This window comes from Zea mays, chromosome 6, assembly GCF_902167145.1.
Source record: "Zea mays cultivar B73 chromosome 6, Zm-B73-REFERENCE-NAM-5.0, whole genome shotgun sequence".
Classification (NCBI taxonomy): Eukaryota; Viridiplantae; Streptophyta; class Magnoliopsida; order Poales; family Poaceae; genus Zea; species Zea mays.
The window spans coordinates 162,347,953-162,420,041 of record NC_050101.1 but is presented as its reverse complement, the minus strand read 5'-3'; the positions used below and the strand labels follow the sequence as shown (position 1 = coordinate 162,420,041).

General features: G+C 44.1%; 2 protein-coding genes and 1 long non-coding RNA gene across 4 annotated transcripts in view; 1 reads left to right on the top strand and 2 right to left on the bottom strand.

The window, feature by feature from the left end:
* LOC100274373 (uncharacterized) overlaps positions 1-5,986 on the top strand; it is a 6,855-nt gene extending 869 nt beyond the window's left edge. Inside the window, exons 4-7 of one of the 2 annotated variants that reach the window (XM_008649381.3) lie at positions 3,541-3,700; positions 4,494-4,764; positions 5,033-5,248; positions 5,353-5,986. In XM_008649381.3, the coding sequence (XP_008647603.1) occupies positions 3,541-3,700; positions 4,494-4,764; positions 5,033-5,224 (623 nt within the window). In that variant the 3' untranslated portion in view covers positions 5,225-5,248; positions 5,353-5,986. The remainder of the gene's footprint in view (positions 1-3,540; positions 3,701-4,493; positions 4,765-5,032; positions 5,249-5,352) is intronic. The other variant, NM_001148733.1, reaches the window with a different exon arrangement.
* An 18,214-nt stretch (positions 5,987-24,200) lies between these two features.
* On the bottom strand, positions 24,201-30,224 carry LOC103630431 (PRA1 family protein A1-like). The gene is made up of 8 exons (NM_001301517.1): positions 29,916-30,224; positions 28,967-29,007; positions 28,812-28,890; positions 25,224-25,310; positions 25,049-25,137; positions 24,890-24,961; positions 24,691-24,815; positions 24,201-24,525 (listed from the first exon to the last, which is right to left on the bottom strand). Exons 1-7 carry the CDS (start codon positions 30,071-30,073, stop codon positions 24,712-24,714), a joined length of 630 nt encoding a protein of 209 aa, NP_001288446.1. The 5' UTR covers positions 30,074-30,224; the 3' UTR covers positions 24,201-24,525; positions 24,691-24,711.
* Positions 30,225-57,101: 26,877 nt separating this feature from the next.
* LOC109940645 (uncharacterized) lies at positions 57,102-57,981 on the bottom strand. Its single transcript, XR_002263282.2, has 2 exons — positions 57,564-57,981; positions 57,102-57,483 (listed from the first exon to the last, which is right to left on the bottom strand). It is a non-coding gene; the product is annotated as an uncharacterized lncRNA (long non-coding RNA).
* Between the last annotated feature and the right edge of the window lie 14,108 nt (positions 57,982-72,089).

Sequence of the window (72,089 nt, the reverse complement as noted above, 5' to 3'; positions counted from 1 at the left end):
GAATCCTAAACAGCAAAGGAGAAAGCATACTGCATAAGCATAACTGCAACGCAGGTAGTTAACTGAAAAGTCTTCTCTCTGCCAACAGATATCTATAGGCGAGAGAGAACAAACAAACATAGACATCAAGCTTAGATTCTGTATTTTTTTCGCTATCTAAACTTAGGCCTTGTTTGGGATAGCTCTAGCTTCAAAAAAATTAGTGGAGTTAGTGGAACATGTCATTAGGTGCTCCATAAAATCTTGGAGCTAGTGCTATAAGCCTTTAGAATACATTTAAATAAGTCATTTTGTTTATTATTTAGATTAAAAATATTTTTTAAACTATTTAAATTGATATTATAAACTACAACTCCATACTGGAGTTGGAACCTGGAGCCATCCCAAACACCCCTTAGAATACAGCTCCAGAACCACACTCACATCCCAACTTCAGCGTTCCTCTCTCTTCCTCTTTGCACAGTGGTGCCCAACATCAGATCCAGTAAGCCCCCTGTAAAATACCTGTGCGAATGAGTTAAACAATCTTTTATTGAAAACCACATCATTCATCCATAACCAACTAGCCCAGCAAATAGCTGCAGTACCAAGAAAGATATGGTTTTTATGTTCCTTAGTGAATACATTAACCCAAGAACCAAATAAGTGAGAAAAATGTTCGGTGGTTGAAAACCAAAAGCAATGGAAGTGGTATTCCAGATAGATCTAGCTACATGGAAATTAAAGAACAAATGTTGGATTGTTTCCGTGGAATTGCAAAAGCAACATTTAACATCACCTTTCCATTTTCTTTCGGTCAAATTGTACTTTGTGAGGTTTACCCATTTTTTTGGATATCATAAGAAAAAAAATTATCTTGAGAGGGATTTTTAGTTTCCATATTATCAAATTCCTTGACAAGGATCTGTCTTGTATGAAGACATTATAACGAGATTGCAGTGAATAGGAGCCTTCTTTGTTCATATCCCATCTAAACTTATCATTACCTTCAACTAGTGTTGTCTGAGCCACTCTTGAAAGTAGTTCAAGCCAAGATACCAAATTATTCCCTACTAGCGTTCTTCTGAACGATATGTTAAGAGGAACACTATTCCATACACTTGCAACAATGACTCCTTTCTTTCTAACAATTCTATACAGGTTAGTGAAATACTCCATGAAAGGTTTGTTTCCTTTCTACTTATCCTCCAGAACGTCACACATTGACCATTGTGGATTCAGAAAGATCCAAATGAAAGGATTTGATCTTTCATACTCATCAAACTAGATCAAAATTGAGAGTCTCCTGGATTTTTGGACACTTGGGCGATAGACTTATGATGCAAGTATTTTTTTCCTCTAATGAGCTCTTGACCCTGTTTGGCACAACTTATTTCATAACTTTTTCACAGATTTAAGCATAAATTGTACCAAACAGGATGCTTTTGCAATAGCTTACAGTTTAGCTGCTTCTTAGGCTATCTCCAACAGCTTACCTATCCTCATACCCATATTCAAACTCCACTCTTTGCCCCTGTTTGTTTCAGCTTTTTTGAGCTTCGGGCCACCAAAAGCTGCTGCGGACTGCCAAACGCTCAGCTTTTCAGTCAGCTTCTATAAAATTCGTTTGGGTAAAAACCATTCAAAATCAACATAAACACATAATCGGTTGAGTCGTTGCAATAGTAGGAATCCGTCACTTTCTAGATCTTGAGTCCTATGGACACCTTTATCTTCCACCGCACGTAATCCTAATGATACTCAGATTCTCTACACAGCCAGATTCTCTCCACAGCCAGATTCTCAGAAAAGCTGGTCAGAAAAAAGCCGAACCAAACAGGCCCTTTGAACAGTGCAGTCTACAGTGCAGAACAGTGCTTTTGGGTAGACTTTGGGTAGACTGCTGCAGACGGTCTTAGAATGAACTAAAAGCAGACAATAAAAAAACTGTTTTTAACCAGCTTCTCATATAAGCTACTTTTCCAACAAGCAACAGTTGTGCCAAACATGGCTATTGTCATGCACCTTCTTCATTCAAAAGCTTAAAAGAGCCAACAACTAAGTCTTTTAGTCCCAAGCAAGTTGGGGTAGGCAAAAACTTTAAGAGCCATTTGCTTAAAAGACAATCTGAATCTCGAAATTTAAGATGCCTAGCCTTCCAAAAAAATTAGGGAGACAAAGAAAAGACCACTTCGACGATATATATTTCTTTTATGCTCATCGCTCTGCCAAAAGAATCTAGATCTATAATAATCTAGTTTTGTATGACCTCTGTAGGGGCTTCAAAAAACGATAACATAAACATGGCTAGGTTAGAAACACTGAGTTAATTAAAACTAATCTATCTCCAACAGAAAGTAGCTTGCCTTTTCCAACTACCAAGTTTCTTTTGGAATCTTTCTTCTACTTCCATCCAATCTTTGTTTCGAATTTTCCTGTGGTGCATTTGTATGCCCAAGTATTTGAAGGGGAACATTCCCTCTTTACATCCAAAAAGTTACATATTCTTTTTTGTAGGAATTTACCTCTCCAAAAAAGGAATACTTAACTTTTATGGAAATTAATTTTGAGATTTGACATCTCTTCAAAAACACTTAAGACGAGTCTCAGATTTATTGCCTCACCGAGACCATGTTCTACGAAGAGGATGGTTTCATCTGCATATTGCAAGATGGATATACCCCCTTCTAGATGGGGAATAATCCCTCTAAACTGACCATTCTCTTTGGCCCTTGATACCAAGGTAGCAAGCATGTCATCTACCAAATTGAAAGGAAAGGGAGAGGGAGGATCACCCTGTCGTACACCTTTCTTTGTTTGGAAGTAGTATCCTAAATCATCATTAACCTTGACATTCACGTTGCCTAATTAGTTCGGGGGGGGGGGGGGTGGCTTAAGTTGGCTGATCCACAAAACTCCATTGGATACCCACTTGCGTTATTGAACCATATTGAAACTGTGGATTTAGGAGAATTTAATAAGAATATGCTGATGTTCTTAACTTAATAGAAACATTCTCTTGTTATGTCAGAAATTTTGAATGAGTACATTGTGTGTAGTGTAGATAATTGACCTCTCAATTGTGGCAACACCAGTCCTGTACTGCTTTATTTTTAGGGCATGCTAATGGATACTGTTGTAGAAGCCAGATGATTAGAAACTTGTGATGCTGTTTTTGTCTTGTATCTGGTGGTTGATAATTGAGAACAACCTTCACCTGAACTGTTGAATAAGTCACTGATACATGACTTGCATGAAGTGACAAATGTCACACTTTTGATGAACCATGCCTCGCATTAATCATGCATGCTAAATTTCTATACATTTTTTTCAGAAGACTGTAACATGTAACCATGATGGTCTAATATTCTAACCATCTCAGCTAGAAACAAGGCATCAGACAGCTGTTTTGTTGTTCCTTTCGCTACTTTGAGCTGTGATCCTTGGCACTGTTCTATTTTGATGAGTATAAATGAATGTATTTTACTTATCAGACATTGAATAGAATTCTGGTTTTGTTTTTGCATTGCCCCATCTTGAAGTCTCTCTTCACTTTTTCAGATGGAGATGTTGAAAACCAAGCAGATTGGAAAGGATACTTCAATGTTGCATCTTATGCTCCATACTTCAATGTTGATACTGATGTTGTAGTTGACAGGCTCATCAGTTCAGTTTATCCAATGGATGGTTTTTACAGGAAAATTGATGCTAATCCTGACATGTAAGTTTCTCCTATGGTCACAATTTGCAATCTGACTCTTTGTAAAACAAAACATGTCTCTTTGTTACCTTTCTATTGTTTCAGTGTCAACATTTCTAGTGAATAGTCTAATATGCAATCATGTGATAAAAATGTGCATAAAATGATATTTTTCATCATAACTAAGCATTGTTAATATGGAAAGAAATGTTGCAAGTTGTATAAGATGCATATTATGAATCTGTTTTAACACTTCATTGTTTATTAACTGAGAAACTGATAATAGCATGAGATGACGATTCAGATAGGATAGTTGCAGAGTTTTTACAAGAGTATACAAAAATATAGTGCCTAAGTAGCATTATACAGATTGTAGCAGGTAGTGTGTATTTGCTGCAAGCATAGTTTTGGGGGAACTAGACATCACAGTGTTTTGAATGGATTTTGATCCAAATTTTTGCATACTAAAAGTTCTTGCTGGATTATTAAAGGGTGTACCCAGTGCCGTAGCCCGTAGGCTTCCTGCACTGTGCGGGGTATGGGGAAGGGTATCTTTAAGCGCCAAGTCTTACCCGTATAATATGCAGAGGCTGTGGCTCGAACCCGGGCCTTACCCGTATAATATGCAGAGGTTGGGGCTCGAACCCAGGACCTTCCGGTTAGACTCTACCACTGCACCAGGCCCACCCTTCTCTTGCTGGATTATTGTCTTAGTAAATTTTGTCGTTAATTTTAGCTTTTTTGTACTTCATCAATCATTTGGATCTCTTGACTCCGCATTCTCTTGTGTTATGAATTATTTTAATTTCTGCAGGTATGGGCCTTTATGGATCACCACTACTCTGATTTTCATGCTTGCTGTGTTTGGTAACTATGCCACTTATCTGGTGCAAACTAAAAAGGATATGGACATATGGAACTTTGATGTTGGTTATTTCAGTTGGGCAGCATCAGTCATGTATAGTTATGCTATCATTGTGCCCGTCGTGTTCTTTTTCCTGTTTCAGTATTTTGGATCACGCCCAAGTCTTGTTCGATTTTGGTGTATGTGGGGCTATTCTCTGTTTATCTTCATACCTGCATCTGTAAGTATTCGATTTCCATCTGTTTGTTTCGTTATTTATATCACTGGCAAGAATACACAGACATTCAATTTTAACATGATGTACATTCATAGGAATTTTCAGTTCTCTAGGTTGCAATTATATATAACGGTCCTAAAAATTGATTCACTTAATGTAAAGAATCCATGACGTTATCATGGTTGTGAGCGCTTGGAACTCACTTCTGTTCTTGAAGATGAATGTTGCCATTATGCTAACATGAGCTGCCCTCCTATTTTGTCTGGTTAAGGTACTTTTGCTTATTCCTGTGGGATTTCTTCAATGGGTCATCATAGCTCTTGCTGGTGGTGCATCATCTTGGTTCATCACTTTAAATTTGAAGGAATGCACTGAAGGAGCTGATCTAATGGTTCTGATGGCTAGTGCATCAGTGCTGCAATTTGCTCTGGCACTGTTCATCAAAGTTTACTTTTTCGCCTGAGGTTTGCTTGATGATTTTGCAAAGGTCCGTCTGCCTCTCGTTTTCTTACACCCCGGTACCCGTATATTCTCTGGCATTGCTTAATTGAGGCTTTGGTTTCCGAAAAAAATGTTCTTTGTTTGTGGCAGGTGACCTGATGCGCCCTTTGCCCACGGCTTGTTCTGGAATACATCTTTTGAAAGGGCATGGCAGACCAGTTCTACTCGACATCGTGACATACGTACTGACCCTAGATTGTTATGCTTTGGGCGTTCTTCATTTGAAGTGTCTAATCTGCAAGTCTCTATCTAGCTAGGGAACAGAATTTTACAGCGTGCCGTACAGAGTACCGAGTTTAGGCACCAAAGTCTTTCCACGTTGTTCAGTGAAAGCCCTTCACTTGGATTTGCATACAATCCTTTCTTGGGTAAAGATCTCCAGTGTGTATTTGTGTGCTAGTACGTCTCATCCGGTTTTCGAACGTCCAACTGACAACTGATTTCGCATAGCTCTTTTTTTTAAAAAAAATGGTTTAGCGAATAAAATTAGCATGCTCTAGCCACGAATTTTCAACGAAAAAAGGTTTCCGGATTTGTTTGCTATTTAGCTCAGAATTGAAGATAAGAAGAGCCTTATGGTCAGACGTGTATCTTGGAATTTTTGTATGGTTGCAGAAGGGAAGGTCCTGTTCCTAGGATCAAGAGATTAGAACTATGTATAGTTTTTTCAAAGTAGGTTCATGTATGTTATTATTTCAAATAAACTTCCTTTCCACAAATTTCATTCTGAGTTCATGAGTATTTGTGATCTGATTGAACATATCAACAAAAATATTAATGTTTAACTTTTTATTTAAATTACTGATGGGGTGTTTGGTTCTCACTTCCTAAACTTTAGTTCATAAATTGCCAAATAGAGGAAGCCCTCTGAATAGAAAATCTAGAGAGACTAAAGTTTAGTTTTTAAAGTTGTGACTAAAGGAATCAAACACCATGTGAATCTCAGAATGTTGAAACCACCACCTATAGCTAGAGGATATTTCACTTTCAAGAGGAACCGAGTTTTTATGACATCGGCCTGGGACCATCTTTTATTCAACTGATTTTCCATAAACATTTACAATAGTAATGAACTCCCTAGCTTTAAAATTATCCAGATCAAAAAATTCTGATCTGACACCACTCAGCATACCCCCATATTTACCATTAGGACTCAGTGCTTTAAGAAGTTTTTATATGGATCAAGTTTTCTAAAAGAATACTCATTCCATTTTAAAATATAATTCGTATTAGATTATACATATACTCATTAATTAACCTATGAATGTAAGTTGTATATGTCTATATTTATTATTCTTTATTTGAATATAGATAGAAAAATGAAGGCTAAAAAGAATTATATTTCGAGACTGATGGAGTACTAGTGTACCTCTTTTCGTGATCTCTTGTAAAATTTTAAGTGCTGGTTTGGTGACAAGAGAATTAAAGGGGGTCCGGAAGGAATTCTATTTAAAATTAGAGAGTAAGGGCTAGTTTGAAAACTCTATTTTTTAAAAAGATTTTTTATTTTTTTAAAGGAAAAATAAACTAATTTCTCCTAGAGAAAACCCCCTTAAAATGAGGTTTTCATTCAAAAGGCCTGAGAGGTTTTCTTTTCTATATGTAGAATGGAAACTGTTGTGCGAGAATGAAATGAAAAAGGGGCACTGTATCCTTTATTGCTTTTGATATTTATACAAGAGAAAGAGACACTAAAGGAGTGGCCAAAAGCCACGTCCATACATGGGGATCGTGCAGGGGCACGTCCCTTGGAGAATGCCGGTTAGAAAGCAGTCAACAACTGCTTACTTTTTGTAACACTCCCCCTTAAGCAGTTGTCCATTATGTATATTCTCCCTTGAAACCTGTAAGCAAAAGGTGGTTTGCGATAATATACTGTGTAAACTCCAGAAAAACCCAGTGGGAAAAATTTGGAGAAAATCAACAGTATATGGTATGTCTTTGGTGTCTCTGTCGAAAAACCCTGATGGGAAAAATCAAGAGACTGACATATGCTTGTGTTGACATTGCCTCATTAAAAACCTAACATGAGAAAACATGGTAGTAAAACTCATATAGGAAAAGAGTACAATGTGATGTTAGTATTAGATTAATCAAGAGATACTCCCCCTGATGCAAGCAAATCTCTAAGTCGACGCATACCAATACCCTTAACACATATCTGAAATGTAGAATAAGGTAGCGATTTAGTGAATAAGTCTGCGAGGTTGTCACAAGACTTAGTTTGCATGACCTTAATCTCACCACTCTGTTGAAGTTGATGAGGGTAGAATAACTTGGGGGAGATATGTTTGGTAACATTGCTCTTGATATAACCTTGTTGCATCTGAGCAACACAAGCAACATTATCTTCATAGATAATGGTGGGTGATTCAATGGAATGAATCCCACATGATGATTGAATGTGATTAATCACCCTTCGAAGCCAGACACATTCACGTGAGGCTTCATACAAGGCAATAATCTCTGAATGATTAGTGGATGTTGTTACTAGAGTTTGCTTGGATGACTTCCAAGAAATAGCAGTTCCACCATTCAGAAATACAAACCCAGTTTGAGACCTTCCATTGTGGGGGTCTGAAAGATAACCAGCATCTGTGTACCCTATGAGGCTAGGATCTTGATTTCTTCTGTAGAATAGACCGAGATCTGCCGTGCCATGGAGGTATCGAAGAATATTTTTGATTCCAGTCCAATGGCGTTTGGTAGGAGATGCACTATATCTAGCAAGTAAATTTACCGCAAAAGCAATATCGGGTCTTGTATTGTTTGCTAGATACATAAGTGCTCCAATTGCACTAAGATATGGGTACTCAGGACCCAAAATTTCTTCTCCTTCGTCTCGTGGTCGAAAAGGATCCTTATCCCTTTCTAGGGTACGGACGATCATAGGAGTCTTAGACGGATATGCTTTATCCATATTGAATTTACTCAATACTTTCTGCGCATAAGCAGACTGATGAATGAGAATGCCCGTGGGAAGGTGCTCAAGTTGCAAACCCAAGCAAAATTTGGTTGTACCCAAATCCTTCATCTCAAATTCCATCTTTAAAAGATTGTGTGCCTCATCAATATCACGTCTATGGCCGATGATGTTCAAGTCATCCACATATACTGATATGATGCAAAAACCTGTAGAAGATTTCTTTATAAAGACACATGGGCAATCATCACTGTTAGAATAACCCTTATTCATAAGGAATTCCTTCAGTCGGTCGTACCACATTCTCCCTGACTGTTTTAAGCCATATAGAGATTTGGTGAGTTTGACACAAAACATGTTACGATTTTTGCCATTATTCGGTACAGGTATTCCATCAAGAACTTTCATGTATATGTCCGAATCTAGTGACCCATAAAGATATGCGGTCACGACGTCCATCAACTGCAGAAGTAGACGTTTTTGTACTGCCAATGAAATTAAATATCGGAAGGTTATTCCATTCATAACAGGAGAATATGTCTCATTGTAATCAATTCCTGGTCTCTGGGTAAACCCTTGAGCAACTAATCTCGCTTTATATCTCACAACCTCATTGTTCTCATTCCGTTTCCGGGTGAAAACCCATTTGAATCCAACAGGATAGATTCTGGGAGGTGTAGGTATCACAGAGGTGAATACCTTTCTTTTTGCTAGTGAGGATAATTCAGAGTTAATTGCTTCCTTCCATTTGATCCAGTCTGAGCGTTGTTGACACTCTGCCATGGATTTAGGGTCTGGGTCAGATAGAAGGTTACCAGCTATGATTGATGAGAAACATGAATTTACGACCGTATTTTTACGATCATACAATTCTCCAGAACTAGTATAATTAATGGAAATCTCCTGTACCCCATGAAAATCTTCTTGATTCACAGGAAGAGTAGATACGGGGTGTTCCGATGTACCAGCAGCATCTGAATTGTGCACATGAGTGCTGGTTTGTGGATGTACAATATCCACTTGGTGTCCATCAACCGGTGGTTGACTTTCGTTTACTGTTTTGGAGGATCGAATGTTCCTCTCTTTCCTTTGACGCTTAGTAGAAGCATTATCCTGCTTAGCAGCCCTCACCCTCTTCGGTTGAGAAGATGGTTGAATGGTTTTTCGTGGTACCTCCACTCGACTGGGCGCATTAACAGCAGGATTCAAGGATTTTGTGACACCATTATAGTCAGTAAACGCATCAGGCAGATTATTAGCAAAATGTTGCAATTCTATAATTTTCTGAACTTGAAGCTCAGATTCCTGGGTTCGAGGATCTGAGGACAAGATGGATTTGTCATCCCAATTGATTTCCTGGCATTCATTAGGATACTTGAATTCTCCCCCTAATGCCGGGAAATGGTCCTCGTTAAAGATGCAATCAGCGAAACGAGCTGTGTACAAATCCCCTGTAAGAGGCTCTAGGTATTTGATGATCGATGGGGATTGATATCCCACATAGATGCCCAATTTCCTATGAGGTCCCATAGCTGTTCGCTGAGGCGGTGATACAGGGGTGTAGACCGCACATCCAAATTTCCGCAGATGGGATATATTTGGAGGATTTCCTCGAACCAGGTGCAACGGAGATGTTGCATGATATGCAGTTGGGCGAAGTTGAATAAGGTCAGCAGCGTGTAAAACTGCATGACCCCAACAGGATGTAGGTAAATTGCATTCATGAAGTAAAGGTCTTGCGATAAGTTTGATCCTCTTAATAAGAGATTCAGCTAAACCATTTTGAGTATGTACATAAGGCACAGAATGTTCAATGTGTATTCCTTGGGCCATACAATAATCATTGAATGCTCTAGAAGAGAATTCAGCTGCATTATCTAGGCGGATTTTCTGGATTTGATGTTCAGGATAATGTGCTTTCAATCGAATGACTTGCGTCATGATTTTAGCAAAAGCATGGTTACGTGTAGACAGAAGGCACACGTGTGACCATTGTGTAGATGCGTCAATTAATACCATAAAGTATCTGAACGGTTGAAAGGGAAATGTGCCCTTGGGCCATTTCTAAGTATTTTGGTGATTGAGTGCCAACACAAGTGCTTTTGTGTTAATCTATGCAAAGTGGTGGACAAAGTGCAAATCATGTCAAAGGTATGTTTCTGGACTTAGTACATTGTTTTATGGACTAATGTATTGTGTCTAAGTGCTGGAAACAGGAAAAATTGAATTGGAAATGAGATGGCCATGTTCAGCCAAAGTCAGCTCGGTCTGGGTGCACCGGACTGTCCGGTGGTGCACCGGACAGTGTCCGGTGTGTCAGGCTGACTCTGGCGAACTTGCTGCTCTCGGGACTTCGACGGCGGTGTACGGCTATAATTCACCGGACTGTCCGGTGGTGCACCGGACTGTCCGGTGAGCCGTTCACAGGCGAACTCGTCGCTCTCGGGAGATGATTAACGGCGTACGGCTAAAATTCATCGGACTGTCCGGTGGTGCACCGGACTGTCCGGTGAGCCAACGGTCAGCCGGGGCAACGGTCGGCCGAGGATTCCGCGCGTGACGCGTGGCCGAGCCAACGGTCACATTGGAGCACTGGACTGTCCGGTGTGCACCGGACAGTGTCCGGTGTGCCAACGGCTCTTAATCTGCAACGGTCGGCTTCGCCAAATAAGGAAGGAGATCCGCACCGGACAATGTCCGGTGGTGCACTGGACTGTCCGGTGCGCCAGTCGACAGAAGGCAAGATCTGCCTTCCTGGAATGCTCTCAACGGCTCCTAGCTGCCTTGGGGCTATAAAAGAGATCCCTAGGCGCATGGAGGAGAACAACAAGAATACTCAAAGCATTCCTAAGCACAAAGACTTCGATTCCACACATTTGGTTCTTCGTGATAGCATCTAGAGCTCTAGTTGAGTTGTGAACTCGTCGGGTTGTGTTGCGAGCTCTTGTTGCGACTTGTGTGCGTGTTGACATTCTGATTTTGTGCCTTGTGTGCGTTACTCATCCCTCCCTTACTCCATGCTTCTTTGTGAACTTCAAGTGTAAGGGCGAGAGGCTCCAAGTTGTGGAGATTCCTCGCGAACGGGATATTGAAAAGCAAAGCAAAACACCGTGTTATTCAAGTGGGTCTTTGGACCGCTTGAGAGGGGTTGATTGCAACCCTCGTCCGTTGGGACGCCACAACGTGGAGTAGGCAAGCGTTGGTCTTGGCCGAACCACGGGATAAACCACTGCGCCATCTCTATGATTGATCTCTTGTGGTTATTGTGTTTTGTTGAGACTCCTCTCTAGCCACTTGGCATTATTGTGCTAACACCTCATCAAGTTTTTGGTGGCTTAAGTTTAAGTGTTACAGGATCACCTGTTCACCCCCCTCTAGCTGCTCTCAATTGGTATCAGAGTCGTTCTCTTCACAAAGGGACTAATCGCCCGAAGAGATGGATCCTAAGGGGAAGGGAATCGTGATCAACGATAAGGAGAAGGAGTCCTTCGTCAACGAGCCGAAGGATGACAAGCCTACCGACTCGGGCTCGGGCCACAAACGCAAAGATGGGAAGAAGAAGAAGACGAGACGCATCAAGGAGATCGTCTACTACGACGACGGCGATGAGTCCACTTCTTCCCAAAAGGATGACTACGACTACGAGAAACGAAAGAAGGTTAATTCAAATTTTTCTTTCGATTACTCTCATATTCCTCAGAGTTCAAATGCTCATTTGCTTTCCATCCCTCTTGGCAAACCTCCACACTTTGATGGGGAGGACTACGGATTTTGGAGTCACAAAATGCGTAGTCACTTGTTCTCTCTCCATCCAAGCATTTGGGAGATTGTTGAGAATGGAATGAAATTTGATAGCTCGGATAGTCCTATATTTATTAATGAACAGATTCATAAAAATGCACAAGCTACTACTGTGTTGTTAGCCTCTTTGTGCAGGGACGAGTACCATAAGGTGAGCGGCTTGGACAATGCCAAGCAGATCTGGGACACCCTCAAGATCTCTCATGAGGGGAACAACGTTACCTTACTCACCAAGATGGAGTTAGTGGAGGGCGAGCTTGGAAGATTCGCAATGATAAGGGGAGAGGAGCCAACCCAAACTTACAACCGGCTCAAGACCCTTATCAACAAAATAAGGAGCTACAGAAGCACGCGATGGACGGACCACGACGTCGTTGCTAAGGTCCTTTACTGTACTTGATCCACATTTGGTGAACAATATTCGTGAAAATCCTAGGTACACCAAGATGTCGCCCGAAGAAGTCCTTAGGAAGTTCGTAAGCGGGCGAATGATGATCAAGGAGGCGAGATACGTGGACGACGCGTTGAACGGTCCAATCCATGAGCCTCAACCCATTACTCTCAAGGCAACGAGGAGTAAGGAGGCGCTACCTAGCAAGGTGGCACAAGTTGAGGCGGCCGGGCTCAATGATGAAGAGATGGCCCTCATCATCAAGCGCTTCAAGACGGCGCTAAAGGGTCGCAAGGGACAGCCAAGCAAGACCAAAACAAAGGGGAAGCGCTCATGCTTCAAATGTGGTAAGATTGGTCATTTTATTGCTAACTGTCCCGATAATGAAAGTGACCAGGAAAAAGGGAACAAAAGGGAGAAGAAGAAGAATTAAAAAAAGGCCAAGGGCGAGGCACATATCAGAAAGGAGTGGGATTCGGATTGCTCCTCTTCCGACTCCGACAATGAAGGACTCGCCGCCACCGCCTTCAACAAGTCATCCCTCTTCCCCAACGAGCGTCACACATGCCTCATGGCGAAGGAGAAGAAGGTATGTACTCGAGACAGTACTACTTATGATTCTTCTAGTGATGATGAGTCTAGTGATGAAGAAATAGATTACTCTAGTTTGTTCAAGGGATTGGATAGAACTAAAATAGATAAGATTAATGAATTGATTGATGCCTTGAATGAAAAGGATAGACTTTTAGAGAAACAAGAGGACCTTTTATACGAAGAGCATGATAAATTTGTTAGTGCACAAAATTCACTTGCTCTAGAAGTTAAAAGGAATGAAATGCTTTCTTGTGAACTATCTACTTGTCATGAAACCATTTCTACTTTAAAAGGTGTTAATGATAATTTAAATGCTAAATTAGAAGTAGTGAGTAAATCCAACTCTTGTGTAGAACATGTTATGATTTGCAATAGGTGTAAAGATTTTGACATTGATGCTTGTAGTGAACACCTAGTTTCAATTTCCAAATTGAATGATGAATTGGCTAGTCTTAATGCCCAACTTAAGACTAGCAAAAGTGAATTTGATAAGTTAAAATTTGCAAGGGATGCCTACACAATTGGTAGACACCCCTCAATTAAGGATGGACTTGGCTTCAAGAGGGAAGCCAAGAACTTGACAAGCCATATGGCTAGTAGTGCTAAGAAGAACCATGCTTTTATGTACCATGATAGGAGACAGTCTAGAAATGCTTATAGGAGTTGTAATGCTTATGATGCTTTTGATTCTCATGCCATGTTTGCTTCTAGTTCCTCCTATATGCATGGTAGAGATATGTCTAGGAGAAATGTTATTCATCATATGCCTAGGAGAAATGTTGTTAATGTTCCTAGGAATGTTAATGAACCATCTACAATATATCATGCTTGCAATGCTTCATTTGCCATTTGTAGAAAGAATAAGAAGGTGATTGCTAGGAAGTTAGGGGCCAAATGTAAGGGAGACAAAACTTGCATTTGGGTCCCTAAGACTATTGTAACTAACCTTGTAGGACCCAACAAGAGTTGGGTACCTAAGACCCAAGCCTAAATTTGCCTTGCAGGTTTATGCATCCGGGGGCTCAAGCTGGATTATCGACAGCGGATGCACAAACCACATGACGGGGGAGAAGAGGATGTTCTCTTCCTACGTCAAGAACAAGGATTCCCAAGGTTCAATAATATTCGGTGATGGGAACCAAGGCAAGGTAAAAGGCTTAGGTAAAATTGCTATCTCATCCAAGCACTCTATATCTAATGTGTTTTTAGTTGAGTCTCTTGGATATAATTTGTTATCTGTTAGTCAATTATGCAATATGGGATATAATTGTCTATTCACAAATGTAGATGTGTCTGTCTTTAGAAGATGTGATGGTTCACTAGCTTTTAAGGGTGTACTAGACGACAAACTTTATTTAGTTGATTTTGCAAAAGAGGAGGCCGGTCTAGATGCATGCTTAATTGCTAAGACTAGCATGGGTTGGTTGTGGCATCGCCGCTTAACACATGTGGGGATGAAGAACCTTCACAAGCTTCTAAATGGAGAACACGTAATAGGTCTAACTAACGTGCATTTCGAAAAGGATAGACCTTGTGCAGCTTGTCAGGCAGGGAAATAGGTGGGAAGCTCTCATCACACCAAAAATGTGATGACCACATCAATACCCTTGGAGATGCTTCATATGGACCTCTTCGGACCCGTCGCCTATCTAAGTATAGGAGGAAGTAAGTATGGTCTTGTTATAGTTGATGATTTTTCCCGCTTCACTTGGGTATTCTTTTTGCAGGATAAATCTGAAACCCAAGGGACCCTCAAGCGCTTCCTCAGGAGAGCTCAAAATGAGTTTGAGCTCAAGGTGAAGAAGATAAGGAGCGACAACGGGTCCGAGTTCAAGAACCTTCAAGTGGAGGAGTTCCTTGAGGAGGAAGGGATCAAGCACGAGTTCTCCGCTCCCTACACACCACAGCAAAATGGTGTGGTAGAGAGGAAGAACAGGACGCTCATCGATATGGCAAGGACGATGCTTGGAGAATTCAAGGCCCCCGAGCGCTTTTGGTCGGAAGCCGTGAACACGGCTTGCCACGCCATCAACCGGGTCTACCTTCACCGCCTCCTCAAGAAGACTTCGTATGAGCTACTAACCAGTAACAAACCCAATGTTTCGTATTTTCGAGTTTTTTGGGAGTAAATGCTACATTCTAGTGAAGAAGGGTAGGAATTCTAAATTTGCTCCCAAAGCTGTAGAGAGGTTTTTATTAGGTTATGACTCAAATACAAAGGCGTATAGGGTCTTCAACAAATCATCGGGTTTGGTTGAAGTCTCTAGCGATGTTGTATTTGATGAGACTAATGGCTCTCCAAGAGAGCAAGTTGTTGATGTTGATGATATAGATGAAGAAGACGTTCCGACGGTCGCAATACACACCATGGCGATTGGAGATGTGCGACCACAGAAACAAAAGGAGCAACATCAACCTTCTTCCTCAACGATGGTGCATCCCCCAACTCAAGACGATGAACAGGTTCATCAGGAGGAGGCGTGTGATCAAGGGGGAGCACAAGATGATCATGTGAGGGAGGAAGAAGCACAACTGGCACCTCCAACCCAAGTTCGAGTGACGATCAAAGGAATCATCCCGTCGACCAAATTTTGGGTGACATTAGCAAGGGAGTAACTACTCGTTCTAGATTAGTTAATTTTTGCGAACATTACTCCTTTGTCTCTTCTATTGAGCCTTTCAGGGTAGAAGAGGCCTTGCTAGATCCGGACTGGGTGTTGGCCATGCAGGAGGATCTCAACAAATTCAAGCGTAATGAAGTTTGGACATTGGTGCCTCGTCCCAAGCAAAACATTGTGGGAACCAAGTGGGTGTTCCGCAACAAACAGGACGAGCACGGGGTGGTGACAAGGAACAAGGCTCGACTTGTGGCAAAAGGTTATGCCCAAGTCGCAGGTTTGGACTTTGAGGAGACTTTTGCTCCTGTGGCTAGGCTAGAGTCCATTCGTATCTTGCTAGCATATGCCGCTCACCATTCTTTCAGGTTGTACCAAATGGATGTGAAGAGCGCTTTCCTCAACGGGCCGATCAAGGAGGAGGTGTACGTGGAGCAACCCCCTGGCTTCGAGGATGAACGGTACCCCGACCACATGTGTAAGCTCTCTAAGGCGCTCTATGGACTTAAGCAAGCCCCAAGAGCATGGTATGAATGCCTTAGAGACTTTTTAATTGCTAATGCTTTCAAGGTTGGGAAAGCCGATCCAACTCTTTTCACTAAGACTTGTGATGGTGATCTTTTTGTGTGCCAAATTTATGTCGATGACATAATATTTGGTTCTACTAATCAAAAGTCTTGTGAAGAGTTTAGCAGGGTGATGACGCAAAAATTCGAGATGTCGATGATGGGTGAGTTGAACTACTTCCTTGGGTTCCAAGTGAAGCAACTCAAGGACGACACCTTCATCTCCCAAACGAAGTACACACAAGACTTGCTAAAGCGGTTTGGGATGAAGGACACCAAGCCCGCAAAGACGCCGATGGGAACCGACGGACACACCGACCTCAACAAAGGAGGTAAGTCCGTTGATCAAAAAGCATACCGATCAATGATAGGGTCTTTACTTTATTTATGTGCTAGTAGACCGAATATTATGCTTAGCGTATGCATGTGTGCTAGATTTCAATCCGATCCAAGGGAGTGTGACATAGTGGCCGTGAAGCGAATTCTTAGATATTTAGTCGCTACGCCTTGCTTCGGGATCTGGTATCCAAAGGGGTCTAACTTTGACTTGATTGGATATTCAGATTCCGACTATGCTGGATGTAAGGTCGATAGGAAGAGTACATCGGGGACGTGCCAATTCTTAGGAAGGTCCCTGGTGTCATGGAACTCTAAGAAACAAACCTCCGTTGCCCTATCCACCGCTGAGGCCGAGTACGTTGCCGCAGGATAGTGTTGCGCGCAACTACTTTGGATGAGGCAAACCCTCAGGGACTTTGGCTACAATCTGAGCAAAGTCCCACTCCTATGTGATAATGAGAGTGCTATCCGAATAGCGGAAAATCCTGTTGAGCACAGCCGCACAAAGCACATTGACATCCGGCATCACTTTTTGAGAGACCACCAGCAAAAGGGAGATATCGAAGTGTTTCATGTTAGCACCGAGAACCAGCTAGCCGATATCTTTACCAAGCCTTTAGATGAGAAGACCTTTTGCAGGCTGCGTAGTGAGCTAAATATCCTAGATTCGCGGAACTTGGATTGATTTATAGCATACATGTATTTATGCCTTTGATCATGTTCCTTATGCATTTTGTTGCTTACTGTGGTGCTCAAGTTGTACAATCACTCCCCGGACCTCACAAGTCCTTTTTGCAAGTGATGCACATATTTAGGGGGAGTTGTGTTACAACTTGGCCCTTTGAGACTAACCGTGTGCTTGAGTTTGCTTGATTTAGTCTCAAAGGAGGTTTGAAAGAGAAAAGGTGGACTTGGACCATGAAAGACTTCCACTGCACTCCGATGAGAGGGTAACTTATTCCAAATTCATCTCATGTACTCTTATTGCCTTTTTTTGAGGCAATGGGGTTCAAGGGCCAAGATTGATCCCGTTTTGGTGCTTGATGCCAAAGGGGGAGAAAATAAGGCCAAAGCAATAAATGGATCAGCTACCACTTGAAAATTTTTGAAAATAGTAGAATAGAGCTTTTGGTTTGTCAAAACTCTTTTATTGTCTCTCTTGTCAAAAGTTGGCTTCTTGTGGGGAGAAGTGTTGATTATGGGAAAAAGGGGGAGTTTTTGAAATCTTGAATCAATTTCTCTTGGAATGACTCTCTTTATGTCTTAACAAGTGTGTTTGACTTAGAGATAGAAATTTGAGTTTGATTTGCAAAAACAAACCAAGTGGTGGCAAAGAGTGATCCATATATGCCAAATATGAATCAAAACAATTTTGAGTTGTCATTTGCATTGATATTGCACTTGTTCTAGTTGCTTTATGTTGTGTTGGCATAAATCACCAAAAAGGGGGAGATTGAAAGGGAAATGTGCCCTTGGGCCATTTCTAAGTATTTTGGTGATTGAGTGCCAACACAAGTGCTTTTGTGTTAATCTATGCAAAGTGGTGGACAAAGTGCAAATCATGTCAAAGGTATGTTTCTGGACTTAGTACATTGTTTTATGGACTAATGTATTGTGTCTAAGTGCTGGAAACAGGAAAAATTGAATTGGAAATGAGATGGCTATGTTCAGCCAAAGTCAGCTCGGTCTGGGTGCACCGGACAGTGTCCGGTGGTGCACCGGACAGTGTCCGGTGCGTCAGGCTGACTCTGGCGAACTTGCTGCTCTCGGGACTTCGACGGTGGTGTACGGCTATAATTCACCGGACTGTCCGGTGGTGCACCGGACTGTCCGGTGAGCCGTTCACAGGCGAACTCGTCGCTCTCGGGAGATGATTAACGGCGTACGGCTAAAATTCACCGGACTGTCCGGTGGTGCACCGGACTGTCCGGTGAGCCAACGGTCAGCCGGGGCAATGGTCGGCCGAGGATTCCGCGCGTGACGCGTGGCCGAGCCAACGGTCACATTGGAGCACCAGACTGTCCGGTGTGCACCGGACAGTGTCCGGTGTGCCAACGGCTCTTAATCTGCAATGGTCGGCTTCACCAAATAAGGTAGGAGATCCGCACCGGACAATGTCCGGTGGTGCACCAGACTGTCCGGTGCGCCAGTCGACAGAAGGCAAGATCTGCCTTCCTGGAATGCTCTCAACGGCTCCTAGCTACCTTGGGGCTATAAAAGGGACCCCTAGGCGCATGGAGGAGAACAACAAGAATACTCAAAGCATTCCTAAGCACAAAGACTTCGATTCCACGCATTTGGTTCTTCGTGATAGCATCTAGAGCTCTAGTTGAGTTGTGAACTCGTCGGGTTGTGTTGCGAGCTCTTGTTGCGACTTGTGTGCGTGTTGACATTCTGATTTTGTGTCTTGTGTGCGTTACTCATCCCTCCCTTACTCCGTGCTTCTTTGTGAACTTCAAGTGTAAGGCCGAGAGGCTCCAAGTTGTGGAGATTCCTCGCGAACGGGATATTGAAAAGCAAAGCAAAACACCGTGGTATTCAAGTGGGTCTTTGGACCGCTTGAGAGGGGTTGATTGCAACCCTCGTCCGTTGGGACGCCACAACGAGGAGTAGGCAAGCGTTGGTCTTGGCCGAACCATGGGATAAACCATTACGCCATCTCTGTGATTGATCTCTTGTGGTTATTGTGTTTTGTTGAGACTCCTCTCTAGCCACTTGGCATTATTGTGCTAACACCTCATCAAGTTTTTGGTGGCTTAAGTTTAAGTGTTACAGGATCACCTATTCACCCCCCTCTAGCTCTCAACGGTCCAGATAATGGTTGTATGGGTCCACAAATGTCACCTTGAATTCGTTCAAGGAACTTGAGTGGTTCAGCGTGAATCTTAAGAGGAGATGGTCTTAAGATTAGCTTTCCCGTTGCACATGATGTACATATAAAATCAGATGGTTTAGGGAATTTGGCAGACTTTAAATCATGACCAATGCAATTACCTGTGATTTTCCGCATCATCCCTATTCCAGGGTGACCAAGGCGTGCATGCCAGGTCTTGAATGAATCTACATTCTGAAAAATCACTTTGTACGTAACATGAGGTACTGGTTTTATGTATGTGTAGTACAATCCGGATGGAAGTGAAGGTATTCTTTCTAGAATGTTAGCGCCATATTCAGAAGGTTTGGAAATGAGGAGAAATTCCTCATTATTTTCTGTATGAGTAGAAATATGTAAACCACTTTTCCGAATATCTCGAAAACTTAGAAGGGTACGAGTTGAATCGGGATACAATAAAGCATCCTCGATAGTGACTTGTGTACCCATAGGGAGCGTAATAGTTGCTCGTCCAGAGCCAACTATTTTTGCATCGCGTCCAGCGATTGTCAAAACATTTCCTGACCTCTTTGTGAGAGTTTGGAAATATTTTGTTTCCCGAAGAATAGAGTTGGTGGTACCACTGTCTACAAGGCATAATTCTTCCTCCATTGGATTGACTTCCGCATAATCTATATAATCAAGAATTGCAAGAACTCAATTAATTATACATATAAGTACATACATAATTATACAGTAGAGTATGGAGTATACACACAAATACCAATGTCTAGGTACTTATTACAACACACATGTTGCACACACTCATAGACTGCAGATAGATGATATCTGGTGGAGCATAAGGATCCTAGTTGAGGTCTCCAAACACATCATTCGAAGCATATTCGATGATGGCATTGTCCAAGTCCATGTAATCGGTGTCGGTCAGAAGCGGAGGATTGGTCGTGCTTGGTTCCATTGTAGCCATGCTTGAGCAACCAGCTCCATCCTTCAAGTTAGGTGGGGTAGTGAAGTGAGCTTCATATCCCTGTCCTTCAGCATTTTTGCCCTTAAGAGATTGCTGGTACAGTTCCACTAAATGACGAGGAATGCGACACTTCGTAGTAGGATGGTTGTAGCATCCACACTTCTTACACTTCTCTTGCTTGGAAGTGGGGGTGTCTTTCCTCGGAGCCTTTGTATTTTGCTTATCCGGACGCTTGTTGCGTTTGCGCTTCTTTGAATTATCAGACTTCTTGGGATGGCTTTTGGGGCCATCCCCTTTCTTCTCATTCTTCACAGCATGATGTATTTCAGGCATAGGAGCAGCTCCAACACGACGTTGCTTATGATTTTTCATCATAAGCTCATCATGCTTTTCTGCCTGAAGTAGATCATGTATGAGTTCAGAGTAAGTCTGATAATTGCGAGCACGGTACTGATGCTGCAGGACCCGGTCAGATGGGATCATAGTTTGAAGTGTTTTTTCAATCTTATCTGCATCTGATGGTTCCTTACCGCAGAAACGCAAGCGAGCACAGATCTGATGAACAGCATGGTTGTAATCACCAATAGACTTATAGTCTTGCAGACGAATATGGGTCCATTCATGATTCGACTCTGGTAAGATTACAACCTTTTGTTGCTCATATCTATTTTTAAGAGATAACCATAATACATTTGGCTCTTCTTCCATCACATATTCTGCTTTCAGATCAGGATGGAGGTGATGTCTTATAATGTACAAAGTGTTGTACTTATAAGCATCATGCAGTGGGTCAACCCTCTCGTTGGGAGGGAGTAATGCACTCAGAATATTCTTTGAGGCTAAGCTGATCTTAATATCCAACGCCCACGTAGGATAGTTGTGACCATCAAGATCAAGTTCTTCAAACTCGCGGGCCATGATCCTACACAAGCAACCAGAGAATTTCATTAAGAAATCATCATGGTGTGTTGTAATATGTGTGTTGTTCACAACATACATGTATTCTTGCTCGTATTGGATTTAAGAGAAAAACCCAATTGAGATGAATAATAGGCAATATAATGTGATATTGCATAAATGAATGATAATTTAAGGTCTCAATTGCAAAGTGATGCAAGAGATCGAAAATTTCATTATGTAGTAAATAAAATATTCAGATGAAATTAAGTACTTGTAGTAACTTAATAAGATGAATATATGAGTAGCATGAATTGCGTATGGAATTTAATAAATAAATATTCTTGCTCGTATTAAGTTTTAAATAACTTAATTGAGATAAATATTAATTATTCTATATGTTCTATCAAAAAATAATTCTGCTCGTATTAAACCACTATGGGTATAATTGAGATGAATAATTTTTTTTGAGTTTGCATTTTAAGAAATGCAGATAGAACACATGACAATAAATATCATCTTAAAGAAAATATTTACTTGCATCATTTCCAAACAATAAAACTTTGGGGTAATTCCTGACACAAGCTGCTACTGAAGGATTTATAAACATCTTTAATCAAAGCAATCTAATTTTCTAGGATTTAGAAAACTGAAAATAGCTAAGATAAAAAAAATGGCTAACTGGGCCTACGACATGGGTAAGCAAGCCGGCCCATCTATGGGCGTGCGCGGTCCATTTAAGGGATGGCAGTTAGGGTTTCCAACCCTAACTGCCCTCACCAGCCGCCGCTTGCCAGCCGCAGGGCGCCCTCGACGAGCCGCCGCGCCGGGCTACGTGCTGCCTCGTCGGGCGAGCCGACGAGCCGGCCTGCGTGCTGCCACGCCGGGCGAGCCGCCGCGCCGGGCGAGCTGCCGCGCCGGGACCGCGTGCCGCCGCGTCGGGGCCGCGTGCTGCCGGGGCAGGCCAGGGAGCCGTCGCGCCGCGCGCACCCGAGGCCGGGCGAGCCCGTGACGCGTGGAGTGGGCGAGCAGCCGCGCCGCGGGTCTGCAGGGGCGTGCGAGCCGCCAGGGGCAAGCCCGCGCCACGCCTGGCGAGCAGAGGCCGCGCCTGGCAAGCAGCCGCGCAGGGCGGACGAGTAGCTGCGCCGTGGGCCCTGTCGAGGCCGGGCTAGGGCACAGTTCAGATAAGACGGCGAGGCGGTGAGCGCGAGCGCTCACGGACGTCGTCATCGTCGGACGGTCTCGCTGTCGCCGACCACGACCCCGGCGCGCGTGGCCATGGAGAAAGGTGGTGCGCCAGCCGACGGACCACCCTGTTGCCGCTCGGGCTCAAGAGCGTCGACGGTGAGACCGTTCCGGATGGGCCGTTGTCGGGAGTCGGGGTAGGCAGTCGCTGCTGCACCCCGTCGCCGAGGACTAAGGCAATCCTCTCATCGTCGGAGGAGGAAGAGGTGGCGTCGACGGCAACCGTCGCGGTGGACGTGGATGCGATCTGGCCGACGGGGCGACCGCGAGGGCCGGTTGATTTCCGCGCAGTCAGCCGTGTCCGAGCACGAGGGCGCGCAGGAGAGGTGACTTGAACGAGCAGTCCGCTCGATCGAACAGCGGGGGCGACGGTGTCTGCATCCGTTGGAGGAGCCCGCGGTTGGCGAGCAGGACACGACCCCCATCAATGGAGGGGGCAGTACCGCATCGGACGGAGCGGCTGGTGGGTCTCGGACTCGCGCAGCCACTCCGCGACACGTTCCGGCGAAGGCGATGGAGGGCGCACCCATCGGTCTTGACGTGGCACTGGCGGTTGCTGCGACGGTGCAGTAGGTGCCGCAGCGTTGCTAGGATCAGCGCCAGGATCACCACCGGTCCGGCGGATGCGCTCAGGGTCAAGTGTGGCCGGGCGTCCTTCTTGCTGCGCTTCTTGGCATGGCGGCGACCATGTCGATGCGCAGCACGTAGAAGCCGACGTGCGACGAGGTCAGCGCCTCGCCGGCGACGATGGCCACCGTTCAAAAACCGAAGGATGAAGGTAAGAAGGGCAACAGAAAGATCTTTGTAGATCATTGCGTACCTGACTGTTTTTTCCCTTTTGATGAAGAACTTCTTACCTCCGTTGTTCTTGTTTTGGCCTTTGCTCTCTTTTATAAAAGCAAGTGCTGATAACGTGTAGAATGGAAACTGTTGTGCGAGAATGAAATGAAAAAGGGGCACCGTATCCTTTATTGCTTTTGATATTTATACAAGAGAAAGAGACACTAAAGGAGTGGCCAAAAGCCACGTCCGTATATGGGGATCGTGCAGGGGCACGTCCCTTGGAGAATGCCGGTTAGAAAGCAGTCAACAACTGCTTACTTTTCGTAACACTATAGATTCCCTTCAATTTGCTGGTTACCAAATCCCAACGGCTGTAAAGTCGGCGTGGCTATCCCAAACTAAATGAGTGAAGTGATCAAAAGCCATTCTTGACAGTCAACTGCCTACAGTTCCAAATGGTACGTTCATCATAATGTTTTTTTAAACATGCCTCTCTGTAAGAATGAATCTAGGGTAAGCCACAGGTTCATCGCCTTCAGAGCTACGTTTTTCAAAGCAGGTTGACACCATTTTAGCTCTATAGGCTTGCCGTTTGCTTTTTTGACACTTTAGTTTATCTTTTTTTCTCTTTAGATATGGTGTTTGCATTTTCATCTTCAGACTCCTCGGTTTGTCATCCTATTAGAGCTGATTTGGTGATCCATAAGAAATGAATCCCCTTGTTATTCAAAATTGATTTGCAAGAGGATTTCTCCCCTTTATAATCTCTGATCACCAAATCAGCCCTTATCGTGTGCTTTTCCAAGAGGATAATTTCATCCTCCTGAGCAGGAATCACATTTACTTGGTTGACCCTAGCCTTCCCAGGGTCTTCGAAAAATATCAATTTTCTCAAAAGTGATTGAAGGAAGCATAGAAATTATCTACTCGCTGTAACTCAACTTGACACAAATGCTCAAGCAAAATTGTAGTCACCAAACAAATAGTTCAAAAGATGATGCAATACGAATTAGTAAAAATTTCTACAAACAACATAAGTTTTGATCGAGAACCGGTACATTTTTACATTTCTTTACATGCTGTCCTCTCCAATGTTCGGTTAGGGAGAAGCCTGAAAGAAAAATTATTGTTCTTGAGGGATCACGTGCTAAGGCATAACATCGCATTCGGCCAACCGAACCCAAATCCCACCTCCCATAATCCATGTAGTAGTGTCCAATGGCGTTTCACCTTCAACTAGATCTCCTAGTGCAACTCACAAACAGCATGGACGTTTCTGCACTAGACACCTTTCCTTACCACAATGAACCTGTGATGATAGCTACATTTAATCAGCAAGCCATGGAAGTGGAGGATTTACAACTGAACATACGCAGCCACAATAACCTACTGGAATGGCAAGCCATGGAAACAAATGATGCCGGAAATACAGGTATTGATAAACTGAGGACCTAGAAGCCAAAGAGGTACTTACATGAGAGAAACAAATGAGACCTTAAAGCTCACTATAATTCCGCCAGACAGCCCGGAATTCCTCTCTGAATGTATTCAGACGTGCTTTCAGATTTGGTGTTCTGAAGCTTGCATGGAGCACAGTTGCTGTGGACAAAAGAAAATACCATAAGGGCATTGCTCGTGATACACAAAATTTCAAAACCATACACTGATCATACCAAATAGAGCAATGAGGAGTGCCCAGAGGACTGTGAGAAGACTGCATGAGGTCAACCAGAGTATACAGCTAACTGCAACCAAGGAAACGAGTGGTGTCAGTTTTGAAGACTATGGTGAGAGAGGGCATTTTACGAATTCCAGGCCCAGTGTTTCCACACCTGCAGAAAAGAATATGACAAACACCCTGCGAGGTCGCCCACAAATATGAATTGATCTCTTCGAGTTTGGTCGACCACGAAGAACAGGTCTAATAAAAATGATATTAGCATCACTCTGTAGTTATCAACAAAAAAAGTTAAAGAAAAAAGAAACATCAGAAACTAAGATACCCACGTTATTGGTGGCCTCATCTTTGCAGCTAAATGTGGTGAAAACTGTCTTACGGTCCTTGTGACTTTCTCATTGAAAGTGACTGCAAAACTGAAATACCAAACATTAGTTTATACAAATCACAGATAAACTCAAAAGGAAATCATAACTGTTCTAGGTGCAATGCGAATATGCGATGTAATATTGATCCTTTCATATTTCCAATCTCAATAATGAACAGTTAAATCTTCCAATGAGAACTCAAGAGTAGGACATACAACTGTTTGTCTTTACTCAGAACGTTTCAATTGTTCCAATAAAGACAAGTTATGAAAAATGACTTCCATCGTAACTGATCTTTTGGTAGCTTAGAACTGAATCAAGGAATGAGGAGTGTTAGAAGGAAATTACAGTGTTATGTAGAGATGTTCTGTGTTTTCAAAACAAAATTTCTATCACTGTATAAAATCTAAAAAGGTTTTCAGGCAAGGTTTTTTCCCCTTAAAAAATGGTTCCAACTCTTCTAATAAAGCAACGGCAAATCTTTTGCCGTACTTTCAAAAAACTAAATCAAATCTAAAGCACTTATGTATCAAAGAGCATAGTATTCTGATGGAACAAACTACAGCACACAAATTAAACTTACATGATACTCCCTTTAGGTCAGTAAAGTTTTAGAAAGGACACATTGACCACTGAATGGCAAAGATGCACAGAAGAATGCAAGCAATCGTGTTTAAAGGCACCATGCAATATATCCACAAATAGATTGTATAATAATTTGGGGTTTAGTCTGCCATGATCAAATACGAAATAATGTACAGTATTGGTTTCTATGAATCCATTCAACAACATTTGTACTTCCTTGCAATTTTTAATAGTTCTCTGAGGATTTTGAAAACAATATCATGGCTCTCAAGTCTCATACACACCTGGACCTACGCCTTAAAGCATAGCCACAACAACAACAACAACAAAGCCTTTTGTCCCAAGCACGTTGGGGTAGGCTAGAGATGAAACCCCGTATGAAAACCTCAGAGCTCAACCCCCAAAGAAAACAGGGGAAACAAAGGCAAAGGAGAACCGAAAACGACGAAACGGGGGAACACATAAAAGAGATAAAACCCACAAGGACCAGCAAGGTCTAAATGGGCACAAGAAAAGGTCAAACGATTAAGGAGGAAAAGCGGAACTATAAATCAAGGTTCTGGCACGTGAATTGCACACTTCCACCCCTTCCTATCCACGGCGAGCTCTTTATCAATATTCCACTCCTTCAGGTCCCTCTTCACTGCCTCTGTCCACGTCAAGGTTGGTCGACCTCTACCTCTCTTCACATTCTCGGGACGCCTAATTATTCCGATATGCACTGGTGCCTCTTCAGGTCTTCGTTGGATATGTCCAAACCATCTCAAACGATGTTGCATAAGCTTCTCCTCAATTGGCGCCACTCCTACTCTCTCTCGTATGTCATCATTCCGGACTCGGTCTCTCCTTGTGTGGCCACATATCCAGCGCAACATACGCATCTCTGCCACACACAGTTGTTGGACATGTCGTCTTTTAGTGGGCCAACATTCTGCTCCATACAACATAGCCGGCCGGATTGCTGTCCTGTAGAATTTGCCTTTTAGTTTGTGTGGCACCCGGGGGTCGCATAAGACACCCGCTGCTTGCCGCCACTTCAACCATCCAGCTTTAATTCTATGACTGACATCCTCATCGATGTCTCCATCCTTCTAAAGCATTGATCCTAAGTAACGAAAAGTGTCTTTCTTGGGTACCACTTGCCCATCAAGACTAACATCGCCATCTTCATACCCCATGGCACTGAAATTACACTTCATATACTCCGTTTTAGACCTACTAAGCCTAAAACCTTTTGCTTCCAGCGTCTGCCTCCACAATTCCAACTTTTGCGAAACACCACTCCTACTCTCCTCAATAAGTAACACATCATCGGCAAAAAGCATACACCACGGTATATCTCCTTGTATGTCCCTTGTGACCTCATCTATCACCAAAGCGAAAAGATAAGGGCTCAAAGCCGACCCTTGATGTAGTCCTATGTTAATTGGAAAGTCATCGGTGTCCCCATCACTTGTTCGGACACTTGTCACAACATTAGTGTACATATCTTTAATAAGATTAATGTACTTTGTTGCTACTTTGTGTTTTTCCAAGGCCCACCACATTACACTCCTGGGTACTTTGTCATAAGCCTTCTCCAAGTCTATGAAGACCATATGCAGGTCTTTCTTTTGTTCTCTGAATCTCTCCATAAGTTGTCTTAGTAAGAAAATGGCCTCCATAGTTGATCTCCCGGGCATGAAACCAAACTGATTTTGGGTCACGCTCGTCAGCTTTCGCAGGCGGTGTTCAATGACTCTCTCCCATAGCTTCATTGTATGGCTCATGAGTTTAATTCCACGGTAATTAGTACAACTTTGAACATCTCCTTTGTTCTTGAAGATTGGTACTAATGTACTCCGCCGCCACTCGTCGGGCATTCTGTTTGTCCGAAAGATGGTGTTGAAAAGCTTAGTCAGCCATACTATCGCTATGTCTCCAAGGCATCTCCATACCTCGATAGGGATACCATCAGGGCCCATCGCCTTTCCTACCTTCATCCTTTTTAGCGCCTCCTTAACTTCATATTCTTGTATCCTTCGCACAAAACCCCTGTTGTTGTCATCGAATGGTTCGTCCAATTCTATTGTAGAACTCTCATTCCCTCCATTGAACAATTTGTTGAAGTACTCCTTCCATCTATTCTTGATCTCTTCATTCTTCACTAATAGTTGGTTTGCTTCATCCTTGATGCATTTGACTTGGTTGACATCCCTTGTCTTCCTTTCACGAATCTTGGCCATCCTATAGATATCCTTTTCTCCCTGCTTTGTGTCCAACCGTTGATAAAGGTTGTCAAAGGCTTGACCCCGGGCTCTACTAACCGCTCGCTTTGCAGACTTCTTCGCTATCCTATACTTCTCTATGTTTTCTGCACACTTGTCATGATGTAAGCGTTTGTAGCAATCTTTCTTCTCCTTGATAGCCTTTTGGACATCTTCGTTCCACCACCAAGTGTCTTTAACTTCCCTTCTGTTTCCTTGACTCAGCCCAAACTCTTCTGAAGCTATCTTTCGGATGCACATCGCCATCTTCCTCCACATGATATTTGAGTCTCCCTCTTCTGCCCAAGGGCCCTCCTCGATAACTCTCTCCTTGAAAGTTTGGGCCACATCCCCTTTAAGCTTCCACCACTTTGTTCTAGTGACCTTGTTATGCTTATTCCGTTGTAAACGAATCTTAAAACGGAAGTCAGCTGGAGCATTGAACTAGAAAACTGCAAATTGTGAATGCCCCATTAATTTGTACACCAGACTGTAGCTTCAAACTGAACACATTTTCATTGATCCGAAGATGAAAAACTACTAGCTAGCTGCTATTTCAGTTTAAACCAGAATGCTTTTTATTAAAAGAAGTATGAATGTCACAATATCTTTGATTCTTTGTTAGTTCAGTATAAAGAGAAGTTTGGACTTTGGGCCTGTGTAATAACTGAACAACTGAAAAAAAATACAAAGAAAAGTGAATCAGGGCACAATTTACCTATCATTGAGAAATGCGATGCTAAGTCCAGTCATAAAAGCAGCAAGGATAGCAACTGGCTTCCAAAGGAAGCCCATCCCTGCATATACCCATTGCAGCATGTCAATATCAGCCTATAAATACGAAGAAAAAAAGCTTATATATCATTTCCTTACCAAGGATGAACATGATCAAGATGAAATAGTTTGTCCTGTAGCTGCAAATCAAATTTAAGAAATTAATTCTAGACACAAAGTAATGAAAACAATGTGCCTTTTCTAACAAGTAGGCTAGTGCACTATACGTTTCTCTAAGTTGGATGCATCTAGAGCTAGAGTAACAAAAAGAAAAAAGAAGTCTTGTGTGTCATGCTTGACCAACACAAAGTTAAAGCTCCAAGACTAACAATGGTGTGCGTAATTTATATGCACATACACAAATTTCTTCCCCCCAAGAGTAAGCCACTTACCATATGTAAAAAATTTCGAAGAATTAAGCTTATTTCAATTATTCCAACATGTCCTAATCTAGCATGTAAACCAGTAGACAGGCTGAGGCCACAGAAGTCGATACAGAGAACTACTCACTCTGATCCGTATCATGAAACTACAATTCATCAATCAAAATTTTCAAAAAGGCTAACCCACGGCCAGACACTGTCCTGTGTAACTCCTTTAATCACGAACTGACTTTCTGGGACTAAAAATTATAATGCTTACACCTATGAGCAGCATACGTTTTCTTAGTTTTGGCATCTTATGGCAGTATGTGAGCCATGAGAATGAAAAAGGGCTGAGATTAGACAAATACACTCTGAGGTATTCGCCGGTTCGTCAGGGGTATCTGCATTAGCCGAACCAGCAACATGGCCAGCAGTCTGGGGCTATCAAAAGGAGCCCCCCCCCCCCCCCCCCCCCCCCCGATCAAGCAGAATTTATTCTTGATGGCTACAATTCAATACAGCACGCGAGTTCTAGATGGTACAGAAAACCCTTCAAATTCAATATAGTACGCGAGTTCTGGGCAAATCGTGGATTAGCACGAGGCAGGGAAAGCAAAAAGGTATACTAGGCAACTACGCACCAATACAGTGAGGAGTCAGGGGAGGGAGGAGGCGGATCGTACTAGTAGAGGTTGCACTTGAGGCGGCTGGTCCACTTGGAATAGGAGCGTGGGACGGTGAACCGGGAGAAGAACTCCGAGACAGTCCGCGGCGGCGTGGACCAGTCCACCTCCCGCAGCGCGTCCACCAGGTCCTCCGCCGTCACCGCGCTCCAGTCCATCTCCGGCGATCCCGACCCTGCGGAACCCTAAGAGCGCGCAACGGCGCGAGCGTGGTGGAAGGACGGGCTGCGGCGGCGACGACGGTTCTGGACGGCTGGGTTTGCGTCAGACGGGCGGTGGTCCAGCAGCGCTGGTGCGCGATGGCGTCGCTTGCCGGGTCTGGGGAATTAGAGGTTTTTTTATTATATTGTGGCTTGTTCGTAATAATATTAACAGTCTCTTTCTCTTCTATACTATATTGTTCCACGATTTTCATTGTCATGGTGATGTCTCATATTTAAATAGAAAAAATATTTAAATTATATTCACTCCGTTCATATATTGACACCGTTGATTTTTTAAAAGAACTTTAACCACTCATCTTATTTAAAAAAATAATGAGTTATCATTTTTTGGATTTATTTTATCACTTAAGATAGTTTATGCTTAATAAAAATTTAATATTTTTGAATAAGACGAGTGGTTAAAGTTTTCGAAAAAATCAACGGTGTCATATATTTATGAATGGAGGTAGTATATAAATTAGGATTTGAACCATAATTATTGGCTCTAAACTCACATTCATATTTACCTCGCCAATAGAACACACATAACTTTATTTTCTATATTTAAATATAAATGGAAATTATAGCAACATACAGTTACTTTGCTAGTCTTCTCAAAATATTACTTCAGATGTAAATTTTCCTTAAATTAATATTTTAATCTTATTTTATTTGAAATGTTGTAAAATATATGAATTCTATTTTAAAAGGATTATTAAGGCTACAAGAGTAGTTTGCCATTCCCGTGTTCTGCCACCATTCCCATTTCTTGTTCTTCGTTTCTCATTACCATGTTCTGTCATTCTCATTCTTTGTTCTGCCTTTCTCATTCCCCCTCCCCGCAAAGCCGATTCCCATTCTCATTCCCCCGTACAGCCCACGTCTAGCTAAAATTAAAAAAACACACATGTCCTCAAGGGGATTTGAACCTGTGGCCTCTCAAGAAAAGTCCAAGAATAGCTACCGCTACACCACATGTGTGTTTATCTCTACATCTATGACACATGACAGGAAACACATATACTACATCGCTACCCTTTCACAATGCGTAGTAGTAGATAAGTATCACCGAGATTCTTGAATTATATTTTTGGATGGAGGTAATATTATTTAAAGAAGAGCTTTGCATGCAATTTCTTTTGTTTGAATAATGTATTATACTTAAATTCCCCTTTTTTGCATGCGTGACATTTTTTCTTCATAATATTTTTTCCATGGATCAGACTTGTGAGTCATTTTTATAAACCAACGCCAAGCATGAATCCATGTTTCTTATTTGAAACCCCGAACAAACACCATGAGCAGGAGGCACTCGCGTTGGCGTCGCTCATCGATGACGAGAAGAAGCTTGGTGACTGTCAGTTCGACCTCTAGAAGCAGTCCTACGTGGTCGCATGCGCCGCTGTGTACGACAAGCTCTCGCGAAGCCGCCACTTGGACGCGGTCCAGAGTAGCTGCACCACGCTGTCTATCGTTAAGCAGGGGCCTCATGGTTGTCGCCAACGTCGACGACTCTCGGGTTGTTCTGAACACCGCATCCGACGACGACGTCATCACGCCGTCTAGCTCATCGTCCACCTGAAGCCCAACCTGCCACGTAAGTCGCTACTGACCGGACATGAATTCTTGTGCGCTGGGACAATGGACGTTGCTGACGTTGTGTGAGTGTCCTCGAACATGATGTATGTAGTGGAGTAGCGCATCCGGTGATGCAACGGCCATGGATACTACCTCGCTGATGAGCCCGGGGTGTACTTCGTTTGGCAGCCCAACCAAGAGTCATCGGTACTCGTCATGTCGCGCGCGTTCGACGACTAATATATCGAGGATTGTGGCGTCATCTTGGCGCCGGAGGTGACATAGAGGAGGATCGACAACAATGATCAGTTCGTCATCCTCGCCACCGTTAGGGTAGCTTTTGTGCCAGTCTTCCTTTAATTCTTTTTGCAAACACACACACTTACCTTTTTGTTTAAGCAAGAGCGTATGGTGGTGTGTGTCTGATGACTAACGACGTACGAGGAAATTTCTTCTGGCATGTGTGGAACGTGCTCTCCAATGATGAGACCATACAGATTGTGGCATATATCGAAGTCTGCATGATACTGATGGTTGCAATGTAGTGGTGAAACAACTAGATTAAAATAACAAAATTTATGTATGGCTAGGATCACAAATTGATTATGAAACATTTTCTCATAACAATATAACACACATTTTGTATATAAGTTGTCGTAGTATACTGGTATTATATATTCCCGTTGCAACGCACGGGCACTCAGCTAGTTCTATTTTAAAAGGAAAAGAATATGAGAAATTATAATTCTAATCCGTTTATACGCAGCTTCTTAACTGAAATTTTAGAATTCAACTAGAGAACGTGAGCTCTATATTTGTTAGGATTCAGAAAAAATAAATAATAGTCCCCATCTTTTATGTCTAGTTTTCTACTTTCGTACTGTTTTCAAGGATAAAGAGAGAAAAGTCATAAAGACATGTACAAACTCATTAAATGAGAAGTCTCTTGTGGGTTATGTGAAAAAAAGAGACGAACTCTTCACGAAAAGTCTGTCTCTTTACGACTTTCTGTATTTATTGTCTCTTGACTCCATTTATGATCTAAGGGGGATAAGATACTTGAGCCCCTAGGACCTGAAAGGTCCGCCCTAGAAGCACCCATCCTTGGATAGCCTGAGGCACCGAGCCCCGGATCAGGCGAGGCAGAGCCAGAAGGGGGTCAAGCGAATCAAGAGTAAGCCATTTGAGTGGATTTCGCGTCTGACCCAGAACTGACCCGTTGTAGTGACCGACCGCATTAACTGCGCCTAGCACCGGGTCGCTGTGAGAGAGAGTCGGTCCTGCTTCAACTCATGATCTACGGACCCAAGGCTTGTGGCCCACGGCCTATCAACCCTAGGCTTGAGCACACTGGCCGTTTACAGGACCCACAACACGACGAGTCACGCCGAGCCCCAGGCTACGGAGGAAGGGGTCGGTGTGGCACAAAGACGATAATGATGGTGCTGGAGCTCTTCGCCGTCCATGTCGCCAGTCTTAAAAAGTGTGGACAGAGAAGCCCAGACGACCGAGGCACATACTAACAAGCATGACTTTACCGAGGTTGAACGCCTCGTTTTACCACGATGCAGTAGCTCCTTCCATGAGAAGCTACCAGTAACTGACCCGCCTTGGTCTATAAAAGGGGGGTCGGCCGATACACGGACAACTAGGCTAGAATGCATGGAGGACTACGAAGGCCAAAGCCAAGGAGCACGCTGCCACGACGCCCAAGGCTTAGCTAGGTTGAGAGCACCAGATTCGTAGTCCTTAGGTCATTACACGCATAAGAGACTTGAGAGCCTCCTCCCTCTCTCACCCACAGACCTGCTTGTAACCCCAACTACGAGCATTGAGCAACAAGGTGACGGTAGCGTGAGTCTTCGAAGACTGGATGTAGGGACATTCTGTCCGAACCAGTTTAAATCTCGAGCCCAATAAGCACACCATCCAGACCCCGGAACACGCACAAACAATTTACTTGTTGGAGCTGGTTCAAAATTAAACACCGACATTTTACGCGCTAGGTAGGGCCTTGCGTGTTCTCGATGAAGTACTTGATCGATATTGCCAAGGGCCTCAGAGGCCTCCAGCTCAGCTCCCCTCAAGAAAACGACGGGCGGCGGTGCACAACATGACCCGCTTGTGTTGAGTTCGTGGGAGTGACGCACTGGACGAGGCCACCCTTTGAAGCGCTCCTGCACGGGAAATGAAGCAAACACCGAGACCCCCTCTCCGGTAAGACCCTGAACTTATTCATTTCCTTTGGTAGGGACCAAAATATATGTGACAAGTCACTCATGAATTCTAGAGTTCAAAGACCGGTCCGTAGAGGGCTCGTAGTTGCTCCAGCGAAAAATGGAGCAAGGGACAGTCGGTGATAGGTACACTAGCGGCCAGGACCCTGACATGTGGAGCATTAAGAGCATCACTAGCTCGTGTTGAAGTCCTAGGAAGGTCTAACTCATGGTTTGTCACAAAGAGAGGTAGCGAGCCATCAGTTTCGGATGAATGGGAGTGGCAACTATATGAGTTGATGTCTAGGAGTATGAGAACGGTCCCCAGTAGACCCTGCGCTTGGATCACACGGAAGGAACCAAGGCCTCACTTGAATTACCCGTTTGTAGCTCATCGAACTCCATTGCTAGCCCATCGAGAAAAGTGTGGTACGACTCACCTCCCCTCATCCCCGCGAAGGGGATGTGCAGGGGAGAGTAAACTAAAAATACGAGACAACCCCTAGATGGATCTCTGCATTGAGTAGAGACTCGGGGCTCGCCCACGCGAGTGTGGAGGATGGGTGTAAATCGCAAGAAAAGTGTTCCCCTCAAAAAGGAAAAACATGGGACAATCCAAGATTTGGGGGACCCGAACCCCACACATGTTAACAATCCAAACGAACCATGATAACAAAGTGTCCAAGCCAAAAGGGTCATAAGCAAAGTTATGGAAGGCTATGGATTATCTCTTCCACAGACACCTCACCAAGTACAACATTTGTGACAACATCGAATTCGCCCGCCAAACAGTCTAGGCCTTCCGCCGATGAACCCTCCGGTAGGCTGATATATAGTGTTGTGAAGGTCGCTTCCAGTATGCAATTGCACAATAACCAATACCATGATTGTGCCTCGATGAATCCCGAACTCCACCGCCTCGCGGACGCCGTTAGGAATGTTGAGAAGGCGTAAGTCATTATCCCTACCTCGGGTGCAGAGGAATCCCTTGGCATGGTCAGTGCACAGGTAAAGGCTTAGGGTCTCGAGCCGCAACTCTGAAAGTATAGAGAACTTAGTAACTCGAAAGTGTTTCAAGAGATCAAGCAACCAAATCTTACTGACCCCCATAATTGTTGAGAGCCTCCAAGCGAGCCCTCAAACGCTAGATTTCGGCATTGGCTGCCCCCATGGTGGCACGAGCTACACCCAGATCCCTCTAGAGATCTTCCACCAATGATCCCATAGATGCCAAAGAGCCGGACGACCTGGATGGAGCACCGCGACCTCCCCACGTCCTAGGGGGCCAACCGCCACCCTGAGAAAGGTCGAGGAAGATTGAAAAAGTTCTCACAAAGAGGGAGAGAAGCGCCTGTTGAAAGTCGCCTAGAGGGGGGGGTGAATAGGGCGAAACTGAAATTTACAAAGTTAATCACAACTACAAGCCGAGTTAGCGTTAGAAATATAATCAAGTCCACAAGAGAGGGCGCAAAACAAATCGCAAGCGAATAAGAAGTGTGACACGTGGACTTGTTTTACCGAGGTTCGGTTCTTGCAAACCTACTCCCCGTTGAGGTGGTCACAAAGACCGGGTCTCTTTCAACCCTTTCCCTCTCTCAAACGGTCCCTCGGACCGAGTGAGCTTTCTCTTCTCAAATCAACCGGGAACAAAAAACTTCCCCGCAAGGACCACCACACAATTGGTGTCTCTTGCCTTGGTTACAAGTGAGTGTTTCATCACAATAAAGAATGAGAAAGAAAGCAAGCGATCCAAGCGCAAGAGCTCAAAAGAACACAACTAATCACTCTCACTAGTCACTAAAGCTTTTGTGGGATTGGGAGAGGATTTGATCACTTGGGTGTGTCTTGTATTGAATGCCTAGCTCTTGTAAGTGGTTGGAAGGTTGAAAACTTGGATGACTTGAATGTGGGGTGGTTGGGGGTATTTATAACCCCAACCACCAAACTAGCCGTTTGGTGGAGGCTGCTGTCGCATGGCGCACCGGACAGTCTGGTGCGTCACCGGACACTGTCCGGTGCGCCAGCCACGTCACCTGGCCGTTGGGTTCCGACCGTTGGAGCTCTGACTGCTGGGCCTGCCTGGATGTCCGGTGGCGCACTGGACATGCACTGTATAGTGTCCGGTGCGCCACTTCGCGCGTGCCTGACTTCTGCACGCTCTGGCGCGCATTTAATGCTGTAGCAGGTGACCGTTGGCGCCGAATAGCCGTTGCTCCGCTGGTTCATCGGACAGTCCGGTGCACACCGGACATGTCCGGTGAATTATAGCGGAGCGAATTCCCGAAGCTGGCGAGTTCCAGAGTCGCTCTCCCCTGGGGCACCGGACAGTCCGGTGAATTATAACGGAGCGCCTCTGGATTTTCCCGAAGGTGAGGAGTTCAGCGTGAAGTCCCTTGGTGCACCGGACACTGTCCGGTGGTGCACCGGACACTGTCCGGTGGTGCACCGGACACTGTCTGGTGGCACACCGGACAGTCCGGTGCGCCAGACCAGGGCTGCCTTCGGTTATCCCTTGCTCTCTTTGTTGAACCCATTTCTTGGTCTTTTTATTGGCTAAGTGTGAACCTTTGGCACCTGTATAACTTATACACTAGAGCAAAACTAGTTAGTCCAATTATTTGTGTTGGGCAATTCAACCACCAAAATTAATTAGGAAAATAGGTGTAAGCCTAATTCCCTTTCAATCTCCCCCTTTTTGGTGATTGATGCCAACACAAACCAAAGCAAGTATAGAAATGCATAATTGAACTAGTTTGCATAATGTAAGTGCAAAGGTTGCTTGGAATTGAGCCAATATAAATACTTATAAGATGCGCATGGATTGTTTCTTCATTTTTAACATTTTGGACCACGCTTGCACCATATGTTTTGTTTTTGCAAATTATTTTGTAAATCCTTTTCAAAGTTCTTTTGCAAATAGTCAAAGATAAATGAATAAGATTTTGCAAAGCATTTTCAAGATTTCAAATTTTCTCCCCCTGTTTCAAATGCTTTTCCTTTAACTAAACAAAACTCCCCCTAAATGAAATCTCCTCTTAGTGTTCAAGAGGGTTTTGAGATAGATTTTGAAAATACTACTTTTCTCCCCCTTTTGAACACAATAAGATACCAATTTGAAATTACCAATTGAAAATTAGGTGGTGGTGCAGTCCTTTTGCTTTGGGCTAATACTTTCTCCCCCTTTGGCATGAATCGCCAAAAACGGAGTCATTAGAGCCCTTGGAATTACTTTCTCCCCCTTTGGTCATAAATAAATGAGTGAAGATTATACCAAAGACGGAGTCCTTCTCCTCCAAAGATGGAGAGTGGCACAGAGCGACGGTGAATGGATGAGTTACGGAGTGGAAGCCTTTGTCTTCACCGAAGACTCCAATTCCCTTTCAATATACCTATGACTTGGTTTGAAATAGACTCGAAAACATATTAGTCATAGCATATGAAAGAGACATGATCAAAGGTATATGAATGAGCTATGTGTGCAAATCAACAAAAGAAGTTCCTAAAATCAAGAATATTTAGCTCATGCCTAAGTTTGTTAAAAGTTTGTTCATCAAGAGGCTTGGTAAAGATATCAGTTAACTGATCTTTAGTGTCAATGTACGAAATCTCGATATCTCCCTTTTGTTGGTGATCCCTTAAAAAGTGATACCGAATGGCTATGTGTTTAGTGCGGCTATGCTCAACGGGATTATCCGCCATGCGGATTGCACTCTCATTATCACATAGAAGAGGAACTTTGGTTAATTTGTAACCATAGTCCCTAAGGGTTTGCCTCATCCAAAGTAGTTGCGCGCAACAATGACCTGCGGCAATGTACTCGGCTTTGGCGGTAGAAAGAGCTACGGAATTTTGCTTCTCTGAAGCCCAAGACACCAAGGATCTTCCCAAGAACTGGCAAGTCCCCGATGTGCTCTTTCTATTAATTTTACAACCCGCCCAATCGGCATCGGAATAACCAATTAAATCAAAAGTGGATCCCCTAGGATACCAAAGCCCAAACTTAGGAGTATAAACTAAATATCTCAAGATTCGTTTTACGACCGTAAGGTGAGCTTCCTTAGGGTCGGCTTGGAATCTTGCACACATGCATACGGAAAGCATAATATCCGGTCGAGATGCACATAAATAGAGTAAAGATCCTATCATCGACCGGTATACCTTTTGATCGACGGATTTACCTCCTTCGTCGAGGTCGAGATGCCCATTGGTTCCCATGGGTGTCTTGATGGGTTTAGCATCCTTCATCCCAAACTTGCTTAGAATATCTTGAGTATACTTCGTTTGGCTTAGGAAGGTGCCCTCTTGGAGTTGTTTTACTTGAAATCCTAAGAAATATTTCAACTCCCCCATCATAGACATCTCGAACTTTTGTGTCATGATCCTACTAAATTCTTCACATGTAGACTCGTTAGTAGACCCAAATATAATATCATCAACATAAATTTGGCATACAAACAAGTCATTTTCAAGAGTTTTAGTGAAGAGTGTAGGATCGGCCTTTCCGACTTTGAATCCATTAGTGATAAGGAAATCTCTAAGGCATTCATACCATGCTCTTGGAGCTTGCTTGAGCCCATAAAGCGCCTTAGAGAGTTTATAAACATGGTTAGGGTACTCACTATCTTCGAAGCCGGGAGGTTGCTCAACATAGACCTCTTCCTTGATTGGTCCATTGAGGAAGGCACTCTTCACGTCCATTTGATAAAGCTTGAAGCCATGGTAAGTAGCATAGGCCAATAATATACGAATTGACTCAAGCCTAGCTACGGGTGCATAGGTTTCACCAAAATCCAAACCTTCGACTTGGGAGTATCCTTTGGTCACAAGTCGAGCTTTGTTCCTTGTCACCACACCATGCTCATCTTGCTTGTTGCGGAAAACCCATTTGGTTCCTACAACATTTTGGTTAGGACGTGGAACTAAATGCCATACCTCATTCCTAGTGAAGTTGTTGAGCTCCTCTTGCATTGCCACCACCCAATCCGAATCTTGTAGTGCGTCCTCTACCCTGTGTGGCTCAATAGAGGAAACAAAAGAGTAATGCTCACAAAAATGTGCAACACAAGATCGAGTGGTTACCCCCTTATGAATGTCGCTGAAAGTGCATTCATCCCTTTTGTGAGTTTTGGTGATTTGGATAACAACACATTTAAAGGTCTAACGAGTTTGCTAAGTGTTGAACAGGAAATTCAGTATGATGAACATACTTGAATAGTGTATAATGATCAGTGAACAAAGGTTCAACACGAGGTTAAATAACCAATGAGACAATGCAAATGGATATAATATGATCTCTACATTGGTTTGAATATATGGACAAGACCTGAGAAATCACTACATACATATGATCAGAATAGAGGATGAAGTGATTAAGAGGATAGGTCAAGCCAAAGTGAATAAGATATGAGGAATCGTGAATTGGCTTGACCATATTACTACCAGTCCATATATGCTTCTATGAGAATCAAACTAGAGCTTGATTAATCTTAACAGTTATATCTAGAAGACATTCAAGCAAGGTTCACAATATTGAAGAAATGATTCTCTCAATGGATGCTCAAAATGATGTGACTCAAGAATGGCTTGATAGGGTGAAGATAGCAAGGAAAGGGCTTCGAGGAACTAAGCGAAGGTGAAGGCCAAGCGACGGCTTGTGGACCGAGGTACCATGGCTAAGGTGAAGAAGAGAGTACTTGCACTAAGTCGATGAACTAATCAGCTATGAAGAGTTATAACATGTTGATGCATCAGCAAGGTGACTTGAAGCCATGATTTGAACTCATACATGGTGATATGGTACAAGTCACAGGGTTTGATTTATGTTTGCTTCAAAAGGTGAGACAAAGATGTTTGTGATCCTTATGAAGCAACGCCATGGAGAAAATCACACATGAGATGTCAATTACTCAAGGAGTTTACTTAATTATATTTTATTTAACTTGAGTATAGGAATCGTCGTACTATAAAGAGGGATCCAAAAAGAAGGTAGGTGTTTGCCAAAGCTCAAGCCTCTATATTCAAAAGCTATTTTTTGAAAACCAAAAATCTCTTTAAAATTCTATGGTTGACCGTGGTTAGGTTTGAGAAACCTAGAGTGTTCTTGTTGAAAAGCAGCTGAACTTCTTAAACTGCAGCTGAGCTTTTCAGCTGAGCTCAACTTCAGCTGAGCTGAGCTTCTTCAGCTGCAGCTGAGCTTTTCAGCTGAGCTGAACTTCAGCTGAGTTGAGCTTTCTCAACTCCAGCTGAACTTCAACTTCAACCGGTTTCCAGAGAGGTTCAACCGGGGTCTAGGGCAAGTTCAACCGGGGTCCAGAGAGGTTCAACCGGTGTCCAGGGAAAGTTCAGCCGGGGTATTTTCCCCGGACCTCACTGGTCAAAACCGGTTGAACCGGTCCTAGGGGAGGTTCAACCGGTGTCAGGGTCACCTGACCGGTCTGACCTCCTGACTGGCAGACTGACTGCTAGTGTGACCCCCAGGCGGTTGAACCGGCCCTAGGGGCGGTTCAACCGGTGTCAGGACCTGTTTTTTTGCAGTTTGGCCTGCAGTCTGCCAGTCTGACTGGCAGACTTTCTGTCAGGCTGCCCCAGGCGGTTGAACCGGTCTTAGGGGCGGTTCAACCGGTCTTGGTCAACTTGACCAGTCTGCAGGTCAGTCTGCCAGTCAGTCTGACAGTCAGACTGGCAGACGGTCTGTCTGACCTGCCAGGGGCGGTTCAACCGCCCTAGGGGGCGGTTCAACCGGTCTCAGACAGAAAAATCTGCCCAACGGCTAGTTTTGAGCTCCACCTATATATACTCACTCCTACCTCTCTCCCCACACACAAGAGCACGACCCAAACTCCATTTCTAACTTGAAGAACACCTCCCACTCTCTCTCACACATCTCTTGCCTCTCCCATTTCAAATCTTTGGAGAGAAATCTTTGAGTGAGTTTGAGAGTTGCGGTTTTTGTGCTTCATCTCCAAATCTCTCTTGCTCTTCTTCATTCGAGCTTTGGTACTACATCGAGTTCTTTGTGGATTCATTACTCTTGGAGCTTCTAGCTCCTAGACGACTAGGTGTCTCTTGTGAGTCTCCAAATCTTGTGGAAGACCACAAGAAAGTTTGTATTACCCGCTCGTTTGAGCAAAGATTAATGTGTGAGCTTGACCTTTGTGGTCGGCAAAGGGAGGATTAGGGTTGAAAGAGACCCGACTCTTTGTGGGCGCCTCAACGAGGAAGTAGGGCACCTTGGTGGTGTGACCGAACCTCGGGATAAATCTTATGTCTCTTGTGTTCTTGTTCATTGTTCTTATTCGTGTTTTTCATTCTCTCACCCTTCCGTGGAAGATTTGTTCATATCTTTTTGGTGTGTGGATTTTGAGAAGTGTCCTTCTCAGATCTACTACTTTGAATCCTGTGGATTATCTAGAACATCTCATTTCCAAAGTTAACTGGGTGAATTTCGAGATCAATTCAGTTTTATATCTTATTCTTTAGTTAAGCTCGTTCAAACCGGTTGAACCGGTTTTGACACCGGCTGAGCCGGTTTTACCCAGTTTGTTTCTAGTTTTTGTTGAAAAAGTTTTAACTTGCCTATTCACCCCCCTCTAGGCAACTTTCAATTGGTATCAGAGCCTAATCCTCGTTCTAACGCTTAACCGCGTGAGGAAAAGATCATGTTGGGGGGACTAAGAAACGAAAGTGCTTCTATGCTTGAAAAAGTTGAGGTTGCCTCGACTTCATCTTTTGGTGCAGATGTTGATCCTAGGGCAATAGACCTTGCCATGAGAATCGTCGAAAGGATGTTCCTCAAAATGAAGGAAGATGAGGCGAAGAACAAGATTGAAGAAGAAAATGATCGATGGAGACCAAACGACGAATCCACCTCTTCACAAGGTTCGTCTTTCAAATCTACTTCTCATATGTGCTTTATTGCTAATGGGAGTGACAGTGAAAGCGAAAGTGAGGATGAGGAGGAGCAAGAAAGTGATAGTGAAGATGAGGATGATCTTCAACAATTCTTCGCTCAGCTAAGCAAGAAACATCGGATGAGCTTGCTCAAACTCATGAAAAGAGCGGAAGAACAAAAAGAAATGCTTCATAAGCAAGAAGACTTCCTCATCAGAAAAATCAAAGACTTAGAGAAGTTGACCAAAGAGCATGAGAAGCTAAAGTGCTCTCATGATGATTTGGTCCAAAGGTATGACGACATTTTAATTGAGAAAATTAAAGCTGTTAATCATTCATCATATATTGCTCAATTAGAAAATAAAAATGCTATGTTCAAAAACACGATAGAAAGGCTAAATATTGAAAAACTAGCTTTGCAAGGAAAACATGATATGTTTGTGTGCTCTCATAATAAATTTATGGATTCACATATCATGTTAGAAATTGCTCATGAGGTTGTGTTAACTAATTTGAAATCATACCAACCTCACATATGCACATGTACTCAAGTAGAAACTATATTATCATGTGCTAACAAATGTTGCTCTCAAGAAAGCCAATCTTCCATTGAGCTAGAAATTTCAGGAATTAGTGATACTTCTATGACACAAGAAAATAAAGAGCTCAAGGAAGAAGTTGGAAGGCTAAGAAGGAGCTTAACTCTTTTGAAGGGAAAGTGTCATGCTCAACCTTCTCAAGATAACCGTGATAATATGGTGAAAAAGCTTGAGAAGGGGGGACAACCGTAGCATGCACAAAACCCCTTCAAAAGAATACCAAGCTTTCCAAGAAGGGCATAAGCAAAATTCATGGTAAGAAAATTAATGTTCATACAATTTGCTCTAACAATGTACCCATGTGCTTCAACAAAGAAAGATCAAAGAGAAGCGATAGAAGGTGCTATGGATGCAAGGAGAAGGGTCATGAAATTGATTCATGCCCCCACATGAAGAACCAAGATCTTGCACGATCAAGAAAGATGACCATCAAAAAGGATGAAAACAAAAGGCAAATGCATTGCAAGGATAAGCACCGCATTTGCTACAATTGCCGTGAAAAAGGTCATCTATTCAAGATTTGTCCAAAGGGTAAAACACCTAAGCCTAACCTATCAATACATTCAAATATACTTAGGAGACCCAAATTTGACTCTTGTGCTAGAAAGGTGATGAGTTCACCACATTCTAGGACCAAGGCTATTTGGGTGCCTAAGTCCTTATTGACTAACCTTGATGGACCCATCATAAGATGGGTACCAAAATATACTTAATAAGTTTTGCAGGTACCTAGAGATAATATGAAGCTTTGGGGTGCTTGAGCAGTTTAACTCAATCCTTATCTCAAGCTATCAATCTTACATTGACTATTCTTTTAAGATTGGCCCAAAGATGAATTGAGTTGTTATATCACTAACTTCATATTCATCTCTAGCAAGAACTTGTGTTGTAGGGAATAAGGATTAACCTTTGTGGGAATCAAGCAAAAGGCCTACAACCAAGTGATATCCAAAGGATGGTAATAATTAATCTTAAGTGCACATTGCTTTTAATTAGTATATTCCTTTGTGTCTTTTGTAGCCACATAGAAAAAAAATGAAGCACTTGAGAATAAACTTAAAATATTTTACCTTGTCTTGAAAAGTTCCAATCATATGGTAGATTGCAAGTTTATATTTTTTATATTGTGACAATCTACATGCTTTAAATTAGTTGAATGTATCTTGTGGCATATTTCCAATTTATTATCGTATTATTGCCATGACCTAGACATAAAGAGGATTATCCCATGTTCTTAAATGAATAGAGTGCTAAGTAAGAAATTCAAATTCTTAAAGCACTTACCAAAAGGGGAATTCTCTATATGACTAGACTTGTGAGACTAATGTTTCTATCTAAGTGTTTATGTAGTCTCAGAACATGAGAATGTGTTTCTCAAATGGAGTGTGACATTCAAAGAAGACCAAACCAATACTATGTGATGTATTCATTCTCATTTAAATTGGTTTTGAGTCTTCTACATTAATCACTCACCATGCTATGAATTAAACTTACCATGTAAACTTAATTAAATAATCATGTTTTTCACCTTGTTTAATTTTGGTGTTATGCATGATGCTTGTAAGGACAATTTAGTTCATATCATGAGGTTTCCTTATTTTAGTAACCTTCTTGTCATTCATATACTAGAGGTTTCTAAATAGGAAACTATCGTTTGTGTTTCTAATGCAATCTCTTTTAAGCCATTTCATGGAAATTCATAAGTAGAGATTGTGCTCTTTCATTTGGTAAAACACAAGCATTAAAGGTTAATCTTCACCTAAAAGAAAGATTGGGAATGCTCAAGGCAAAGGTATGGAACTAGTTGTTTCATTTGGTATGTGACCAATAATAGTTCCTTTCAAGTGGCATTCTTTCAATTGGTAATAATCTATTTTATGGAAAGAAATGCCAATATGAAGGTTAAATTCCTTTTGGCTTAAATTTGTAAATTGGTGCATAATATTAATTCACTCATCCATGTGCATTAATTTAAAAGGAATTTAATTTATGCCTTTATGCCTCATAAATGATGATTTGTTTGCCATTCATATATAGATATCATCATTCATTAAATACTTCCTTGTACTACTAATACCTCTTTTCAAGGTGTTTTATCGACTAGTTTTAAAAGGAAAAGGGATAACAAAGAAGGAAGTTTCCACAAATGATGAAAAGAAGAATACTAAGGTGACACCACCACAGATAGTAAGATCTGTCAAATTGGTATACCAAATGGTACGTTCTATATGGTGGTAAGTATTCTTAGGTATAAGTTAATTCATTGCAAATTTGTCATGCCTTGACCATGATATGTAATGTACTCCTCATGAGACTCTTAACTGAATTGAAAGTGCATGTGGCAAGTCATTCAAATACTTGATGCACATATCTAGTGGGAGAACATTATATATCTTGTGTCATAGAGAATAAGTTTCCCTTGAGTAAGCTATACTAAGACAATCTAAAATGGTAAATTTGTATCTCATTCATATGGATTGTAATCTTTGTTTTTTAAATAGCTACTCTTGATGCAGTTTAAAATCCTCTTATCGTTAAATTTAAAAGTGCATAAGAATCCTTTTGTCGATATTCATCACATACATATGCACTAACATGGATATGAATTTTAAACTGTAAGGGTACAATTAGCGATCCATACTCTCTAAATTTTGGAAACCCATATTTTGATATCTTAGAAATCTACTTAAATCGGTATCCATATGCTTCATATTGAATTGGATCACTAAGTTGTACATTCCATGCATAACATGTCTTTATGATATGAATGCTTGTGCGACTAACCTTGATAAGCTAGGTGCACTCAAGGTCAAGCTAGGTTCATCATCAAGAAGGCAAAACAATGATGTATCGAGAAAAGGAGAAAAGGCTCCTATTCTTAACTCTAGCTTTTATCTGTGTGATTAAATATTGACTTGAAACCATGTAAGATGGTTGTCAAGTATATGTGGGTGCCTACACAAAGAGAAAGGCCACAATAAGGATTGTGTGGGTACTCAAGGCTCTTCCTACTAATCTCAAAGGACCCAATTCAAATTGGGTACCAAGATATGAAGCTTAAACTTGTTTTGCAGGATCACGCCTTCAATGGATCAAGTTGGGTGCTCGATAATGAATGTATAAATCATATTTGGAGATAGTAGCAAGGGTGGTAACAACTGAATCTCAAGTGCATATTATTTTCAAATCTTATCTTTTTGTGACTTGTGTAGCCACTAAGGAAAAATAAGCACTTGAGGATATACATCAGTTGTTGATTATGAAATAAAGGTCCAATTGGAAGATGAATTAATATTATCATATGGTCAACAATCCAAAATTGTGTGACATATTATCTATCTAGTTAATTTGGATTTGATTCTTCTATATTAGACACTCACCATAATATGGATTAAGTCAGCCCTTTAGACTTTATTGAATAACCATGCATATTATACATATCATTCAAAATATATTGTGCTTAAGGGCTCAAGGGAAATTTAGTCCATATTATGAGGTTTTTCTGTTTTTAGCAACACGCTTGTCTTTCGCATATAAAGGGTTGCTAAATAAGAAACTAGTGCTTGTGCTACTAATGCCATCTCTTGTGTTGAGTTTATCCATAGAAAATCTATGTTAAGAGATGGTGCTTGTTTTAAATTGGGTAAATCACAAGCTTAAAGGACACTATTCAACTAAAGTAAGATGAAGTTGATAAGAGGCCAAGGTATGGAAACTTCCTCTCCTTCAGTTGTTTTAGCATTCTATCCTTAGTGGGATGTACCATAGTATAGGTTAAATTCCTTCCAATATAAAATGTTCAATAGTGCATATAACTTTTGACATCAACTATATGTGTGCACTAATTTAAAGGAATTTAGTCTATCCTTTTGGGTTTCAATAATGATGATTCATTTGTCATGCACATATAAGGATCATCATTTGTGAAACCCTCTCTTGTGTTTTTAATGCTCTCTTTTCTAAGTGTTTCAACAAGGTCCTTCCAAGTGCTTTCAAGATGGATTCAAAATCTACAAATATAAGAGTTTTGGTTCTTTCAATCATTGAGTTTCATTTGGTCTCATATCAAGTATGATCGAATCAAGAAAAGATGAAAGGAGTTCAAGATTACTTGGTTGAATGAAATCATAAAGAGAAAATAAATCACAGTGAATCAAGAAGGAAGTTGAACTATCCTGAAAACCAAATAATGAAGAAGTAGTGACATAATCATATAATATCCTTCATTATGAGGTTTAAGGTTCATATTAGCATGCTTTACCCTTCAGGATTTCAATTGATATACTTTCAGTTCTTAAACTTTCAATTGGTTTAATTTTCATCATCTATGTAAAGCATGTTATGTTAAACCAAGATATAGTGCAAACATCTCCTTTAACCTCGTATTGTTGATGTGCATAAGTATACTTTGTGTACTCTTGCATGCACAAATTGAGGGAGAGTTTAGCCTATATCTTGTGAGACTAATGAATTCTTTCAAGTTCATGTTGTGTAGTCTCACACCTTGGAGAACATCAAATGAGGATGAATGGTTCCATAGAAATGAAAATGAATTTTTCTTAATCGTTTGAAGAGGATAAATTTCTCTTTGAAATGTCAAGCCTATCAAAAGCTAAGATGGAAATTCATGATTATAATGGAGACCATGTGGCGTAGAACAAAGGTGTGTCACTCCATGAACTATTGTATTACATTTTTGTATCTAGGCTCTTACATGCTAGTGTGTGCATGTATATGCAATATCTTAAGTCACATCATAAGGTTGCACTTGTGATGACGATTAAAGAATCTCTAGATATTTGATTAATACCTCTTGTGGTGATGTCATAAGTTAGTCTTAAGTCATCTTAGTGAGGTATGAGTCAAACATGCTAACTTCTCAAGAATCTTGGCTTAAAATACTGCATATCATGTCTATTAGTATACTTTTTGAGTATGAGTAATTCTGTCAATTGGTACAATTTCACATTTTCATACTTTATTTGTACCGAGGTTCAAATTGTAGAACTTATTCCCCTGGCCTCACAAGTCCAAGTGCATAAGGTAAAACAAGTATTCATCACTTGTATGCACACATTTAGGGGGAGAATGGTCTATAATTTGAATCTTTGAGACTAACTTCATTTTCAAGTATATTATGTGTATAGTCTCAAATTAGTAAGGAATCTTCAAGCAAAGACAATCGCTTCCACTGCAAAATTTGATGGGTATCAAAGATTCTTTGCTCCAATAAATGTATCTTCTATACATTTCATAAGAGAATGAGTTTCTCTTGTATATGCTACTCCAACGTTATCTAAAATTGGTAAATATGTATCACATCCTTTTGGATTGCAAATGTCTGAAGTAGCATAGCTTATAAATTCTCTTGTCTAGAACTTAATTGATTAAATAGAGCACATGTTCCTTATGTTGCATGATTATGTTCAATTGATACTCCTTGTATGCCAATGGTACTTTAAGTTGCAAATAAGTACTCTCAACAGGTATCAATTGAATTCATATATATGTGTGCACTAAAACTTGAGGAGAACTTAGTGTAATATGCAATTAGTGATCTGATTATCTATCAAATTGTATCAATTGGTGGTTTTCAATTGATATTTTTCGTACATTATCACTAGGTGTATAATTCATACTTGTGCAATTTTCATGTTTCCTCTTGTTGTGGTAATAAAATGCTAGGTGACATCTAGACTATAGGTATCAAGTTTCACCTTCAATCTAGTAGGACAATCTTCATTTAATATCTTGGACCTATGTCACAACTATACCAACAAGAGCTTGCAAATGAATTGTAAATCCAACACAAGTTTGGAACTCCCCTTGAAAAGGTAAAATGCAAAGGTACATCACTTCGTGTGTTCCCATCTTGCTTAATCATAATTTCTACCCTTTATATTCTTTGTATCCTTTTTGGAGATTTATGACAAAGGGGGAGAAATTTTGCATTAAAGCTTACCTTTAGTCTTATGTAACTAAGTGTTAGAAGACTTTTAAGAAGGGGAGATATAATTAACATAAAGGGGAATCATAAGAAAAACATAAGATGTAGAAAATTGATAAGTGCATACTATGTTATGAGCATCGCGTTTATTTTATGACACACCGCACTCCATGAATAGTATGATATAAGTTATCTCCATACTTTGACCCAAATATGTGCTTTTGGTATTTGAGTACAAAACTAGTATTTTCTGAAATGCACATATTTAAGGGGGGAAACTATATCATAGGATTCAAAATCTTATTTATCAAATCTTATGTAAGCTTTAAATGTGTTGTCATCAATCACCAAAAAGGGGGAGATTGAAAGTGCATTCATCCCTTTTGTGAGTTTTGGTGATTTGGATAACAACACATTTAAAGGTCTAACGAGTTTGCTAAGTGTTGAACAGGAAATTCAGTATGATGAACATACTTGAATAGTGTATAATGATCAGTGAACAAAGGTTCAACACGAGGTTAAATAACCAATGAGACAATGCAAATGGATATAATATGATCTCTACATTGGTTTGAATATATGGACAAGACCTGAGAAATCACTACATACATATGATCAGAATAGAGGATGAAGTGATTAAGAGGATAGGTCAAGCCAAAGTGAATAAGATATGAGGAATCGTGAATTGGCTTGACCATATTACTACCAGTCCATATATGCTTCTATGAGAATCAAACTAGAGCTTGATTAATCTTAACAGTTATATCTAGAAGACATTCAAGCAAGGTTCACAATATTGAAGAAATGATTCTCTCAATGGATGCTCAAAATGATGTGACTCAAGAATGGCTTGATAGGGTGAAGATAGCAAGGAAAGGGCTTCGAGGAACTAAGCGAAGGTGAAGGCTAAGCGACGGCTTATGGACCGAGGTACCATGGCTAAGGTGAAGAAGAGAGTACTTGCACTAAGTCGATGAACTAATCAGCTATGAAGAGTTATAACATGTTGATGCATCAGCAAGGTGACTTGAAGCCATGATTTGAACTCATACATGGTGATATGGTACAAGTCACAGGGTTTGATTTATGTTTGCTTCAAAAGGTGAGACAAAGATGTTTGTGATCCTTATGAAGCAACACCATGGAGAAATCACACATGAGATGTCAATTACTCAAGGAGTTTACTTAATTATATTTTATTTAACTTGAGTATAGGAATCGTCGTACTATAAAGAGGGATCCAAAAAGAAGGTAGGTGTTTGCCAAAGCTCAAGCCTCTATATTCAAAAGCTATTTTTTGAAAACCAAAAATCTCTTTAAAATTCTATGGTTGACCGTGGTTAGGTTTGAGAAACCTAGAGTGTTCTTGTTGAAAAGCAGCTGAACTTCTTAAACTGCAGCTGAGCTTTTCAGCTGAGCTGAGCTTCTTCAGCTGCAGCTGAGTTGAACTTCAGCTGAGTTGAGCTTTCTCAACTCCAGCTGAACTTCAACTTCAACCGGGGTCCAGAGAGGTTCAACTGGGGTCCAGGGCAAGTTCAACCGGGGTCCAGAGAGGTTCAACCGGTCTCCAGGGAAAGTTCAGCCGGGGTATTTTCCCCGGACCTCACTGGTCAAAACCGGTTGAACCGGTCCTAGGGGAGGTTCGACCGGTGTCAGGGTCACCTGACCGGTCTGACCTCCTGACTGGCAGACTGACTGCCAGTGTGACCCCAGGCGGTTGAACCGGCCCTAGGGGCGGTTCAACCGGTGTCAGGACCAGTCTGACCTGCAGTCTACCAGTCTGACTAGCAGACTGTCTGTCAGCCTGCCCCAGGCGGTTGAACCGGTCTTAGGGGCGGTTCAACCGGTCTTGGTCAACTTGACCAGTCTGCAGGTCAGTCTGCCAGTCAGTCTGACAGTCAGACTGGCAGACAGTCTGCCTGACCTGCCAGGGGCGGTTCAACCGCCCTAGGGGGCGGTTCAACCGGTCTCAGATAGAAAAATCTGCCCAACGTCTAGTTTTGAGCTCCACCTATATATACTCACTCCTACCTCTCTCCCCACACACAAGAGCATGACCCAAACTCCATTTCTAACTTGAAGAACACCTCCCACTCTCTCTCACACATCTCTTGCCTCTCCCATTTCAAATCTTTGGAGAGAAATCTTTGAGTGAGTTTGAGAGCTGCGGTTTTTGTGCTTCATCTCCAAATCTCTCTTGCTCTTCTTCATTCGAGCTTTGGTACTACATCGAGTTCTTTGTGGATTCATTACTCTTGGAGCTTCTAGCTCCTAGACGACTAGGTGTCTCTTGTGAGTCTCCAAATCTTGTGGAAGACCATAAGAAAGTTTGTATTACCCGCTCGTTTGAGCAAAGATTAATGTGTGAGCTTGACCTTTGTAGTCGGCAAAGGGAGGATTAGGGTTGAAAGAGACCCGGCTCTTTGTGGGTGCCTCAACGAGGAAGTAGGGCACCTTGGTGGTGTGACCGAACCTCGGGATAAATCTTGTGTCTCTTGTGTTCTTGTTCATTGTTCTTATTCGTGTTCTTCATTCTCTCACCCTTCCGTGGAAGATTTGTTCATATCTTTTTGGTGTGTGGATTTTGAGAAGTGTCCTTCTCAGATCTACTACTTTGAACCCTATGGATTATCTAGAACATCTCAATTCCAAAGTTAACTGGGTGAATTTCGAGATCAATTCAGTTTTATATCTTATTCTTTAGTTAAGCTCGTTCAAACCGATTGAACCGGTTTTGACACCGGCTGAGCCGGTTTTACCCAGTTTGTTTCTAGTTTTTGTTGAAAAAGTTTTAACTTGCCTATTCACCCCCCCTCTAGGCAACTTTCAGTCGCCAAGGATGGTGTCGACGGGGTGATCTCGTTGGATTGCTTGGTGGACTCTTGGGTGTGGCGGTCTTGATTCTTCATCCTCCTTGTCTTGATCATTTGCATCTCCCCCTTGATCATTGTCGTCATCTTGAGGTGGCTCATTTACTTGATCTTCTCCTTCATCAATTTGAGCCTCATTCTCATTTTGAGTTGGTGGAGATGCTTGCGTGTAGGAGGATGGTTGATCTTGTGCATTTGGAGGCTCTTCGGATTCCTTAGGACACACATCTCCAATGGACATGTTCCTTAGCGCAATGCATGGAGCCTCTTCATCACCTATCTCATCAAGATCAACTTGCTCTACTTGAGAGCCGTTAGTCTCATCAAACACAACGTCACAAGAAACTTGAACTTGTCCGGAGGACTTGTTAAAGATTCTATATGCCCTTGTGTTTGAATCATATCCTAGTAAAAAGCCTTCTACAGTTTTAGGAGCAAATTTAGATTTTCTACCTCTTTTAACAAGAATAAAGCATTTGCTACCAAAGACTCTAAAATATGAAATGTTGGGCTTTTTACCGGTTATGAGTTCATAAGATGTCTTCTTGAGGATTCGGTGTAGATACAACCAGTTGATGGCGTAGCAGGCGGTGTTGACCGCCTCGGCCCAAAACCGATCCGAAGTCTTGTACTCATCAAGCATGGTTCTTGCCATGTCCAATAAAGTTATATTCTTCCTCTCCACTACACCATTTTGTTGTGGGGTGTAGGGAGAAGAGAACTCATGCTTGATGCCCTCCTCCTCAAGGAAGCCTTCAATTTGAGAGTTCTTGAACTCCGTCCCGTTGTCGCTTCTAATTTTCTTGATCCTTAAGCCGAACTCATTTTGAGCCCGTCTCAAGAATCCTTTTAAGGTCTCTTGGGTGTGAGATTTTTCCTGCAAAAAGAACACCCAAGTGAAGCGATAATAATCATCCACAATAACTAGACAGTACTTACTCCCGCCGATGCTTATGTAAGCTATCGGGCCGAATAGGTCCATGTGTAGGAGCTCTAGTGGCCTGTCAGTCGTCATGATGTTCTTGTGTGGATGATGAGCACCAACTTGCTTCCCTGCTTGGCATGCGCTACAAATCCTGTCTTTCTCAAAATGAACATTTGTTAATCCTAAAATGTGCTCTCCCTTTAGAAGCTTATGAAGATTCTTCATCCCAACATGGGCTAGTCGGCGGTGCCAGAGCCAACCCATGTTAGTCTTAGCAATTAAGCAAGTGTCGAGTTCAGCTCTATCAAAATCTACCAAGTATAGCTGACCCTCTAACACTCCCTTAAATGCTATTGAATCATCACTTCTTCTAAAGACAGTGACACCTGCATCAGTAAAGAGACAGTTGTAGCCCATTTGACATAATTGAGATACGGAAAGCAAATTGTAATCTAATGAATCAACAAGAAAAACATTGGAAATAGAATGGTCAGGTGATATAGCAATTTTACCCAATCCTTTGACCAAACCTTGGTTTCCATCCCCGAATGTGATAGCTCGTTGGGGATCTTGGTTTTTCTCATAGGAGGAGAACATCTTCTTCTCCCTTGTCATGTGGTTTGTGCACCCGCTGTCGATGATTCAACTCGAGCCCCCGGATGCATAAACCTACAAAACATGTTTAGTTCTTGACTTTAGGTACCCAAATGGTTTTGGGTCCTTTGGCATTAGATACAAGAACTTTGGGTACCCAAACACAAGTCTTTGACCCCTTGTGCTTGCCCCCAACATACTTGGCAACTACCTTGCCGGATTTGTTAGTTAAAACATATGATGCATCAAAAGTTTTAAATGAAATGCTATGTTCATTTGATGCACTAGGCGTTTTCTTCTTAGGCAACTTAGCATGGGTTGGTTGCCTAGAACTAGATGTCTCACCCTTATACATAAAAGCATGGTTAGGGCCATAGTGAGACTTCCTAGTGTGAGTTCTCCTAATTTTGCTCTCGGGATAACCGGCAGGGTACAAAATGTAACCCTCGTTATCCTGAGGCATGGGAGCCTTGCCCTTAACAAAATTAGACAATTTCTTAGGAGGGGCATTAAGTTTGACATTGTCCCCCTTTTGGAAACCAATGTCATCCTTAATGCCAGGGCGTCTCCCACTATAAAGCATACTACGAGCAAATTTAAATTTTTTATTTTCAAGTTCATGCTCGGCAATTTTAGCATCTAATTTTGCTATATGATCATTTTGTTGTTTAATTAAAGCCATGTGATCATGTATAGCATTGATATCAACATCTCTACATCTAGTACAAATAGAAGTGTGCTCAACGGTAGATGTAGAGGGCTTGCAAGATTTCAATTCTACAACCTTAGCATGCAATATATCATTTTTAGTTCTAAGGTCCGAAATTGTAGTATTGCAAACATCTAATTCTTTAGCCTTAGCAAGCAATTTTTCATTTTCAATCCTAAGGCTAGCAAGAGATATATTCAATTCTTCGATCCTAGCAAGCAAATCATCATTATCATTTCTAGGATTGGGAATTGAAATATTACAAGCAATAGAATCAACCTTAGCTAACAAATTAGCATTCTCATTTCTAAGGTTGTCTATAGTTTTATGGCAAGTGCTTAGCTCACTAGATAATTTTTCACATTTTTCAACTTCTAGAGCATAAGCATTTTTCACTTTAACATGCTTTTTGTTTTCCTTGATTAGGAAGTCCTCTTGAGAGTCCAAGAGATCATCCTTCTCATGGATGGCACTAATTAATTCATTTAATTTCTCTTTTTGTTGCATGTTTAAGTTGGCAAAAAGAGTACGCAAATTATCTTCCTCATCACTAGCATTATCATCGCTAGAGGATTCATATCTAGTGGAGGATTTAGATTTAACCTTCTTCTTTTTGCCGTCCTTTGCCATGAGGCACTTGTGGCCGACGTTGGGGAAGAGAAGTCCCTTGGTGACGGCGATGTTGGCGGCGTCCTCGTCGTCGGAGGAGTCGCTAGAGCTTTCGTCGGAGTCCCACTCGCGACAAACATGGGCATCGCCGCCCTTCTTCTTGTAGTACCTTTTCTTCTCCTTTCTTCTCCCCTTCTTGTCGTCACCCCTGTCACTGTCACTAGAAATAGAACATTTAGCTATAAAGTGACCGGGCTTACCACATTTGTAGCAAACCTTCTTGGAGCGGGGCTTGTAATCTTTCCCCCTCCTTTGCTTGTGGATTTGGCGAAAGCTTTTGATGACGAGCGCCATTTCCTCGTTGTCGAGCTTGGATGCGTCGATGGGTGTTCTACTCGGTGTAGACTCCTCCTTCTTCTCTTCCGTCGCTTTGAATGCGACCGGTTGAGCTTCGGACGTAGAAGGACCATCAAGCTCGTTGATCTTCCGTGAGCCCTTGATCATAAATTCAAAGCTCACAAAATTCCCGATTACTTCCTCGGGAGTCATTAGTGTATATCTAGGATTACCACGAATTAATTGTACTTGAGTAGGGTTAAGGAAAATGAGTGATCTTAGAATAACCTTAACCAACTCGTGGTCATCCCATTTCTTGCTCCCGAGGTTGTGCACTTGGTTCACCAAGGTTTTGAGCCGGTTGTACATATCTTGTGGCTCCTCCCCTTGGCGAAGACGGAAGCGACCGAGCTCCCCCTCGATCGTTTCCCGCTTGGTGATCTTGGTGAGTTCATCACCCTCGTGCGCGGTCTTGAGCACGTCCCAAACTTCCTTGGCGCTCTTCAATTCTTGCACCTTGTTGTACTCCTCCCTACTTAGAGAGGCGAGAAGTATGGTTGTGGCTTGGGAGTTGAAGTGCTCGATTTGGGCCACCTCGTCCTCATCATAATCCTCATCCCCGATGGATGGTAACTGTGCTCCAAACTCAACAACATTCCATATACTTTTGTGGAGTGAGGTTAGATGAAATTTCATTAAATCACTCCACCTAGCATAATCTTCACCGTCAAAGGTTGGCGGTTTGTCTAATGGAACGGAAAGTAATGGAGTATGTCTAGAAGTACGAGGATAGTGTAAGGGGATCTTACTAAACTTCTTGCGCTCATGGCGCTTAGAAGTTACGGAGGGCGCGTCAGAGCCGGAGGTAGATGGCGATGAGGTGTCGGTCTCGTAGTAGACCACCTTCCTCATCTTCTTTTTCTTGTCCCCACTCTGATGCGATTTGTGGGAAGAGGCTTTCTTCTCCTTCCCTTTCTTTTTGTTGCGGGACTCTTCCGATGAAGCCTTCCCGTGGCTTGTAGCGGGCTTGTCACCGGTCTCCATCTCCTTCTTGGCGTGTTCTCCCGACATCACTTCGAGCGGTTAGGCTCTAATGAAGCACCGGGCTCTGATACCAATTGAAAGTCGCCTAGAGGGGGGTGAATAGGGCGAAAGTGAAATTTACAAAGTTAATCACAACTACAAGCCGGGTTAGCGTTAGAAATATAATCAAGTCCGCAAGAGAGGGCGCAAAACAAATCGCAAGCGAATAAGAAGTGTGACACGTGGATTTGTTTTACCGAGGTTCGGTTCTTGCAAACTTACTCCCCGTTGAGGTGGTCACAAAGATCGGGTCTCTTTTAACCCTTTCCCTCTCTCAAACGGTCCCTCGGACCGAGTGAGCTTTCTCTTCTCAAATCAACCGGGAACAAAAAACTTCCCCGCAAGGACCACCACACAATTGGTGTCTCTTGCCTTGGTTACAAGTGAGTGTTTGATCACAAGAAAGAATGAGAAAGAAAGCAAGCGATCCAAGCGCAAGAGCTCAAAAGAACACAACTAATCACTCTCACTAGTCACTAAAGCTTTTGTGGAATTGGGAGAGGATTTGATCACTTGGGTGTGTCTTGTATTGAATGCCTAGCTCTTGTAAGTGGTTGGAAGGTTGAAAACTTGGATGACTTGAATGTGGGGTGGTTGGGGGTATTTATAACCCCAACCACCAAACTAGCCGTTTGGTGGAGGCTGCTGTCGCATGGCGCACCGGACAGTCCGGTGCGTCACCGGACACTGTCCGGTGCGCCAGCCACGTCACCTGGCCGTTGGGTTCCGACCGTTGGAGCTCTGACTGCTGGGCCCGCCTGGATGTCCGGTGGCGCACCGGACATGCACTGTATAGTGTCCGGTGCGCCACTTCGCGCGTGCCTGACTTCTGCACGCTCTGGCGCGCATTTAATGCTGTAGCAGGTGACCGTTGGCGCCGAATAGCCGTTGCTCCGCTGGTTCACCGGACAGTCCGGTGCACACCGGACATGTCCGGTGAATTATAGCGGAGCGAATTCCCGAAGCTGGCGAGTTCCAGAGTCGCTCTCCCCTGGGGCACCGGACACTGTCCGGTGTACACCGGACAGTCTGGTGAATTATAGTGGAGCGCCTCTGGATTTTCCCGAAGGTGAGGAGTTCAGCGTGAAGTCCCCTAGTGCACCGGACACTGTCTGGTGGTGCACCGGACACTGTCCGGTGGCACACCGGACAGTCCGGTGCGCCAGACCAGGGCTGCCTTCGGTTATCCCTTGCTCTCTTTGTTGAACCCATTTCTTGGTCTTTTTATTGGCTAAGTGTGAACCTTTGGCACCTGTATAACTTATACACTAGAGCAAAACTAGTTAGTCCAATTATTTGTGTTGGGCAATTCAACCACCAAAATTAATTAGGAAAATAGGTGTAAGCCTAATTCCCTTTCACCTGTGCCGCCACCTTGAAGGGTTGCCTTTTAAAAAACACCCTAATCCATGACGAAAAGGGATTGGGCAAGAGCCAAGCTCGTTAATGTAAGCCACGTAGCACAAGCACACGTTCGAATAAATAAGCTCGGAACTCACGTCTCTTTTAAGAGGGGTGGATGTCGTGGGGATAGGCCCACAGACACCGGCAAGGGCAACAAATCGACAAAGGGAGTGCCAAGTGCCCCACAAACATAGTCTCAGGTAGGTCGGAAAAAGACAGCACGAGAAAAATAAAAATTGTTTTTTATTCAGTAGCGATAGAATGTGATACATCACAGGGTCAACTGGCGCTGCACACGATGTCGTCTCTAGACAACCGGTCCACGACGCGGCTGGCTACTTTGTCATAGCCCTCTAGGATTACCTCTAGTCCCTCGTCTTACAAAGACAAGGGAGGTCCGAGGATGTCCTAAAGAGTGGAGCCCGACCGAAGCTCCCCGACGAGTAGCGCTACGGCAGCCCCTCGGTGTACACCGAAGTCGATAATATCCCGAACACGACATGGGATATTGTTCAGGCGCTCCACCATGGAAGAACCACGGGCCCCGACGTACTCCGCAACCTGACCCGCCTGATGGCACAACTTCTCTAGCTCGTTTTCAAGAGCTGAGGGGCGATAGAAGAAAAATGAGAAAAGGAATTAAAATGTAATACGAAATAAAAAGGCAATGGGACATCAACCTTACCAACCAAGGGATAGTATGATTTAGTGAGTTGGTTCCGAAGGAGACCTGCTTTAGCCTCAGTCACGTCTAGTGTCGCACGAAGAGCACCATGGTCCTTCCGAGAATCCGAGAGGAGAGGGTCCCTTGGGCCCAGCCACCATTACCCAATAGATGAGCACACCTCATGACCAGGAGCAATGGAGGCTACCCTGCGTTGGAAAGACACAAGTCAAAAGGGCTCCTATAAGAGTGGGAAAGAAAGGCTCGGGGAAGGAGAAGCCCTGTGCCGACCCCTGGCTCTATGCGGCGTGGTCTCCTTCCGACTGGAGATCGATCGATTGACCCATCGACGGAGCCCATATAAGGGGTAATTAAGAAATGAGGGCCATGGGGTGGCTACGAATAACACCAACTAGAGCTTATAAATAATGCGAGGTGCTCAGTCTCGCCCCCAAGAGCGTAGGGAAAACTGAGTAGGTGGCGTTCCAATTCCTAAGAAGTAAATGTCATGCATGAACTAAAAGATGCCCCATCGGGGCTAGCAAGAGCGAAACCCAAGAGGACAGAACAATCTTTGTCCGACCCTGGCAAAGCCACCAAGTGGAGACACTCTCCCCTTGGGGACTACTGTCGGGGAAAAGGTCACCAGGCCCCTAGGGTCCACTAGTCAGTAGATGGATAAGGGAAAGGTCTGCTCCGGAAGCACCTCCCCCCGGATAGTCCCGAGACACTGAGCTCAGGATTGTTCGAGGCAGAGCCGGAAGGGGGGTCGGACGAATCGGGAGGAAGCCACTCGAGTGGATTCCATGCCTAACCTAGGATTGACTGAAGCGTCCCGATCCTTTGAGACTCAAATGTGATACAATTACTAGTCCCAGGAGGCTAGTAAACACATTTATACATCAGATGATTATAGATCTGCTTAAACGAGACAAACCTATAAAGGTGGCGATCAACTTTAAGAGTTGATCCACAACTTGGGACATATCATCAGAGTGGGGTTGAAGCAGCCCGATATACGCAGCGAAGCAAATCAGCGGTCCAACAACCACAGGCAAGGTTGGGAACAGTCGTAACTCTTACTCGATCTCCTTTTTCTAAAAAATAACAAATAAGCAAGGGTGAGTACAAACGTACTCAGCAGCCCACCTTCACCTACGGAATGGGGAAATCAGATATAATGCATGGAATATGTGAAGCTGAGAATATTTTGCAGAAACAACAATATTTTATGCAGGGTTGTTTTGTAAAACATTTTGTATTTTGCAAAGCGCATCCACTCCCAAAGGAGTAGGAAGTTTTTCAATATTAGAATAAAATCCCCTGGACTAAACCATCCAGGTATCTCAGCAGTTTCCCACTGGTTTTCATTTTCAAAAACAGCTACTGGACTTCCCGTCCACCATAGCTCACAGCTCAACCGCCGGTCCTTTAAAAAACACTTTTCTCAAAAGCACCTTTTTTTTAAAAATAAAACACTAATTTCCATACCACACCAGACTCGTCCATTTCTACGGACACAAACTATTTGAATAGGTTTTCAAACTCTGCGCAGAGGTGTACACTTTACCCACTAGTCTGGCTCTGCGATCTCATAACTAGTGAGACACGAATCCGAATCTCTTTCTTTCCTCGCACGTCCTAACCTTAACGGTTATACCGGAAGGAGTCAGGCCACCGCCATGTCCAAACCGGACAAAACATTCCCCCTCCTTATCCTCCCGGTGCTCCCCAGCCTTCATAACCCTGGGGTTGGACCGTACGAGTTCAGATTGAGTGACTGCCCACACAATCTTGAGTGGTTGTACTTATCATGAGTACAGGTAGTGAAAGATGACAAACCGATCCTTATACGAGGGGACAATCCTTCTGCTCACGCCTAAACCAGCTGAGCCTTCGCCTTAGGCCCTCCCCTAAACCAGGGAGTCCCTGATCATCCCTACTCAAAGGTGATAAGGGTGAAAACCCTTCATCATACACATTTTGAAAAGCATTTTGTTTTGAAAACTCACACCTTTCCTCAAATCATTTGTAACAAATATATCAGGGATTGATTACGGCAAGCGGCTGGGTGGCCATAATAACTTGTCTTAAAATCATATCATGCATAAAATATCAGGCTGAGGGTTGTGGTTGTAAAACATAGGTAATTTATGCATCAAAGGGATCCAGTGAGCTTGCCGTGCTTATCCGGCGAAGGAGGAAGGAGAGCTCGCGGAACTGGCTTCTGGCTCCATCGCCTGGCGTAGACTTGCAGATCTGGCCTCCACGAGACGGCACGAACGCTCCGATAACTATGCAACATGAATAAGCAAACATACAAACCAGCAAGTATACCAACAAATATTTAGTATAGTGGTCAGAATAGCGATATATGGATGGTGTCGGCGTTTCGACCCTGGGGGGTCCCTGGATCGACGAGTAAATTGTCGCTGCATGTCCCAGCCCAGATGGGTCGGCGCGAGATGGAACACAAGGGGGAAAGGGAACCGCGACTCGTGTTATCCTGCGCCCAGGGCGAATGCGCTTGCAGTAGGGGGTTACTGAAAGGGAATTAGGCTTACACCCAGTTCCTAATTGATTTTGGTGGTTGAATTGCCCAACACAAATAATTGGACTGACTAGTTTGCTCTAGTGTATAAGTTATACAGGTGCCAAAGGTTCACACTTAGCCAATAAAAAGACCAAGAATTGGGTTCAACAAAGAGAGCAAGGGATAACCGAAGTGTGCCCTGGTCTGGCGCACCGGACTGTCTCGTGTGCCACCGGACAGTGTCCGGTGCACCACCGGACAGTGTCCGGTGCACCAGGTGACTTCACGCTGAACTCCTCACCTTCGGGAAAATCTAGAGGCGCTCCGCTATAATTCACCGGACTGTCCGGTGTACACTGGACAGTGTCCGGTGCTCCAAGGAAGAGCGTCTCAGGAACTCGCCAGCTTCGGGAATTCGCTCCGCTATAATTCACCGGACATGTCCGGTGTGCACCGGACTGTCCGGTGAGCCAGCGGAGCAACGACTACTTCACGCCAACGGTCACCTGCAGAGTCATTTAATGCACGCCAGAGCGTGCAGAAGTCAGGCACGCGCGAAGTGGCGCACCGGACACTCTACAGTGCATGTCCGATGTGCCACCGGACATCAAGGCGGGCCCAGAAGTCAGAGCTCCAACGGTCGGAACCCAACGGCCTGGTGACGTGGCTGGCACACCGGACACTGTCCGGTGTGCGTCGGACTGTCCGGTGCGCCATGCGACAACAGCCTCCACCAAACGGCTGGTTTGGTGGTTGGGGTTATAAATACCCCCAACCACCCCACATTCAAGTTATCCAACTTTTCAACCTTCCAACCACTTACAAGAGCTAGGCATTGAATACAAGACACACCCAAGTGATCAAATCATCTCCCAATTCCACAAAAGCATTAGTGACTAGTGAGAGTGATTTGTCGTGTTCTTTTGAGCTCTTGCGCTTGGATCGCTTTCTTCTTTCTCATTCTTTCTTGTGATCAAACACTCACTTGTAACCAAGGCAAGAGACACCAATTGTATGGTGGTCCTTGCGGGGAAGTTTTGTTCCCAGTTGATTTGAGAAGAGAAGGCTCACTCGGTCCGAGGGACCGTTTGAGAGAGGGAAAGGGTTGAAAGAGACCCGGTCTTTGTGACCACCTCAACGGGGAGTAGGTTTGCAAAAACCGAACCTCGGTAAAACAAATCCGCGTGTCACACTTCTTATTCGCTTGCGATTTGTTTTGCGCCCTCTCTCGCGGACTCAATTATATTTCTAACGGTAACCCGGCTTGTAGTTGTGATTAACTTTGTAAATTTCAGTTTCGCCCTATTCACCCCCCCCTCTAGGCGACTTTCAATTGGTATCAAAGCCCGGTGCTTCATTAGAGCCTAACCGCTCGAAGTGATGTCGGGAGAACACGCCAAGAAGGAGATGGAGACCGGCGAAAAGCCCACTACAAGCCACGGGAAGGCTTCATCAGAAGAGTCCCGCAAGAAGGGAAAGGGGAAGGAGAAGAAAGCCTCTTCCCACAAGTCGCATCGGAGTGGGGACAAGAAGATGAAGAAAAAGATGAGAAAGCCTCTTCCCACATTTTGTACCCTGCCGGTTATCCCGAGAGCAAAATTAGGAGAATTCACTCTAGCAAGTCTCACTCTGGCCCTAACCATGCTTTTATGTATAAGGGTGAGACATCTAGTTCTAGGCAACCAACCCGTGCTAAGTTGCCTAAGAAGAAAACTCCTAGTGCATCAAATGATCATGACATCTCATTTAAAACTTTTGATGCATCCTATGTTTTAACTAACAAATTCGGCAAAGTAGTTGCCAAGTATGTTAGGGGCAAGCACAAGGGGTCAAAGACTTGTGTTTGGATACCCAAAGTTCTTGTATCTAATGCCAAAGGACCCAAAACCATTTGGGTACCTAAAGTCAAGAACTAAACATGTTTTGTAGGTTTATGCATCCGGGGGCTCAAGTTGGATCATCGACAGTGGGTGCACAAACCACATGACAGGGGAGAAGAAGATGTTCTCCTCCTACGAGAAAAACCAAGATCCCCAACGAGCTATCACATTTGGGGATGGAAATCAAGGTTTGGTCAAAGGATTGGGTAAAATTGCTATATCTCCTGACCATTCTATTTCCAATGTTTTTCTTGTAGATTCTTTAGACTACAATTTGCTTTCCGTTTCTCAATTATGTCAAATGGGCTACAACTGTCTTTTTACTGATATAGGTGTCACTGTCTTTAGAAGAAGTGATGATTCAATAGCATTTAAGGGAGTGTTAGAGGGTCAGCTATACTTAGTAGATTTTGATAGAGCTAAACTCAACACTTGCTTAATTGCTAAGACTAACATGGGTTGGCTCTGGCACCGCCGACTAGCCCATGTTGGGATGAAGAATCTTCATAAGCTTCTAAAGGGAGAGCACATTTTAGGATTAACAAATGTTCATTTTGAGAAAGACAGGATTTGTAGTGCATGCCAAGCAGGGAAGCAAGTTGGTGCTCACCATCCACATAAGAACATCATGACGACTAACAGACCACTAGAGCTCCTACACATGGATCTATTTGGCCCGATCGCTTACATAAGCATCGGCGGGAGTAAGTACTGTCTAGTTATTGTGGATGATTATTCTCGCTTCACTTGGGTATTTTTTTACAGCAAAAACCTCACACCCAAGAGACCTTAAAGGGATTCTTGAGACGGGCTCAAAATGAGTTCGGCTTAAGGATTAAGAAAATTAGAAGCGACAACCGGACGGAGTTCAAGAACTCTCAAATCGAAGGTTTTCTTGAGGAGAAGGGCATCAAGCATGAGTTCTCTTCTCCATACACGCCACAACAAAATGGTGTAGTGGAGAGGAAGAATCGAACTCTATTGGACATGGCAAGAACCATGCTTGATGAGTACAAGACTTCGGATCAGTTTTGGACCGAGGCGGTCAACACCGCTTGCTACGCCATCAACCGGTTGTATCTACACCGAATCCTCAAGAAGACATCATATGAACTCCTAACCGGTAAAAAGCCCAATATTTCATATTTTAGAGTCTTTGGTAGCAAATGCTTTATACTTGTTAAAAGAGGTAGAAAATCTAAATTTGCTCCTAAGACTGTAGAAGGCTTTTTACTAGGATATGATTCGAACACAAGGGCATATAGAGTCTTTAACAAGTCCTCTGGACAAGTTGAAGTTTCTTGTGATGTTGTGTTTGATGAGACTAACGGCTCTCAAGTAGAGCAAGTTGATCTTGATGAGATAGGTGACGAAGAGGCTCCATGCATAGCGCTAAGGAACATGTCCATTGTGGATGTGTGTCCTAAGGAATCCAAAGAGCCTCCAAATGCACAAGATCAACCATCCTCCTCCACGCAAGCATCCCCACCAACTCAAAATGAGGATGAGGCTCAAGTTGATGAAGGAGAAGATCAAGCAAATGAGCCACCTCAAGATGACGGCAATGATCAAGGGGAGATGCAAATGATCAAGACAAGGAGGATGAAGAACCAAAGCCGCCACACCCAAGAGTCCACCAAGCAATCCAACGAGATCACCCCGTCGACACCATCCTCGGCGACATTCATAAGGGGGTAACCACTAGATCTCGTGTTGCACATTTTTGTGAGCATTACTCTTTTGTTTCCTCTATTGAGCCACACAGGGTAGAGGAAGCACTTCAAGATTCGGATTGGGTGGTGGCGATGCAAGAGGAGCTCAACAACTTCACTAAGAACGAGGTATGGCATTTAGTTCCACGTCCTAATCAAAATGTTGTAGGAACCAAATGGGTCTTCCGCAACAAGCAAGACGAGCATGGTGTGGTGACAAGGAACAAAGCCCGACTTGTGGCCAAAGGATACTCCCAAGTCGATGGTTTGGATTTCGGTGAAACCTATGCACCCGTAGCTAGGCTTGAATCAATTCGTATATTATTGGCCTATGCTACTTACCATGGCTTCAAGCTTTATCAAATGGACGTGAAGAGTGCCTTCCTCAATGGACCAATCAAAGAAGAGGTCTATGTTGAGCAACCTCCCGGCTTTGAAGATAGTGAGTACCCTAACCATGTTTATAAACTCTCTAAGGCGCTTTATGGGCTCAAGCAAGCCCCAAGAGCATGGTATGAATGCCTTAGAGATTTCCTTATCACTAATGGATTCAAAGTCGGAAAGGCCGATCCTACACTCTTCACTAAAACTCTTGAAAATGACTTGTTTGTATGCCAAATTTATGTTGATGATATTATATTTGGATCTACTAACGAGTCTACATGTGAAGAATTTAGTAGGATCATGACACAAAAATTCGAGATGTCTATGATGGGGGAGTTGAAGTATTTCTTGGGATTTCAAGTGAAACAACTCCAAGAGGGCACCTTCCTAAGCCAAACGAAGTATACTCAAGATATTCTAAGCAAGTTTGGGATGAAGGATGCTAAACCCATCAAGACACCCATGGGAACCAATGGGCATCTCGACCTCGACACGGAAGGTAAATCCGTCGATCAAAAGGTATACTGGTCGATGATAGGCTCTTTGCTATATTTATGTGCATCGCGACCGGATATAATGTTTTCCGTATGCATGTGTGCAAGATTCCAAGCCGACCCTAAGGAAGCTCACCTTACGGCCGTAAAACGAATCTTGAGATATTTAGTTTATACTACTAAGTTTGGGCTTTGGTATCCTAGGGGATCCACATTCGATTTGATTGGTTATTCGGATGCCGATTGGGCAGGGTGTAAAATCAATAGAAAGAGCACATCGGGGACTTGCCAGTTCTTGGGAAGATCCTTGGTGTCTTGATCTTCAAAGAAGCAAAATTCAGTCGCTCTTTCTACCGCCGAAGCTGAGTACATTGCCGCAGGCCATTATTGCGCGCAACTACTTTGGATGAGGCAAACCCTTAGGGACTATGGTTACAAATTAACCAAAGTTCCTCTTCTATGTGATAATGAGAGTGCAATCCGCATGGCGGATAATCCCGTTGAGCATAGCCGCACTAAACACATAGCCATTCGGTATCACTTTTTAAGGGATCACCAACAAAAGGGAGATATCGAGATTTCATACATTAATACTAAAGGTCAATTAGCCGATATCTTTACCAAGCCTCTTGATGAACAAACCTTTAACAAACTTAGGCATGAGCTAAATATCCTTGATTCTAGGAACTTCTTTTGTTAATTTGCACACATAGCTCATTCATATACCTTTGATCATGTCTCTTTCATATGCTATGACTAATGTGTTTTCAAGTTTATTTCACACCAAGTCATAGGTGTATTGAAAGGAAATTGGAGCCTTCGGCGAAGACAAAGGCTTCCACTCCGTAACTCATCCTTCGCCGTCACTCCGAGCAACTCTCCATCTTTGGGGGAGAGAAGGACTCCGTCTTTGGTATAATCTTCACTCATTTATTTATGACCAAAGGGGGAGATAGTAATTCTGAGGGCTCTAATGACTCTGTTTTTGGCGATTCATGCCAAAGGGGGAGAGAGCATGAGCCCAAAGCAAAAGGACCGCACCACCACCTAATTTTAAAAATGATTTTCAATTGGAAATTTCAAATTGGTATCCTATTATATTCAAAAGAGGGAGAAAGTAGTATTTCAAAATTGATATCTCAAAACCCTCTTGAACACTAAGAGGAGATTTCATTTAGGGGGAGTTTTGTTTTAGTCAAAGGAAAGCATTTGAAACAGGGGGAAAAATTTCAAATCTTGAAAATGCTTCGCAAAATATCATTCATTTACCTTTGACTATTGCAAAAGAACTTTGAAAAGGATTTACAAAAGAATTTGCAAAAACAAAACAAGTGGTGCAAGCGTGGTCCAAAATGTTAAAAATGAAGAAACAATCCATGCATATATTATAAGTATTGGCTCAATTCCAAACAACCTTTACACTTACATTATGCAAGCTAGTTCAATTATGCACTTCTATACTTGCTTTGGTTTGTGTTGGCATCAATCACCAAAAAGGGGGAGATTGAAAGGGAATTAGGCTTACACCCAGTTCCTAATTGATTTTGGTGGTTGAATTGCCCAACACAAATAATTGGACTGACTAGTTTGCTCTAGTGTATAAGTTATACAGGTGCCAAAGATTCACACTTAGCCAATAAAAAGACCAAGAATTGGGTTCAACAAAGAGAGCAAGGGATAACCGAAGTGTGCTCTGGTCTGGCGCACCGGACTGTCCGGTGTGCCACCGGACAGTGTCCGGTGCACCAGGTGACTTCACGCTGAACTCCTCACCTTCGAGAAAATCCAGAGGCGCTCCGCTATAATTCACCGGACTGTCCGGTGTACATCGGACAGTGTCCGGTGCTCCAAGGAAGAGCGTCTCAGGAACTCGCTAGCTTCGGGAATTCGCTCCGCTATAATTCACCGGACATGTCCGGTGTGCACCGGACTGTCCGGTGAGCTAGCGGAGCAACGGCTACTTTGCGCCAACGGTCACCTGCAGAATCATTTAATGCGCGCCAGAGCGCGCAGAAGTCAGGCACGCGCGAAGTGGCGCATCGGACACTCTACAGTGCATGTCCGGTGCGCCACCGGACATCAAGGCGGGCCCAGAAGTCAGAGCTCCAACGGTCGGAACCCAACGGCCTGGTGACGTGGCTGGCGCACCAGACTGTCCAGTGCGCCATGCGACAGCAGCCTCCACCAAACGGCTAGTTTGGTGGTTGGGGTTATAAATACCCCCAACCACCCCACATTCAAGTTATCCAAGTTTTCAACCTTCCAACCGCTTACAAGAGCTAGGCATTGAATACAAGTCGCACCCAAGTGATCAAATCCTCTCCCAATTCCACAAAAGCATCAGTGACTAGTGAGAGTGATTTGTCGTGTTCTTTTGAGCTCTTGCGCTTGGATCACTTTCTTCTTTCTCATTCTTTCTTATGATCAAACACTCACTTGTAACCAAGGCAAGGGACACCAATTGTGTGGTGGTCCTTGCGGGGAAGTTTTGTTCCCGGTTGATTTGAGAAGAGAAAGCTCACTCGGTCCGAGGGACCGTTTGAGAGAGGGAAAGGGTTGAAAGAGACCCGGTCTTTGTGACCACCTCAACGGGGAGTAGGTTTGCAAAAACCGAACCTCGGTAAAACAAATCCGCATGTCACACTTCTTATTCGCTTGCAATTTGTTTTGCGCCCTCTCTCGCGGACTCAATTATATTTCTAACGCTAACCCGGCTTGTAGTTGTGATTAACTTTGTAAATTTCAGTTTTGCCCTATTCACCCCCCCCCCTCTAGGCGACTTTCAGTTACAAGCGTTCGCGAGAGAGGGGGAGAGCCTGCTCGTCAGGCATCCTCCTGCGCGGCCACCTCCTCGTACGAGGGCCCTGGACCTTCCTTTTATAGATGTAAGGAGAGGGTCCAAGTGTACAATGGGGGTGTAGCAATATGCTAACGTGTCTAGCAGAGAGGAGCCAGAGCCCTATGTACATGCCGACGTGGCCGTCGGAGAGGTGCCAGTGCCCTGTGTATGTGACGTTGTGGCCGTCGGAGGATCACTTGAGCCCTGTAGAAGCACAGCTGTCGGGGCTAACGGGACCTTGCTGACGTCTCCTTGCTTCCGTAGGGGGCTGAGAACCATCGTCGTCATGGGAGCACGCGGGGTGTCATCATTACTTGTTTACCGGGGCGAGCCAGATGGGACGCCAGTCTTGTTCCCCGTAGCCTGAGCTAGCTAGGGGTAGGGTAATGATGTACCCCCCTATGGCGTGGTCAGTCCGAGCCCAAGGTCAGGCGAGGCGGTGACTCCTCCGAGGTCGAGGTTGAGGCCGAGCCATAGGGTCGGGCGAGGCGGAGACCGTCTTCCGAGGTCGAGGTTGAGGCCGAGCCCTGGGGTCGGGCGAGGCGGAGACCACCTTCCGAGGCCGAGGCGGGGGCCGAGCCCTGGGGTCGGGCGAGGCGGAGCTTCCTGTTGCGCGTGAGGCCAGACTTAGCTGTTGTCAGCCTCACCCTGGCGGGTGGCACAGCAGTCGGAGCGGGGCAGGCGACGCTGTTTTCCTATCAGGTCAGTCAGTGGAGGGGCGAAGTGACTGCGGCCACTTCGGCCCTATCGACTGAGGAACGTGTGTTAGGATAAGGTGTCAGGCGATCCTCGCATTGAATACTCCTGCGATACGGTCGGTTGGCGAGGCGATCTGGCCAAGGTTGCTTCACTGCAAAGCCTACTCGAGCTGGGCCTCGGGCGAGTCGAGGGTGCGTCCGTTGCTTGAGGAGGCCCTCGGGCGAGGCGTGAATTTGCCTGGGTCTACTGTTCCTGCCCGAGGCTGGGTTTGGGCGAGGCGAGATCGCGTCCCTTGAGTGGACGAGGCCTTGACTTGAATTGCGCCCATCAGGCTCTGCAGCTTGTGCTGATGGTGATTACCAGTCGAGATTAGGGATCTTGGGGGTACCCCTAATTATGGTCCCCGACAGATGGGTAGAGTCTTGAGTAGAATCTGTGTCATGTGGTGTTGTGATATTACTGGTGGTGGAGCGGAGGTGCTTACCAGGAGGGTGGACTGAAGGCGAAGTGACATTATACGTGTAGCCGGCAGAGCAGAGTAATTGAGTGGGTGGGGGTGTTTGCCTTGGCTGAGGGTGTTGAGTGTGTGTGGAGAGGGAGAGGGTAGCTGGGTGTATTTATAGCTGGGTGTATGTGGTGTAGCACAGTGAAGTTCACTGATGGTGAGAATAGTGATGAATGAATCGTCTGACTTAGTATGAACAGGAGAGTTATAGGCAGAATATGGGACAAGAGTTGTCGGGGACCATAATTAGGGGTACCCTCAAGACTCCTAATTCTCAGCTGGTAACCCCCATCAGCACAAAGCTGCAAAGGCCTGATGGGTGCGACTAAGTCAGGGATCGGTCCATTCGAGGGACTTGATCACGTCTCGCCCGAGCCCAGCCTTGGGCAAGAGCAGTCGACCCCGGAGGATCTACGTCTCGCCCGAGGCCCCCCTCCAGCGACGAACATACTTCCGGCTCGCCCGAGGCCCAGTCTTCGCCAAGAAGCAACCCTGGCCAAATCGCCACGCCAACCGACCAAATCGCAAGGGCATTTAATGCAAAGGTGGCCTGACACCTTTATCCTGACGCGCGTCCTCCAATCGACAGAGCCGAAGTGACCGCAGTCACTTCGCCGCTCCACTGACCGGCCTGACAGAAGGACAGCGTTGCCTGCGCCGCTCCGACTGCTGTGCCACTCGACAGAGTGAGGCTGACAGGCAGCCAGGCCCGGCCTCAGGCACCATAGGAAACTCCGCTCCGCCCGACCCAGGGCTCGGACTCGGGCTCAGCCCCGGAAGATGGCGAACTCCGCTCCGCCCGACCCAGGGCTCAGACTCGGGCTCAGCCCCAGAAGACGGCGAACTCTGCTCCACCCGACCCAGGGCTCGGACTCGGGCTCAGCCCCAGAAGACGGCGAACTCCGCTCCGCCCGACCCAGGGCTCGGACTCGGGCTCAGCCCCGAAAGATGGCGAACTCCGCTCCGCCCGACCAAGGGCTCGGACTCGGGCTCGGCCCCGGAAGACGGTGAACTCCGCTCCGCCCGACCCAGGGCTCGGACTCGGGCTCAGCCTCGGAAGACGACGAACTCCACTCCGCCCGACCCCAGGGCTCGGACTCGGGCTTAGCCCCTGAAGACGATGAACTCTGCTTCGCCCGACCCCAGGGCTCGGACTCAGCCCTGGCCTCCGCCGACAGTCTCCGCCTCGCCCGACCCAGGGGCTCGGACTCGACCTCGGCCTCGGAAGACAGACTCGACCTCGACCTCGGAGGAGCCTCCACATCGCCCAACCTAGGGCACGAACTGACCACATGAAAGGGAAATGTGCCCTTGGGCAATTTCTAAGTGTTTTGGTGATTTAGAGTCCAACACAAGTGCTTAAGTGTTAATATATGCAAAGTGGTGGACAAAGTGCAAATCATGTCAAAAGGTATGTTTCTCAGACTTAGTACATTGTTTTAGAGACTAATGTATTGTGTCTAAGTGCTGGAAACAGGAAAAATCGAATTGGAAATGAGATGGCTTTGTTCAGCCAAAGTCTGCTCAGTCTAGGAGCACCGGACTGTCCGGTGGTGCACCGGACAGTGTCCGGTGCGCCAGGCTGGCTCGAGCGAACTGGCCGCTCTCGGGAATTCACCGGCGACGTACGACTATAATTCACCGGACTGTCCGGTGTGCACCAGACTGTCCGGTGAGCCAACGGTCGGCCGGGCCAACGGTCGGCCGCGCGATCTGCGCGGGACACGTGGCCGAGCCAACGGCTAGAAGGGGGCACCGGACTGTCCGGTGTGCACCGGACATGTCTGGTGCGCCAACGGCTCTCTGGCTGGCAACGGTCGGCTGCGCCATTTAAGGAAAGAAATCGGGCACCGGACAGTGTCCGGTGTGCACCGGACTGTCCGGTGCGCCAGTCGACAGAAGGCAAGATCAGCCTTCCCAGATTGCTCTCAACGGCTCCTAGCTGCCTTGGGGCTATAAAAGGGACCCCTAGGCACATGAAGGACAACACCAAGCATACTTACAACATTCCTAAGCACCAAGACATCGATTCTGCGCATTTGTTTCTTTGTGATAGCATATAGAGCTCTTGTGGAGTTGTGAACTCATTGAGTTGTGTTGCGAGCTCTTGTTGCGACTTGTGTGCGTGTTGTTGCTCTGATTTTTGAGTCTTGTGTGAGTTGCTCATCCCTCCCTTACTCCGTGATTCTTTGTGAACATCAAAAGTGTAAGGGCGAGAGGCTCCAAGTTGTGGAGATTCCTCGCAAACGGGATAAGAAAAGAAAAGCAAAACACCGTGGTATTCAAGTTGATCATTGGATCACTTGAGAGGAGTTGAGTGCAACTCTCGTCCGTTGGTACGCCACAACGTGGAGTAGGCAAGCGTTGGTCTTAGCCGAACCACGGGATAAACCACTGTGTCATCCCTGTGATTGTTCTCTTGTGGTTATTGTGTTTTGCTAAGACTTCTCTCTAGCCACTTGGTGATTATTGTGCTAACACTTCACCAAGTTTTGTGGCTCAAGTTTTAAGTTTTACAGGATCACCTATTCACCCCCCCTCTAGGTGCTCTCACCACGTCAACAGGAGGCGCCATCATTACCCTACCCCAAGCTGACTCAGGCTACAGGGAACAAGACCGGCGTCCTATCTGGCTCGCTCCGCCAGACAAGTAATGATGGCGCCCCGCACGCTCTATGACGATGGTGGCTCTCAGCCCCCTTACGGAAGCAAGAGGACGTTAGCAAGGACTCGACAGCCCCGACAGCTGTCCTTCCGCCAGGCTCCAGCGCTCCTCCGACGGCCACGACACCACACGAACCGGGTGCCAAAACCTCTCCGGCTGCCACGATGGCGTGTACTTAGGGCGCTAGCTCTCCTCCGCTAGACACGTTAGCACTCTGCTACACCCCCCACTGTATACCTGGATCCTTTCCTTGCGCCTATAAAAGGGAGGACCAGGGCCCTCTTAGAGAGGGTTGGCCGCGCAGGGAAGAGGACGAGACAGGCGCTCGCGCGAGGCTGCTCGCTCCCCTCCCGTGTGGACGCTTGTAACCCCCTACTGCAAGCGCACCCGACCTGGGCGCGGGACAAACACGAAGGCCGCGGGATTTCCACCTCTCTCTCGCTCCGGACGCCTTTTTCCCCCCTTCCACTACAGGAATTCCGTTGACTCTCGTCGGCTAGATTAATTCCCGTCGGCCACTGCAAAAGCCGGCGGGAATTAAGTAACTCCCGTCGGTCGTCAACTAGCTGATGGGAATTAATTTAATTCCCGTCGGCCACGTCACCTAGCCGACGGGGTTAAGTAATTCCCGTCGGCTTTGTCCCTAAGCCGACGGGGGTTATTTAATTCCCGTCGGCCACGTCATAGGCCGACGGGGATTAATGGTTTTAGAGCCACGTCCGAGCCCGCGCGGACTCATTCTTCCTCCTCTCTCTCGTCTGAAATCGACGAGCCGCCGCCGCCGCCGCCCGCCCGAGCCGCCGCCCGCCCGCGCCCCCAACGCCGCCGCCCGCCCG

Excerpts from the sequence above, each read along its gene's own strand:
- LOC103630431 (NM_001301517.1), bottom strand. The coding sequence starts at position 30,073 with ATGGACTGGAGCGCGGTGACGGCGGAGGACCTGGTGGACGCGCTGCGG. Across the intron at positions 25,311-28,811 it reads ATCGCATTTCTCAATGATAG|TTTTGCAGTCACTTTCAATG; the intron begins GTAAATTGTGCC and ends TTGGTATTTCAG. Across the intron at positions 24,962-25,048 it reads TGTCATATTCTTTTCTGCAG|TTAGCTGTATACTCTGGTTG; the intron begins GTGTGGAAACAC and ends CCTTGGTTGCAG.